Source organism: Pithys albifrons, chromosome 30, assembly GCF_047495875.1.
Source record: "Pithys albifrons albifrons isolate INPA30051 chromosome 30, PitAlb_v1, whole genome shotgun sequence".
NCBI classification, from domain to species: Eukaryota; Metazoa; Chordata; class Aves; order Passeriformes; family Thamnophilidae; genus Pithys; species Pithys albifrons.
Window position 1 is genome coordinate 1,447,553 of NC_092487.1, and position 58,240 is coordinate 1,505,792.

At 55.5% G+C, this 58,240-nt stretch overlaps 5 protein-coding genes across 6 annotated transcripts; 3 read left to right on the plus strand and 2 right to left on the minus strand.

The window, feature by feature from the left end:
* Positions 1 to 335: 335 nt before the first annotated feature.
* UBQLN4 (ubiquilin 4) lies at positions 336 to 12,008 on the minus strand. 2 transcript variants are annotated; one of them, XM_071579572.1, is made up of 11 exons: positions 11,817 to 12,008; positions 9,779 to 9,930; positions 7,278 to 7,483; positions 6,707 to 6,969; positions 5,344 to 5,502; positions 4,447 to 4,672; positions 3,957 to 4,096; positions 3,445 to 3,528; positions 2,723 to 2,838; positions 1,941 to 2,118; positions 336 to 1,530 (listed from the first exon to the last, which is right to left on the minus strand). In XM_071579572.1, exons 1-11 carry the CDS (start codon positions 11,973 to 11,975, stop codon positions 1,378 to 1,380), a joined length of 1,836 nt encoding a protein of 611 aa, XP_071435673.1. In that variant the 5' UTR covers positions 11,976 to 12,008; the 3' UTR covers positions 336 to 1,377. The 2 variants fall into 2 exon arrangements, with proteins under 2 accessions (XP_071435673.1, XP_071435674.1); XM_071579573.1 differs by lacking the exon at positions 3,445 to 3,528.
* A 396-nt stretch (positions 12,009 to 12,404) lies between these two features.
* Positions 12,405 to 16,274, plus strand: LAMTOR2 (late endosomal/lysosomal adaptor, MAPK and MTOR activator 2). The gene is made up of 4 exons (XM_071579604.1): positions 12,405 to 12,513; positions 14,694 to 14,856; positions 14,985 to 15,074; positions 16,059 to 16,274. Exons 1-4 carry the CDS (start codon positions 12,446 to 12,448, stop codon positions 16,113 to 16,115), a joined length of 378 nt encoding a protein of 125 aa, XP_071435705.1. The 5' UTR covers positions 12,405 to 12,445; the 3' UTR covers positions 16,116 to 16,274.
* A 486-nt stretch (positions 16,275 to 16,760) lies between these two features.
* RAB25 (RAB25, member RAS oncogene family) lies at positions 16,761 to 20,421 on the plus strand. Its single transcript, XM_071579601.1, has 5 exons — positions 16,761 to 17,103; positions 18,063 to 18,258; positions 18,389 to 18,582; positions 18,744 to 18,824; positions 19,583 to 20,421. Exons 1-5 carry the CDS (start codon positions 17,064 to 17,066, stop codon positions 19,711 to 19,713), a joined length of 642 nt encoding a protein of 213 aa, XP_071435702.1. The 5' UTR covers positions 16,761 to 17,063; the 3' UTR covers positions 19,714 to 20,421.
* A 550-nt stretch (positions 20,422 to 20,971) lies between these two features.
* Positions 20,972 to 26,949, plus strand: LOC139684005 (ras-related protein Rab-11A-like). The gene is made up of 5 exons (XM_071579597.1): positions 20,972 to 21,075; positions 24,737 to 24,932; positions 25,008 to 25,201; positions 25,284 to 25,364; positions 25,593 to 26,949. The coding sequence occupies exons 1-5, from the start codon at positions 21,036 to 21,038 to the stop codon at positions 25,730 to 25,732; spliced, it is 651 nt and encodes a 216-aa protein (XP_071435698.1). The 5' UTR covers positions 20,972 to 21,035; the 3' UTR covers positions 25,733 to 26,949.
* A 12,153-nt stretch (positions 26,950 to 39,102) lies between these two features.
* MEX3A (mex-3 RNA binding family member A) lies at positions 39,103 to 51,473 on the minus strand. The gene is made up of 2 exons (XM_071579585.1): positions 50,997 to 51,473; positions 39,103 to 40,218 (listed from the first exon to the last, which is right to left on the minus strand). Exons 1-2 carry the CDS (start codon positions 51,463 to 51,465, stop codon positions 39,113 to 39,115), a joined length of 1,575 nt encoding a protein of 524 aa, XP_071435686.1. The 5' UTR covers positions 51,466 to 51,473; the 3' UTR covers positions 39,103 to 39,112.
* Positions 51,474 to 58,240: the final 6,767 nt, after the last annotated feature.

The window sequence follows — 58,240 nt, forward strand, 5'->3', positions numbered from 1 at the left end:
TGCCCAATCCTCCCACACCAGAAGAAACATAAAACTACCAAACAACACTAACTCCCAGCTCACAGCCGTTCCCAGGGTTGTGAATTGCTAATTCTAATTCAAAGGAAGCTTCCAAACTGGCACATTGAGGGCTGGAGTTTGGGAAGCTTCAGCAGCATTCCTGAAGTGTTCAGAGTGTCCTACCACAAGGGAAGGCAGCAGCTGGGCCAGGTGGGGAGGGAGCATGACATCCCTGCTACCTGACTGAGGTGAGCACAAGGGACAGTGTGGATTAATCCCAAGTAACTGGGAACCGGCCCAGCCAAGCCAAGGCAGGCAAGGACGAGACAGGGATCCAGGGAGAGAGATGGTTGTGCGCATTTATTTTCCTTTGATAAAAATGGTGTATGCAAATTACACAGCCATGGAGGCTCCTGGGAAATACCTCCCTGCTGCTCCTGGGAAGTTTCTTGGAGGGTCAGAACATTCAAACACACCAGAATGGCGGGATGGGGTGGAGGATGGATCTAAACTGGGAAGACCATGAACTTCAACATTTTCCAGTGAAGCAAAAAGGTCATTAACTTATTTTCCCATTTCCTTTTTAGTTTTTACACTTGGAGAAATGAGCCCACTGAGCACAGTCAATGGCCTCCAACACCACTGTGCAGAAGCCACATTGCTTGGGCAGAAACACACTTCCTCTGCACAGCACCTTCAGCTCAAGCCCAAGAACAGCACACCTGGTCCCCGCAGACCCTGGGCCCTGTCACACCACCCCAAGAGGATAGAGACCACACTTCAAATGCAGTTTTTGCACCCATTAACCCTTTACCAGGAGATCAGAGGAACCTGTGAGTGAGGGATATGGGCTCCTTTCATGCCAAGGAACATTAAGACAAATGACATCAGAAATTTCCAGGTAAATTCAATTTTTCTTTTGATCCATTTCCAATAAGATGCTGAGAGAAATAACCAATCCCCAAACTTGGCTCAATTTTTTAAATATTTGCCTGAAAGGAGGGCTAGGGGAGGGAATCATGTACAGTTAAAATCAAGCTACGGAAAACACAATCATTCAGGTAAGTAACTAGAAGTATCGCCTCTACCATCTAGAGAGAGAGAGAAGAGTGTCTGAGACAGGGCATATTTAGGAAAAAATACACATCTGAAGTCTCTGTGGCCACGATGAGAACTGGAATCCACATACAAGCCAGTTAAAGAGCATTTCAACATGAAATCTTAACTTAGTAGGAAGGTCAGGGGTTAAGCTGTATCTTTTTGTTTTAAATACATGGACAGCTGTCAGATATGAAAATGATGGCGGGCTTTCCGGAAAGATCCCCTGTGCATGTGTATGGATGCAAGTGCTGACGTCGTGGGGCAGCAGGACAGAGTTTAGGAAGGCTGGGAGCCCAGCAGTCTCTCGATAGCTGCGTTGATGTCCCCACCGGTGGCGATGAGCGCCTGCAGATTGGCCTCACGGTTGATGAAGCCCATGGCATTCAGCTGCTCCAGCTGCTGTTGGAATCGCACTTCGGGGCTCTGCGCCTGCGAGGGAAAGGACACAGATCTCGGAGTCAGAGAGCAGAGGCAGCACCCAACACAGGCAGGGCCGACAGCCACATATGCACAGGGACCCCGAGCTCAGCTTCAGGCTCGTGTGGGCAGGGTCCCCCATGTCCCCCCTAGCCTGTGTCACAGCAGCCACACCAGTCAGTCCTGGCTTGGTACCGATGGCGGCGATAGTAGAATGGAGAGCAGGATCCTCAGCACTCTGAGCTTAAACCTCTGCAAAGGGTTCCACACCCCAGAGAACCAGCCAGACCTCTACAGCAAACCTGGTCTAAAGTACCACAGCCACGAAAGACTATTGGGGACCACATCCCCCGAGCAGAGTGAGATGGAGACTCCCCTGGGGACCTCCCTGCCTGTCCCAGCAGCTGCTTGGCATTACGTACTTGAGAGTTTCCTCCGGCCAGCAGCTGGATCATCTGCTGCATGAGCTGCTGTTGGGGGTTACCACCCCCGGCTGGAGAGGCACTGGCCGGCGTCGAAGCGGAGGGAACAGGGTTCTCCGGGATTGTGCTTCCTCCTGTGGAGGACGGGGGCATTCGGGGCATGCCGAAGGAGCCGAGGCTGCAGAGGAAGGCAGGGCACACTCAGCAACACGCTGGCATTCTGGGCATCCCTCAAAAGCAGGGCAGCAGGGCAGCCAGCAGGCTGAGGTGGACAGGCCCTTGCTGAGATCCTGCTACAGGGCAGCTCTGGAAACTGAACCATCTGCACCCATGTCCTGGTCACATGTGGCACTGGCAGTGAGCAGAACTAATAGAGGCCTGAAGGGAACTGCTGAGATGTGGCGTGTCCCAGTGACAGCAAGCAGAGGGCTGCCCAGCCTGCCCCAGCACACCCACCCGGCCTTGCATCGGTCCATCTCTCTCTAGAGATAAAGTTCTTGGGTTCGGGACACACCAAATACTGCAAACAAAGGATGGGGGAGAGACCAAGTGCATTCCAAACCTTTTCTCCAAAAAGAAAGGGTCAAGGACTTCCCAGTGAAGCACATGCAAGGAGCAAGTGTTAATTAGCCAGGCTCAGAGAGGCATGTAGGCACACACCCACCTGTCCCACAACAGAGCACCCTAAGCAGATGTCCCCAGTGAATTGACAGCCAGTTCTGCCTGCTGGTACCGGGCACAGCAGCTCTGCCTGTATGACCCCACTCTGGAACACTCCGTACCTTGGCACTAGTCCAGGGGCCTCTGTCTGCAGCGTCTGGAGTCCCTGCTGGATCTGGAGCAGGGCCTGCATGGCGCGAGGGTTGGTGAGGATGGACAGGGAGTCCGGGTTCTGCATCTGGGGACCAAGGCAGAAAGACACCATGGTACTGACCAGTGAAGAGCTCGGGCAGTCACAGATCCACCACTGTTACACCTGAACCAGTGCCAAGCTGTGCCTCTCGCCCGCGGCCAGCGCCGACCTGCGCGTTTGGATCCTCCTCTGAGGCTCCACACCGCAGGGCTCATCTGCAGGGTCACTCACAGAGCTCAGATCAGGTTTCCTAAATGAACTGGGTGAATCAGATTAGAAGTGGGGGCACAGGCCTTTGGAATCTAATTTACCTGACAACCAACTGCTCTAGCACAATTAGCCGCATTCATTTTTGTAAACTCAACACAGTAGGAGACTGTCCACACAGCAGTTCCAAGTAGCTTAATGAGCCTAATTTGGAGTCCACCTTTCAATAATTCAGATGAGTTAATTCAGACTGTCTTGTCTAACCAAGCTCTTCTTCTCTGACTCCCCTGTGCAACCCCCTTCCTTTCTCAGCCCAGCCCCCCAAGCCCACATGCTTCCTAGTGTACTTGACCAAGCAGCCAAGATCCTGCCTGTCCCACAGTTGGGGGAGAAGCTCTGGAGCCAGAGGCTGAGGGCAGCACAGGGCCAGCCAGAGGCCTTTACCTGCTGCAAGAAGACAGGGAGCTGAAGGCGGAGCTGTTCTTGAAGCTGTGGATTCCCAGCAAAGAGGGGGACATTTACCATGATCTAGCAAGAGACAGCATATGTAGGTAGGGTCAGAGGGTTGTTAAACCCTATGCATCTAAGCCATGAAGAACAGGTCAGTCATGCCCCTGACTCCCTCCCTGGGCTTTCAACATGCTCCCCTGCTAAGGGACTGAAATGGGACAGCTCAATTCCTGAAAGCAGTATTGAACAGGAGCCACTTGGCCCCAGGCGAAGAGAAGGGCCATTCCCATGTCCCTCTGAAAGCCATCTCTTGTGTTAGGAGTTCTGCTAAGACACAGGGCTCAGAGCTGGGGCTGCCTTAAAGCTGTTGAGCAATACAGCCAAACTGTGTGTATTCACTCCACTCCGGTGTCTGCAGGAGGAACCAGTCCGACCCCAGCAGCAAACTGGTCTCACACTGTGCTCACAGCCTGGCTGGCAACAGCAGATGACTGCAACACTTTTACCTGTGCTGCAAAGTCTGGGTTCTGGGCAAGAGTTTGCATCATGCTCCGCATGTAAGGGGCAGAGATCATGTTCTGCATCAGTTGAGGGTTTTCAGAAATCTGCTGCAGGAGTCCTTGCATCTCAGGGCTGTTGAACATGCCTGGAAGGGGAAGGGAAGACAAAGGAAAACCCCTGATGAGCCTGAGAACTGCTATAATGCCCAAAATACAACATGACTGGTAACAGCACTGCCTGTACTCCATCCTCTGTGCAGCAGCAAACACTGCTGTGGACACCATGGCAGTGCTCTTAAGGGCTGTGGGGACAGCAGAGTTCCCAAAGGAACCCTCTGACAGGCACAGCACAACAATCCATTTGTGCTTGCAGATGGGCTAGAACCCCTCCTCTGGAGAACAGCTATGGACAGGGCTCAAATGCCACAGTGGCCCTACAGGGAAGCCTGGGTGACCTATTCAGCCAGGAGCATTCTCTGGCTCCTCCTTCACGTACCAGCACCAATACTGGCAGCGTTCAGCCCAAAGGGGTTGGACACGGTTGGGGTGCTCTGGGTGGTTGCCGAGCCCGTGCTCCCTTCGCTGCTGGGTGCCTGGCTCTGGGAAGCAGGGGGTGTGGGGCTCCAGGGGTTCGGCAATGGCTCTCTGTTCTCCGTCCGCAAAGGCTGAGAGCTTGAGCTGTCAGAATTCCCCGTCAAGGAAGAGAAAGGATTGTTGCCAAACTAGAAAGAAAAAAGAAACAGCCGGAATCAGTTAGTCCCAGCAGAGAAGGTCAGACCAAGCCCAGCACCGAGCGAGCCAGGGAATGGCTGATCACATTCAGCCAAGTCCAGAATATGCTAAACATGTGCCATGATTTGCCTCCTGAGAAATCTGCAATCTACAACACACCTTGCTTGGAAAAAGACCAGGCTCAGGAGTGGCCACAGCCCCAGATTTGGCTCCTAAATGCAGGGCTTCAAAACACCTCGGCAAAACCAGCGCCCGGACATACCAGTAGGTAATGCTGGACTGGAGCGTGTCTGCACAGCCCTCTGCAGTTAGACTTGTGCTCCCTTCCCCTGTGCTCCCAGCCAGCTGGATCTGAGCCAGCTCCACTTCGAAGGCGTCAGGCTCCAGCTAATCCAGGGAGCAGAGGGCTGTGCTAATGAGGCGACAGGGGTCTGCCCATCAGCCATGGCTGGCATCCAGCCTGCTGGGAGACTGGAGGAGCCAGGGCAGGTCTCTGCTCTGACACCTTAACCCATGTAACAACAGGCACTTCAGGCCAGCACCTGCACTGGAGCAAAGGGACGAACAGCCATGCTCTAGGGAAGCTGCCCCACCAGGATGGGGGGCCAGGGAAAGACCCCTTTCCCTCACTGCATCCCACTTACAGAAAGGCAGCCAATACCTGCTCCCTGGCTGCACTAAACATGGGCTCCTGGATGTCTGTGTACATCCGACGCAGGGCGTTGTATCCTCCTGGAATGCTCTCAAGGTTACTCAAAGCACGGTCCTGGTTCCGCATCATCTCCTGCATCATGGCAGGGTTACGAGCCAATTCCATCGTCTGGGAGAAGGAGGAAAAGGTGGAAAACTCATGCCCATGTGCACCATGGAGGACCAGGGTGGATCAAGAGCCTGGTCAGCAGCCCAGCGGTTTTCTACTGATCCACCAGCCAAGCCCTGAAAGAGTTAAATCTCAGCTCCCAGGAGAAGGAGGATAATTAAACCCGTTTCACAGGCAGAGAGCAGAGAGATCATTTATCCAAGTAAAGGGAGCCCAGAGATCCCAGCTCCTCCCCAGCCTTGCTCAGCCTCTCTTCCTTCTCAGCCTTGGTTCAGCTGGATGAGACTGTTTTGTTTCTAAGCAGTATCAGGACATTCAAACTTCTAACACTGGTAAGTTCCCACTCAGACTGGATGGACTACAGTCAACAACCAGGAAGGTGGAAAAGGCTGGATCCTTCCACCCTCTCCAGAATTCTGATGGGTCTTCCCTGCACAAGGAATATCCAGGTCTCATTTGAGGAGCTGCTTATGTATGGATTATTCACGATTTAGTCCTGCAGCTCTGGAATTCCATGTATGCCCAACACAACTGAAAGCAGGATAACTGAGAAGCAGATGGAAACTAGGCCCATTCAGCACAACCCTCCTGACAAGCCTTCCTGGAAAACAGCAGAGTCCTGTCAAGGGCTATTAACACCCAGGCTCTCAGCTCCTAGGGCTCCTTTCTGATGAACCTTCAGTCTTCCGGACAGCCAGTCCTCTCGGGCACAGGTTCTCTCTATTCTGGGAAAAATCAGAGCCCTCTGGGATCCTGGCCTACACTAGTGCTCCCTACTGATATAGGTAGTGAAACACTGGCTGTACAGACCTGGGCTCTGTACTTTATCTGTCAAGAGAACTAGAGAGAAAAAAACAGCTTTTGCAGTAGTTCACTTCTCTGGCAATGCTTTTACTCCCATTCCTGAATCAGAACACAGCAGCCTTGTAGGCAGCATGTTAGGATAATCCCAGCATTCTTTTTTCCCCAACACACCATGGATTCAATAGCTTTGAAAGGGCGATAATAGTTGCAAGGATGTGGGTTGTGTAATCAGAATTCACATAACTCAAGACCACCATCTGTTTGTGGGGAGCTCACAGCAGGAAGGAAGAAATCTCCAAAATGCTCTGGTATTCCCACTCCTCGTTGGCAGAGCAGACACTGAAGCTGGTCCACAAAGACTCTCCTGAATGCTCTTTACCACGGCCCTGGTGTGACTCACCTGTCTCATGAGCTCTGGGTTATTCAGCATGTGGCTTATCTCTGGATTTCGTTCCATGAGCTGCTGCATCTGGGGATTGGCCATGATCATCTGCCTCATGAGGTCAGGGTTAGACATCATGTTCTGCACCAAGGGATTCTCCATGATCTGGGAAAGCATCTCTGGGTTGGACATCAGCTGCCGCTGCATCTGCTGCTGAAGCTCCATGAAGTTGGCAGAGCCCATCCCCAGGTTGCCCAGCCCAGTGATGCCACCGAAGCCAGCTGGAGAGAGAACACATGGGGAGAGAGGCATGAGTCAGTAACTGTGAGCAGCTGCAAAAACAGGACATGCACATCAGCTGAACTGCACCCCACAAACCCAGGGGTAACCCATATTCCTATGGCAGCCATCTCTGAGGGAGGACACCCCTGTCACACACCTCACTGAGGGCTGTGGCATTACCCTGAGCCGGGACACCAAGGTTTGCTGTGGGAGTGACTCAAGCAAGCAGAGACAACAATGGGGGTCAAGAACCCTGACTTCTTGGTCTAACCCTAGGAAATTTCTCCTTCTCACAGCCCCTACTTACACAGGATGGATGTAGCACTGTTGGGGCCTCCGTCTCCAGGACCTCCCATGGTCCCCGACCCGCTGCTCCGTCTGCTGCCATTCCCTGCATCCGGACCGGCGCTGCTGGATGTGGATGGCTGAGAGGGCGTAGCAGGAGAAGAGGGGGTTGCAGTGGAGGCAGAAGCAGCACTGGGGGCAGAAGCAGCAGATGCTGAATCTTGGACCCTGCAAAGGATGAGATAGTGTTAAACTCCTGGGACTCAGGAAGGGCGAGCAGAGTCCTCTGCAGGGACATGGGATGTGCCCCCCACGCTGATCAAGCTCCCGGCACACGGGTCACCCCCACAGCAGCCACCCCCAACTCCAGTCCCATCTGTGCCTGCATGGATCCCAATGCGTTTTATCTGCTGGAATCTGCCTCCCATCCTGATGCATTACAGACCCTGACACGTTGCCCTGGCCCATGCAGAGCAGCTGGACGGGTCTTACCCTGAATTGTATCCAGCTCTTCCTTGAATCCCACTGAACTATTTACCTCAGCCATATCCGTGAGCAATGAGTTTGCTCCAAACAGGAAAATCCTCCTGCTGCTACCACAGAAACCACAGGAGGTTGCAGCAGGGCTAGTGCATGGGATAAACAAGACTCTGTGCTTCTGAATATTCCTATCAGTGCTCCTCAGGCAAAAGGAAGGACCAGCATTACTCTGCAGGGAGGGAGACTGAGGTGTGAGGCACCAGCACCTGTCCCACAAAGCTATGGAATGCTTCTGGCCAGTCTGGTTCCAAATTCCCAGCTCTCTCACTGGCTATACCTTGATGCAAGGCTCCTGCATCCAACACCAGTTGTCTGGAGCTTCTTTTAACACATGCAGTCAGTCACTGTGCCACAGGCCACCACAGGTGCTGGATTCTGCCTTTGCTAAGCCAACCCAGTTTAGTACCTTGTCACCACAGTTCCTCCTAAGGAGTGTTATGGGAATTTGAAACAGAACATTTAAAGATTCTCTAAAGTCTCTATAGTCATGACAGTGAGTCCTGGACTAGTGCTGAAGAGCTTTCACATGAAATTAGACCACAAAATTAACTTTACCTCAAATAATGCTATTAGAGCTCTGAAAATAAGAACAATGATTTCCTGACCTCTTCTTTTCCAAACCAAGAAATATTCCTTTTCTCTACCTCCTTTTCCTTTTTCAGTCTTAACTAGGACTCAAAAAATGAATCCCAAAGCTCCTTGTCCACTGTCCAGACTCACCTGACTGCTGCTGAAAACCAGTGGCCACTGAGAGAGGCAGAGAGTAGGGAAACAAAGTAATGGGAAGCTGAACAAAAAAGGAAGAAGGAAGCTGGAGAAAGGGCACTTGGTTTCAGCACAGGAAGAGGCCGTAATGTCTTCAGTAAGCACTTATCTAGGACTATTGGCAGGAGAAAAATGAGCAGCTCAGGACAGCTCTGATTCACCCTTTGAAATGGTTCACCAGTACCACATTTGCTGTGGAGACAGTGGAAAGAGCATCAGGCTTTTCAGCTATCTGTAGAGGCAGAATCCAGACAGAGGTTCCCGCAGAACCTGACAATACAGATCCTTGTCTTTGTGAAAAACAGGTGGGAAAAAAAAACCAGGGGAAAAACCCCATTTTGATTAATGCAGCTCTCCCAAGAGATGGCAGAACTGCAGAGAGACGCTGCCCTGGAGCTCCCCAAGAGCCCAGGCACACGATGGCTGGAGCCCAAGGCATTGCTCTGAAGGGCTTTCAAGAGATGTGGCTGCACCTGAAGCACAGCAGTTGTTCCCAAAATCCTTCCGTGCTCACCACCCTTCTGGACAGTGCTGGGAAGAGCTGAACCCGCAGGACCCTGCAGTCAGTCTTGTGTGCCCTTCTCAGGATGAAGTTGGTGGTGCAGACATGAGCCTTGTTCCCAGTGGGAGCTGCCTCGGGGTGCACCCACAGCACCACATGGAGCTGACCCCAACACTGCTCTGTGCATGTGATGGCACAGCCGGAGCCCTCACACACTCCCGAGGTGGAACACCCACCGTGTGCACTCGCCCACACAGCTGTGCCTTCAGGGGCCACACAGACCCACTGCTGTGCCCCACAGTGCTCTGAACACAGTGTGTGCCTCCCATGGCACCTGACAGACACAGGCTGAGAGCACAGTACACAGCAGGAGTTGGGAATTGCCTTCTACAGCAACAGAAATTCACTGGGAAAGTAATTTCTGTTATCAGCAACTTGGCTTTGTTAGAACCAATATCAAGTTCCAATGGCTTCTTCCAAGATTAGTGAATTCTAAAGGCTCAAAATACACAATGCCACACACACAACTGATGTTAAAGGACCAATCCTGCCAAGTACCTGCCACAAACCTGTGGAACAGACCCCAGGTGAGTGATAAACCCCACTGCTGTGTGGCACAGCCAAGGCAGGGAGAGCCTGGCCAAGCTCATCAGGAACCTCTCCATCAGCTATTCCCAGCCCCCATTTGCTCTCAGTCCCCCAGACCAAGCTCTTACTTCTGTGGAGTCTTAATGACCAAGTGCACAGTCAGCCCATCTTTGATCCCATGTTGGTTCAACGTGTCTCCATCCTTCAGGATCTTCCCAGCAAAGATCAGAACCAGCTGATCCTGTTTGGCTTTAAACCGCCTGGAAATCTCTTCTTTGAACTGAAAAACAAATACAGCATTTTTCAGGCAAAGGACTGAGAGCAGAAACATAAAGCTCCAGGGGCCACATCCACTCTGGGAACAGCACAAGGGAGTGCCAGGCCCATGCACCACTCAGTCACCAGTTGCTGAGGATTCTGAGGCATTTAGGAAAACCAAAACCAAGCAAAGACAAGCTCTGCACTCACAAAACATGGAGTAAATCTTGGAAAGAACAGAGTCATTCTCTTGACAAAACCTGAAAGCTTCCAAAGCCAGACCAAGTGTGTCTCAGGCCTAACCCAAACACACCGTTTATTCCGAGTGATTGAACTGGTTTTGTCTCTGCTCATTTGAGCTTTTTTCCTAAGGAAAGCCCAACTCTGATTCAATACAGGACAGAGCTCTATGGAAAAGGGAACAATCCTTTATCAGCCAATGGAAATAAACTAGGTCTTCTCTAATTCCTATTTCTGCAACTGAATTCCCTGTGACACACGGACTGTGTGGTGTGCTGGGATTAACACCTGCCAACACGACTATCACTGCTGGCTCTGCCAGGGCATTCCCAAACTGATTTGGAGAAAATAAAGCCTTCCCCTTGGAAGTCACAAACTATAGGGGATTCAGAGGGGAAGGCCAGGACAGAGTGCAAAGTACACAACTGCCCCAGAGCTCACTGCCTTCACACCAGAACCCTAAAAATTAGGCTGGGGAGAGCACAGCTCTGTCCTCAGGTCACCCTGGCCCCACAGCTCAGAGCCTTCCCTGCACAGCTCCACGTCTCTCCACACACAGCCCCACGTGTCCCCCTGCACAGCCCTCACTCCACACCCCCTGTACCAATGGGCTCCCCAGAGCTGACTGGGAAGGAGCAGGAGAGCCACACGTGCACAGCCCATGCCCATGCCATGACCTGCTGCCCAGAGATCCCTGCCAGGTCCTTCACACGCCACCCTCGTGCCCTGTGCCCGACCGAAGAGCACTGCCAGCCTGGCTGTGCCAATGACACCCTGTCCCAGTGGGCGCTGCCACTTCCACAGTGCGGAGCCAGTCCTTGCCAATCCCAGGCCACTCCTGCTCCCTGGCAGGAGCAGAACCCTCCCAGCCCACCCATTGAAGGGCTGATACTCCCTTTCCTCCTTCCCATCCAACCTTGGCCCCAAACATCTGCCCAGCTCCTCTCCCCTCATCGGGGGAATCTGCCCCAGAGGGGTCCAGACCCACCCCACAACCCCCAGCTCCCCACCCCCCGAGAGCTCCCCACGCACCCATCCGGCTCTGCCCGCAATCCCAAAACCCTTCCCACACCCTCCGCTCCGGGAACTCTTCCCCTCCCACTTCCACGCAGCCCAGCCCACGGGCCGAGCCCCCAGACCCCACCCCGTCCTTCACACCCCTCCCACAGCCACCACCCCCCAAAGCCGCTCTCTGAGCCCTCACACACCCCTCGCACGCCCCATCAAACGTGGATTTGAACTCCACGACCCCGCCGACGGGTGACCCTCGCCCCGGACCATCTCCCCCCGTCCGGGCCTGTCCTCTCCCAAAGGCCCCCAGCACCTGCCCTGCCCCCGGTCTCCCGGCTCTCTCCCAGCCTGGCTCCAGCAAGGCCTAAAGGCCCGACTTGCCCCAAGAACGCCCCGCCGGCCCCCTCAGCTCTGACCCGATCCCCGAGAGCTCCACAGGACGCTCTGACACCCCACCCCAGCCAAAATCCCCCTTCCCCCGCTTCTCACGTCCCCCCACAATTCCTCCTCGTCTCCAAACTCAGCTGCCTCCCCAAAAACCCCTCATCCCGCTGTCTTGGGCCGTGAACGCCCCCGAACCGGCCCCCCCCCGCCCCTCACGCCTCCGCCAGCCCCACTCAGGCCCCTCCGCCCCCTCCGGCCCGCCCCCGCTCTCACCTCGCGCACGGAGGCGCCGTCCGCGATGACGATCTCCTCCTTGTCCTTGGGGGTCTTCACGGTGACGCGGATGAGCGCCCCGCCGGGTCCCGCCTGGCCGTCCCCGCCAGGCCCGGCCCCGGGGCCGCCGCCGCCGCCGCCGCCGCTCGGCTCCGCCATCTTCGCCGCCCGCCGCCAGCCCGGGCCGCCGCCACCACAGAGAGGCGGGAGCGCCGCCTCGGCCCCCGCGCCCCGCACAGCGCCCCCGGGCGGAGCGGAGGAACAGCGGCAGAGCCGGGGGCGGGCGGCGCTCGGGGGGCAAAGGGGGGAGCGAAGGGGGGAACAAAGTGGGGGCACAGCGGGGAGGGGGCGCAGCGCGGACGGGGTGCTGCCCGATGGGGTCCTACGCCCCCCGAAGTGCTTCTAATGACCCTCCGATTAAGCGGCTCCACCCCGGCTCACCGGGGTTCCACGTCCACCCCGTGTCCCCTCCCGCTGCCGAGGCCCCTCGGGGGGTTCGGGCATCCCTGGACCCCCTTTCCAGGGGGCACCCGACGGGACTACAACTCCCAGGACGCTCCGGGCGCGGCGCGGCCCCGTGCGCGGCCCCGCCCGCCCCGTGCGCGGCCCCGCCCGGTCCCGGCGCGGCCATGCTGCGGCCCAAGGCCCTGACGCAGGTGCTCAGCCAGGCCAACACCGGCGGCGTCCAGAGCACGCTGTGAGTGCGGGGGCCGGCCCGGGGCGCGGCTTCCCCCGGGCCGGGGCGGCGGGCACCAGGCGGGCGCTGCTGCGGGGGGTGCTGCCCTGCCCGGGGATGCTGCCCCTACCCCGCGGGTGCTGCTCCTGCCCGGGGATGCTGCCCCTGCCCGGGGATGCTGCCCCTGCCCGGGGATGCTGCCCCTGCCCCGGGGATGCTGCCTCTGCCCCGGGGGTGCTGCCCCTACCCCGGGGATGCTGCCCCTGCCCGGGGATGCTGCCCCTGCCCGGGGATGCTGCCCCTACCCCGGGGATGCTGCCCCTGCCCGGGGATGCTGCCCCTACCCCGGGGATGCTGCCCCTGCCCCGGGGATGCTGCCCCTGCCCGGGGATGCTGCCCCTGCCCCGGGGATGCTGCCCCTGCCCGGGGATGCTGCCCCTGCCCCGGGGATGCTGCCCTGCCCCGGGGATGCTGCCTCTGCCCTGGGGATCCTGCCTCTGCCCCGGGGATGCTGCCTCTGCCCCGGGGATGCTGCCCCTACCCCGGGGATGCTGCCCCTGCCCCGGGGATGCTGCCCCTACCCCGGGGGTGCTGCCCCTACCCCGGGGATGCTGCCTCTGCCCTGGGAATGCTGCCTCTGCCCCGGGGATGCTGCTCCTGCCCGGGAATGCTGCCCTGCCCGGGGATGCTGCCCTGCCCGGGGGTGCTGCCCTGCCCGGGGGTGCTGCTCCTGCCCGGGGATGCTGCCCCTGCCCCGGGCATGCTGCCCCTACCCCGGGGATGCTGCCCCTGCCCGGGGATGCTGTCCCTACCCCGGGGATGCTGCCCCTGCCCGGGGATGCTGCCCCGCCCGGGGTGCTGCCCCTGCCCCGGGGATGCTGCCCCTGCCCGGGGATGCTGCCCTGCCCGAGGGTGCTGCCCCTGCCCCGGGGATGCTGCTCCTGCCCGGGGATGCTGCCCCTGCCCCGAGATGCTGCCCTGCCCGGGGGTGCTGCCCTGCCCGGGGATGCTGCTCCTGCCCCGGGATGCTGCCCCTGCCCCGGGATGCTGCCCTGCCTGGGGATGCTGTCCCTGCCTCGTAGATGCTGTTCCTGCGCCGGGGATGTTGCCCGTGCCCCGGGGATGCTGCTCCTGCCCCGGGGATGCTGCTTCTGCCCCGGGGATGCTGCCCCTGCTCCAGCCCCTGCCCCGGTAGTGCTGCCTTGCCTTGCTCCTGCTACTGCCCTTGCTCCTGACACTGCCTCTGCCCTTGCTCCTGCCCCTGCCCTTGCTCCTGCCCCTGCCCTTGCTCCTGCCCCTGCCCTTGGCTCCTGCCCCTGCCCTTGGCTCCTGCCCCTGCCCTTGTTCCTGCCCCTGCCCTTGTTCCTGCCCCTGCCCTTGCTCCTGCCCCTGCCCTTGTTCCTGCCCCTGCCCTTGCTCCTGCCCCTGCCCTTGCTCCTGCCCCTGCCCTTGCTCCTGCCCCATTCCCTGGCCCTGCCCCAGCCTCCTCCTGCCCTGGGGATGCTCCCAGGTCCTGCCCAGGAATGCTGCCTGTCCTTACTCCTACTTCTGCCCCTGTCCCTGTTCCTGCCCATGTCTGCCCTAGGGATGCTGCCCACCCCTGTTCTTGTCCCAGCAATGCTCCCTGCTCCTGCCCTGGTAATGCTTCCCTCGCCCAGGGGTGCTGCTTGCCCTTGCGCCTGCCCCAGTCCCTTCCCAGGGATGCTCCCTGCCTCTTATCCCGTCCGTGCCCAGGGATTGCTGTCTGTTATGGCCTGGAAGGATGAGGTGCCCTGCCAAGAACATACACGGGGCTGGGGCCATGCACCCTGCATGGTGCTGGGCTATGGGCAGCACTGGGGCCACGTGCTGTTCATGATGCCCCTGGCACTGGAGATGTCCACAGTGTTGGGATCCCTGTGCACTGTGCCAGGGCCACGCACAATGCACCGTGTTTGCCCACCAGGCTCATGCAGCAGGTCCCACTGCTTCAACAGATGCAGCCACTTCAGCCCTGCTCTGTCCTGCCTGGGCTTGGGGCCACCAAAGAGCTTCCTGGCTTTGAAGCCCCTCCACCCCCTCCCAAAACCCCTGCCAAGGGGGGCTGTCCTGGGAGCAGCACTGGGGACTGGGTGGGAGTTTGCTCCGTCCCCGGCGCTGCAGTGGGGTCTGGTGCCCCCCTGGGTTTAGAGACACCAGTTCATGCCCCATGTCATGTCCAGGCTCCTGAACAATGAGGGGTCCTTGCTGGCCTACTCGGGCTATGGGGACACTGATGCCAGGGTCACCGCGGCCATCGCCAGCAACATCTGGGTGGCCTACGACAAGAACGGGCACCAGGCGTTCAATGAGGACAACCTCAAATTCATCCTCATGGACTGCATGGTACGTGGGGCTGGGGACTGTCCCTCCCTCCCTCTCTGGGACCCAGCTGTGGTGCTGGGGATCCCCTGGGACCTGCCAGTGGTCCAGACCAAGCCAGGATGTGACAAGTGCTGTTTCTCCCTGTGCAGGAGGGGCGAGTGGCCATCACACGGGTGGCAAACCTGCTGCTCTGTATGTATGCCAAGGAGACAGTGGGATTTGGGATGCTGAAGGCCAAGGTAATTGTCTGGGTTTGAGGGAAAAAAACCAAAATGTTTTACCCACAAGCAGGGGAGGGGCCTCCTCCACGATAATCACACCACTCTTTATCAAATTTAAGAAAAGGAATTTTAATACAAGAAGGATAACTGCTATATATATATATGTAAACAGACTAGTGCAACCCACTTCCCCAACACCACAAGAGAGGAAAAAAAAAACCAAAAGAAACAAAACAACAACAAAACCCAGCAGGTTTTTTCACCGGGAGAAAAGGTTATACTTAAGTGTCCTTGTCACAGCCCGGCTGGCTGCAGAGTGAGTTTCAATCCCTCTCCAGCGAGACAGACGAGCAGTGGGCTTTCAGATGGACTCAGTCTCTTCCCCCTGTGTTCCCCGTCCAAGAAGCAGAAAGGTATGAGCAACCAGCAGCAAATCCAAGGCAGGCAGCAGCAGCAGCACGGCACGAAAAATAGTCCGAGGTGGGCAGCGGCAAGACAGCCAGGAAAAACCCCAGCAGTAACCAGCTGGGCAGCCTGCCTCCTTCGAGCCCCCACTCCCCCGTTCCGCCGAGCCAAGACTCCGGAGAAATCAAAAAAAAACCAAAAGAGACAAACCTGCCCCCACCCCAGCGATCAACAGTTAACTGCTTCTTTTGTTAACCGCTGGCCTGGGCAGTTAAGTGGCAGGGAAGAGAATTTACATAATAATCCCAAACTACAACAGTAATGCTGGTGGGGAAGGGGCCTGGGGGTCTGCAGGCCTGAGTCCCTGCCGTGGTATGGGAAGGAGCTGCTGAGGATGGGGATGGGAGGGATGGAGGAAGCTGCTGTACCTGGGATGCCTCTTTCCTCCTTGCAGAGGCCCCTCTGTCCCCTGTGCCCATCCAGGCACAACACTTTAAGGCTCTTAACTGAAATATAAATTACAGTAAGCATGTGGGCAGTGGGGACAAAGGTTGGAAAACCCACCTGGGCATGGCTCACACTGCTCTCTGTTTACAGGCGCAGGCACTGGTCCAGTACCTGGAGGAGCCACTCACACAGGTGGCCGCATCCTGAGCAGGGCAGCGGAGGACTCCGAGGTTCTGCCAGGCTTCAACACCATCACTGGCATGGGTGGAGGGTGGGCGGCCCCACGGGCATCCCAGAGCTCTTGTGTGGCCTTAAAAATAAGGTGGGGGGAGCACAAACCCTGGGGGTAATAAAAGTGTGTCTGATGCTTGTGTCTGTTGTGAATAAAAGGAGGAGCTGGGGAGGGCCTGGGCAGTGTTTTGGGGTTTCTGTTGCTCTGCTGTGGACTGACAACCAGGAGAAAAGCGGGCTGCGAGGGGCTGGTGTCAGGGTACAAGAGAGGTGCAACAGACCCGAGCCCACCCACAGCCCTGCCCTGTCCAGGCGGGGGGCGTCAGGGTCTCCTTCCCGTCCCAGTTTCCTCGGCTTTCACACGATGGCAGCAGAGGCGAGGGAACGTTCGCAGTCGGCAGGAGCCGCGTTGAGTGGGGGGCTCTCTTCCTGGCACGGCTGCCCTCGCCCTCCTCGCTGCCCACACTGTCCTGCTCTGCCCATGCTGCCCTCGCACCCCTCACTGCCCACGCTGACCATACGGTGGGTGCTGCCCTCGCTGCCCAGCCTGCCCTGCGCTCAGCCAGGATCAGGTCCCGGCTCCTCCTCCGGCTGCCCCGTGACGGTCCCAGGGGTGACACTACCTGCCCAACCTGCGCTGCGACACCCAGTCCCACCCCTGGAGCCAAGGGCAGCGCTGCTCCGCCAACCCGGCCGGCCCCGCCGCCGCCGCCGCGACCCTCCGCGCTCCGCTGGACTCACCTCCCTTCCCACCCTCTCCCCTGGACCCCCCTGGCTTCCCACCCGCTCCCCGACAGAGAGGAACCTTTGCCCGCTCCGTCCCCTCCCTCGGCGCCACCGGGAGCCCGGCCCGCCCCGCCGTCTGCTCGAGGCTTGGCAGCGGCAAGGAGGAAACCCGGCGGTGGCCCCGCGCGGGCGGGCGACATGGGCAGCGCCGAGGAGGATTATAACTTTGTCTTCAAGGGTGAGTCCTGCGCTCCATGCGAGCCCCCCTCCCCTAAAGGGATGGAGCAGGAGGCCGGGGGCTGCTGGGAGGGAACTGGAGTGCCTTCCCCCCCGGGGCTGCTGTGTCCCGAACCGGGACGTTGTTGACTGTTCCTGCAGCTCTGATGGGCACTGTGTCAGGGAATCGAGGAGCAGGCACCGGCCTTGGCCGCATCCCCAGCTAACAGGAGAGAAGCCAGGGCTGATGAGCAGTATAGGGGTCAATGGAGGCATGGGGAGACCCACACTCACCCCAAGGCTGCAGGTGTGGGGTGCCAGGCAAATTGCTGGCGTGGGGTATAGGGGTGACAGCTGTGGTCGAGCATGCAAGACATAATAAATGCTGTGCAAGCTCATAACTCCCAAGAGCAGTGGCCATTGGACAGTCTTTCTACTGTGATGAGCAGGGCAGTGGCACATGCAGAAGATGTGGGAATCAAACCTAGGCTGGAGAAACAGGGGCACAGCTTCACACCTACAGCCTGAGCTCCTTGGGCATAGGCCCCCATCATACTGTGTCTCTGCTGGGTGCTACGGGCTGGACCCTGCAGAGCTCAGTGCTCCTTGTGGACAAGCAGAGATGGACTGGCTCCAGTGTGCCACCCATCCTGAGTGCCCACCACAACAGAATGACCTGGGTCTCACCAGCATCCTCACCCTGCTCCTGCTCCTGCTGCCCAGAGCCTGGTAGCTGTAACCCCTGTGAACAGCTCTGGGCCAAAACAGCAGCTGGGGAACACGGCTTTGCTGTGCTGAGGGGCTGAGAACTCATGGGACAGGGACAGACCCATTTGCTAAAGGAGCAACCACATCAGGTGTTAAACTCACACACCTGCCTGGATCTGTGCGTGGTATGGAGTCATTGAGCAATGAGTGATGCCCATGCAGCCAGTGCTGGTAGCTGGGGCAGTCCAGTGGGATTTCTCCTTCCTTCCACAGTCGTCCTGATCGGGGAGTCTGGAGTGGGCAAAACCAACCTGCTTTCCCGCTTCACTCGCAACGAGTTCAACCATGACAGCCGCACCACCATTGGCGTGGAGTTCTCCACTCGCACAATCCTGGTAGGAGATGCTGTGGTGAAGGCTCAGATCTGGGACACTGCCGGGCTGGAGCGGTACCGCGCCATCACATCAGCGTAAGGACCAGTTGCCCAAACTCTGGGCTCCCCTGGGACCTGGGGGGTGATGGCCTCGTACTTGAGCCCCTTGTGTGAGATGCTGGGCAGGGTGTCTGGAGAGTGGCGTGATGGTGGGGTTCTGCCACAGGTATTACCGGGGAGCTGTGGGTGCCCTGGTTGTGTTTGACATCACCAAGCACCAGACATACGATGTGGTGGAGCGCTGGCTGAAGGAGCTGTATGACCATGCTGAGGCCAGCATTGTCGTCATGCTGGTGGGGAACAAGACTGACCTCGCACAGGCTCGGGAGGTGCCCATGGAGGAGGCGAGAATGTTTGCAGGTACTGGCTGGCACCCCACCATGGGGCTGGGGGCTTGGGAACCTCCCCAGCAATGGGGATCTGCACCAATGTGGGCACCTGAACATCTCTAAAGGGGCTCTAGAATGGAGCTGTGTCCTCTTTGGGGTCTGCATCATCTCAGGGGGCTCCTCTGCTTGCAGACAACAAGGGGCTGCTGTTTGTTGAGACCTCAGCGCTGGACTCCACCAACGTCGAGCAGGCATTCGAGACCATCCTGAAGGGTATAGGCACTGATGCCATGGTGCAGCAGGGTCCTGGGTCATTGCAGGGTCCCTCTTGGGGATGCAGTGCTGGGCAAAGGATGTGCAGAGCTTCTCTGCCCTGCCCCACCTGAGTTCTTTGGGGCTGGTTTCAGTGTTGTCTTTCTGGCTGGTTTGGTTTCCAGCCTTTGGTGCTGGGCGTTTCGCTCCCCACACCTGCAGCTTTGTTCTCATGGCCTCTGGGCATTCCCAAAGTCCTGGGGGCTCCTTCTCCTCCATAATCTCCAGTCCCCTTCCTGTTGTCCTGGCTCCTGACTCAACACCCCCAGCACCCTGCTGAACTGGCCATGGGGACCTGGGGGAGTAGGAATGGAGGGGGTAAAGCTTGGCTCATCTGGGAGCGGCTCTCCAGGAATGGCATCCAGCAGGATCAGGGCAGTGAGATATGCCATGCTGCACCAAGCTGTGCTGTGCCATGTCATGCTGTGCTGTGCTGTACCAGCCTGGCTCAGTGAGCTGCCAGCCCCAGCGCAGGGTGAAGCACTAATGCCAGGTTAGGCAAGAGGAAATTGCCCAAGCACAGGGTGTTCCCCAGGCGCCACAGGGTTGTAACCTGGTGGAGCTGCTCCCCTGTCATCCCTCAGCTCACCCCTCTGCTGCACAGAGAGGAAGCAGAACCACAGATGAACAGCAGGGGCTTCAGGCTTGAAGCTGTCCCTGCTTCCCCCCAGGGGGCCGAGGGCAGACACACAGACCCCCCAGCACCTCTTCTTTTGCAGAAATCTTCCACAAAGTGCAGCAACAGAAGCAAAGGAGCAGCCAAAGCAACACGGTGTCACTTGCCAGCGAGAGCCCTGCGAGCACAGCCCCGGCACAGGCAGAGAGGCGCCCGTGCTGTGTGGCCCTCTGAGCCCACTGAGCACCTTGGGAAGCCCCTGGGGAACCCCACAGTCCCGGGACATGCCAGTGGCATAGAGCTGGGTCTGCCTGTGCACAGACTGCTCTGGCCACCAGCACAGGGTGTGCTGCCTGTGGTGCCACCCCTGTTCTGTTGCAGTGGGGACCAGCAGCCCAGACAGGGGCCAAATTCTCCCATAAACAGTGAGAAGAACCAGTGCTGGGAGCTCTTCTTTCTCTGTTTTGTTTTTGCCGGGCCCTGATTAATATCACCACCATCCTGCACTGTCCCAGCCCCTCTGGCCCTGTGGGAGAGAGGGCCAAGACACCCCCAAGGCACTGCTGGGGAAGGAGCCAGAAGGTTCTGGCCTGGATCATGCCAGCAACAGGAGCCTCTCTGATTGCCTCTGGCCCTGGAGTTGCTCCTGCGAGGCCAGCCTGTGCTGTGCACTGGGGATGTGGCTGACCCACAGGTCTCCATCCCACCAGGGACTGCTCTGGAGTTGAGCCAAGTTCTAAGGAGTGAGTGGCAGCACTCAGCCCTTGGCTCACCTCTGTCCCATCCCAGACATGGGGCAAGTGTGACAGCAGAACCAAGTGAAGGTCCCTGCTGTCTGCATGGTGAAACAGGACTCAGTGCAGGGCCCGGTGCCATGGGGCCAGGAACAGCTCTGTGTCCACAGCAGGGGTGACACAATCATTAAAGGACTTGTGAAATGCAGATTTGCTGAGCTGGAATTCCTGCATGTTTCTGCGCGACTCCCTGGGTCCCCACCTTCATGACATGCTGGACATGGTGGCCTCCAAAGCAGCACAGCTGGATGCCATGCCCCCCTCTGTGCCCCCTCCCACCCCAAAGCCATGCTTCCCCCGCCCCCCAAGCAGCCTTTCCTAGTCCACATCACCCATTTGGACTTTATCGGTCCAAAGGAGGATGCAGCCTCCATCAGCTATCCGAAATTCCTTGGAAATTCCTGCTGGCTTCTCTGTTACTTCACTTGATTTCCCTTTGCACCATGCCAAATGTGCCCAGCTCAGGTCCACGTCACAGCCACAGTTCTGCAGTGTGCAGTGTGCAGTGTGTGGCCATCCCTGTCCCTGCCAGTGGCACACACAGGTGGTGGCCTGTCCCTGCTGCCGTGCAAGTCCCTGCCCCCCTTACCTGGCCCAGGTGAGCACACCTGGGCTATGACAGGCAGTCCCAGCTGCCAATGGGTGTGGAGCAGGAAAGGCTGTGACCGCCAATGGGTGGCGGAGGACAGCCCCTGCCAGGGCTGGATAAGGCCCGGAAATCCCAGTTGGCCCAGTGGGAGCGGGGCTGTGGTGCTGGACGAGATGCGGGGCAAGGACGATGAGTACGATTATCTCTTCAAAGGTACGGTTACCTCTTCGAAGGTGGGTCTCCTGCCTGGGCTGTGCTGGCCGTGCCTGCAATGAGCTGTGCCCGGTCTCAGACTATTGCCGGCACCCTCTGGATGGGACTGGAACTGGGGCTTGTACTGGGGTAAAACATCCATTCCCAATGCTGGGAACCAGCATGTGGGCTTGTTGTGGTGTTCCCCTGTGCCAGGCAGGGGGGGGTACTGCCGGGGCTGGGGTTGAAATGCTGCCATGGTCTGAGGGCTTGGTCAGAGCTGCTCTAGTAGTTTGTGTTTCCAGTGCTAATTACAGCAGCTCATAATTGCTGCAGGAGGAGGCTGGAGCCCCCACCTGAGTGCAGCGTCCTGGGAGGGATGGCCGTGGCCATAGCAGGGTGCTGGTCCCTGGGCGTGGAGGGGGAGTCTGGTCTGTGGGGTTCTGTGGGTGCTGTGCTGGCCCCTGAGCACCCGTGGGTGCTCTCCTCTGTGGGGCTGTTTGGGGGGAGCATGTCTGAGGGCTGAGTGAGAAACCCCAGTAAAGGAAGCTGTGCCTCTTCCCAGCTGTGGTGGAGGGGAAGGATCCTGAGATCCAGGGTTGTCCTTCCTCATATTGGTCCTGGTGTGACACCTCCAATGTGCAACAGGGGGACAGGAACAGGACCTTGGAGACACAGTGTTGGCATTCCTGCCTGTGGGAACCCAATATCCCTGTGAAGCATCCCCATCCCTGTGCATACCAGGCTGCCCTGCCATCTGCTGCGGCCGGGCGGGTGCTGGAGAAGTGGGGGGACATCTTGGGGCCAGAGCGGGTGCTGGAGAAGCAAAGGGACATCTTGGCAATGCCACTGCCTCCTGAGCCATAAAATGTGGGGTGTGAGCTCAGCAGCGGGCGGCCGTGAGTCAGCCTGCCCACACGGCCCTGCCCCAAAGGCCCCGAGTAATTCCAGCCACCGACACGACGTAATTCCAGCCAGCGACATGCCCGTAGCCCCTGGCTCCTCACACACCTCCCCTGGCCCCTGCCCAGGAAAATCCTCCTCCCAAGAGTTATTCTGGGATCTGATGAGGGGGGAACTCTGATGCTGGGTGGTGCCTTGAGCGAGACACCCAGGCAGGAGCTCCCCCAATTCCGTGTCCTGCACTCTCCACCCAATGCTGTGCCAGCAGTGCAGCTCTGAGGCGGCTCCAGCACATGGTCCTCCTGTGCCTCTCCATTCCCTGTGTCCAGGGTCATGGGGTCCAACAGCTCAACTTCTCCCCTGAGAAAAGGGACACAGACAGAGCTGGAAGCAGCTTTACTCCAGGTTTCACTGAGACAAGAGCATCAGCTGCTGTGAAACACGATGCACATTCCAGCAGTGCTCGTGGGAAGGCCCTGATGCTGCTGGAGAGGCTCAGGATGGGTAAGAAACAGCTCTGGGCATGGCTGCTTCTGGTACCCTTCCTTGGGGCCCTGTGCAGAGGTTGAGGCTGTTTCCATCCCCTCTCCTGCAGCGGGACATGGTGTGCTGAGGATGTTCCCTGATGCTTGCAGGATGTGTCAAATGCTTTTGTGCCTGGGGTGGGCGATGCTGCTCCAGCCCTTTGTGCCCTTCAGGGTCCGGGGGATGGGGTTCAGCACATTTTCCCTGCAGGACCCTGCCCACCCACCCCATCCCTGTGTTTGTGGTGTGGTCCAAAGCCCTCTGGAGCCTGCCATGGAGCACAGCACTGCTGGGATGGAGGTTGCAGCAGGTTAGCTGGGGAAGCAGCAACTTCCCGTTGGTTAAAGACTGAGCCCAGATCGAAGCTCTGATGCTCAGGAAGTGTAAATGAACCTGGCTTGTCACTGGCCTGCATTTTCCTATGGGCTTGGCCAGAGTAGTCCAGACTGCCACAATCCTCCATGCAGAGGGCAGCAGCTGAGGTGCCCGTGCTGTCCTGGGCTCATCCCCCAGCATGGGCAGCAGGGTGAGGTGGGGATTCTGCCCCTCTGTTCCACTCAGGTGAGACCCCCCTGCAGTGTTGCCTCCAGCTCTGGGGGCTCCAGTACTGGAAGGATGTGGAAGTGCTGGAGCGAGTTCAGAGGAGGCCATGGAGATGCTCTGAGGGCTGGAGCCCCTCTGCTCTGGAGAAGGCTGGGAGAGCTGGGGATGTTCAGCCTGGAGAAGAGAAGGCTGCGAGGAGACCTGAGAGTCCCCTCCAGTGCCTAAGGGAGCTCCAAGAGAGCTGGAGAGGGACAAGGGCCTAGAGGGACAGGACAAGGGGGAATGGCTTTCCATTGCCAGAGGGCAAGGTTAAAAGGGATATTGGGAAGAAATTCTTCCCTGTGAGGATGTGGATGCCCTGGCACAGGTTGCCCAGAGAAGCTGTGGCTGCCCCATCCCTGGAAGTGTTCAAGGCCAGGTTGGACAGGACTTGGAGCAGTCTGGTCTGGTGGAAGGTGTCCCTGCCCATGGCAGAGTGGGTGGGACAAGGTGGGCTGTATGGTCCCATCCAGCCAAACCATTCTGTGATGCTGTGGATGAGCTGCCCTTCCCTCTGTTGCTGGCTGTCCTGACATGGCGATTGCCAGCAAGGCTCTGGTGCTTTCCAGCTGTCCTCTGTGATCCCAAGGGCCTGCTCCATGTGCTGTTGGGCTGCCTGGAGCAAAGTTGTTTGCTGGCTGCCCTGCACCGAGGGGTTTGGCAGTGGGGTGGCTGCATTGTTGGTTTTGCACCCCAGTCCATGCAAGAGAGCCATATCTATGAGTTGGAGCTGGTGGGCAGGGGTTATCCAGGATATGGAACAACACCCTTGGAGGATGGTGACTGCTGAGCTTTGACTGAGTGTAACTATGCCTTGCTGTAGCTCCTGCAGCATGCAGCATTCTGGCGTTCCCTTGCTGGTGCTGCTGTTCTGGTGTCCACCCCATTGTGGTCGCTGGATGGTCATGACCTCAGCTATTGTCTGACCATGGTGGGGATAAGTGTCCCACAGTGTGGGCAAAGTGCAGTGTTTGAGTTCACTTGGACAAAAACCAGAATTGTCAGTGAGGGAATTAAAAATAAAGTAAAAATAAAATAAAAACCTATTGAGTCATAAACTCAACAAACTTGACCGGGGAGGTGTGTGATAAAGCTCCTCAGAGCCTGTTGCACCAGGTTTTACAGGAACTGGCCAGATCTGGGACAGGCAGAAAATGCACTCAAGCCACACCCAGGGACTTCCCAGCTCGTAGGCTGGACCAGCAGCAGCGGAGGAGGATGAGGTTTCCTTTCAGACCATGTCTTTAAGTCCTCCTGTGTGCCCTCAGGATTGGAGGGAACAGAAGGTTGGAAAAAGGAGCCTCAGCTCTGCCTGGCTTCTGGCCTGGCTGTTCCTGGCAGAGATCCTGGCCTAGGTTTTCTGCCCCTTTTGGGTACATCAGTGCATATGACACCTTCCTGTCCCCAGAGCTGGGACAGAAACCCCTGGCAACTTCCCACTGACGGCAGGAATTTCCTTGAGGGGTATTTATGGGCAGTAGCAATGTCACCAGGAGGAGTGGAGGCGGCTGGTCCTGCTCTGCTTCAGCCCTCACCCAGCAGCTTCTCCTGGAGGAGATAGAGGTGGGGTCTGTGGTGGGGCAGATGGGGAGGTCTCTGTCCCTGCCAGGCAGTGGGATGGGTGGCTTTGCTGGGTGTCCAGGGGACCTGACGCTGTGCTTGTGCCCCTCAGTTGTGCTCATTGGGGACTCTGGGGTGGGGAAGAGCAACCTGCTCTCACGCTTCACCCGCAATGAGTTCAACCTGGAGAGCAAGAGCACCATCGGGGTGGAGTTTGCCACAAGGAGCATCCAGGTGGACAACAAGACTGTGAAGGCTCAGATCTGGGACACAGCCGGGCAGGAGCGGTACCGGGCCATCACCTCAGCGTGAGTTTCCTTGTTCCCCACCTGTGCCCCTTTCCTGGAGCCCTGCTGTGACTCCATCCCCTCACTGTCCCCCAGGTACTACCGAGGGGCGGTGGGAGCTCTGCTTGTCTATGACATCGCCAAGTACCTGACATATGAGAACGCTGAGCGCTGGCTGAAGGAGCTGCAGGACCACGCTGATGCCAACATCGTCATCATGCTGGTGGGCAACAAGAGTGACCTGCGGCACCTGCGGGCCGTGCCCACCGACGAGGCCAGAAGCTTTGCAGGTATCTTCCCCCATCCTGTCCAGTCCCATCCCACCTGACTGGAGCTCACAGCACCCATCTGAGCTAACCTTTGTCCTTGCAGAGAAGAACGGGCTGTCCTTTCTTGAGACATCTGCTCTGGATTCCACCAATGTGGAGACGGCTTTCCACAACATCCTCACAGGTAAGGGGCAACCAGGAAAGGGATGGGACAGGGATAGAGATGGCTTTGGACATTGTGTCCTCACAGGATTCTTCTGAGACCCTGTCAGTACTGGATGGGATTTGGGGTGGGATTCCGCTCCCTGGATGGGGAGATGTGTGCATTTGTACCTTTGGGGAGGGGGCAGATCCCCCAGTAACACACATACTTATGGAATTGTTTTTCCCTTCCCTTCCTCTCTGCTGGCAGAGATCTACCGCATCGTGTCCCAGAGGCAGATCACTGGGCAGCCGGAGTCCGAGTTCGGCCCCAGCACCACCATCGAGCCCATCCGGGTGCTGCCCACGCAGCAGGAGGGCCGGCAGACACCCTGCTGCCAGAACATCTGAGCCCCTGGGCTGCCCCCAACCTGACCCCCCCCATCGCCCAGCACATGGGGGCATCGTGTGTCTCACCCTCTACCTCTGCCCACCACAGCCTCCCGAGCAGGATGGGCTGGCAGTTGCTTTTGTGTGAAACATCACACTGCCTGTTCTCTGCTCTCCCTGTGTTTATGTAGGACCTACAAAAATAGGGGGGAAAGCAAAGCATCAGGGTGTGTCCCTTCTCTCCCTATAGTTGGGGACACGCCACCCCCGTGTCCCTTCTCCTTCTAGCCCTGAAGGCACAGTCACTGGGTGACTGGGTGGCACTGAACAAGCCTGAACATGGTGAGTCTCTGTTTGGTGACTCCCTGGGTGCAGCCCCACTGGGTGGGTGGGGAGAGAGACACCCTGTGCACCTTCCTCCTGCCCAGTGAAAGGAGCAGCAACACGGGTGGTTGCACACAGCCCTGCCCCTGTGGCACCGAGGGTTGGCAGTGCCTCTGAGTGCTGATGGGGACAGCAGGGGTGAGGAGTGGGGATGACACTGTTTTCATGCTGTAACTCCCCCCCGCCCCGAATCACAGCCCAAGCAAAGGCAAAAACTGTGACTGTTGCATGGAAATAGATGGGAGCAGGGACTGGGGGGCCGTGGCCTTTGGGGAGCCCTGAGGCAGGGACAAGGGGGGCCCAGGGCTTTGGGGGGCTGAGGGTGAGGGCAGGGATGGGGTGTTGAGGGCCCTCCACACCATTCCCTGTGTGGGGACTGGTGCCAGCACTGGGGACCCCTCAGCTCTGACTTACAGGAAGCCTCGTCATGGCTTGACTGCCCCACTCAAGTGTTTGGCCACTGGTGACCAGTGCCCACGTGACCCAGCCTGGGGTCACACTGCCATTAGATGGAGCACCTGCTGCACCTGCAGGGTGAGAATGACCCTGTCCCGTGTCTGGAGGGCAGCAGCCACCCCTGAGGCTGGGCATCGCCCAAGGTGCTGGGACAGACTGGGCTGAGCCCAACCCTGCTGTCAGGTGTCATTGGCAGGTGTCCATCAGGATGGGTGCAAGTGGGAGAACCTGTTCCCATTGAATCAGCATTGGGAGTGGCTGAATTGCTGCCCCCCATCACCCCATCTCACTTGGCTGTGTTGGCAGGATCTGGGCCAGGGTCTCACCTTGGGGTGTGTGATTTGTCAATGAAACAGGAATTGAGGCAAAATCCCCAAATAAAGCTGCTGTTGAGGTTTTCTCTCTCTGCCAGGGTCATTCCTTGAGGTAGGAGTGGTGCTAACCCCACATGGGTCAGCAGGGCAGTATCTCCAAGTGATGAAGGGCGAGGAGGAGGAGGGCAGGGAGGAACGTTTGACTGTAGCCTGGGCAAGAGGGTGTACTGCTGGGAGCCTGGAGAGGAGAGCTTGAAATTCAGGTTCAGAGGGGCAGGTGGGATCATACTGCCAGCACAGGGGCAGCACAGGGATACATGAAGAGGGCACAGAAGTGGCTGTACCATGTGGGTGTCAACCCCAGCTGGGTCCAGGTTGCCCCTTTTTATCCAACTGACAGCACAACCAACCCAGCCACAGCAGCATCTTGACCTTGGCTCCAGGCACCCCTGCATGGTGTGTCCCTGCACTGCAGCACTTCCCCATCCCAGAGGCAGCCTCATCCCCAAGCCAGCCAGACTCATCCTTGGCTGCATCCTGGGTCTGACCACAGCTGGGGGCTGTCCCCATCCTTGGCTGCATCCTGGGTCTGACCACAGCTGGGGGCTGTCCCCATCCTTGGCTGCATCCTGGGTCTGACCACAGCTGGAGACTCTCCCCATCCTTGGCTGCATCCTGGGTCTGACCACAGCTGGGGGCTGTCCCCAGGTGAGCAGTGGCCATGGCCCCATGCCCAGTGGCTCTGCCCCGTGCCCACCTCAGCTGGCAGAGTCACGGTGACACACAGACCAGCTGGAGCTGCCAAACGCCACCCCCTCCCACACCATCTGCCCACACTGCAATGTGGTGCCAAGAGGTGATGTCAGCCCCAACAGTGGGAGAGGTGGGCACATGGAGGGGGGCAGATGCTGGTCCAAAGGGCTCCACAAAGGAACAGGGCTGAGCCAAACATCCCTTTGGGGCTCGCTGCCATCAGACGTGCCATCAGCCAGGCACTGGCATGGACATGTGGGATGATGAGTTCATTTAGGCTTGTAGAGACAATTTTGGGCTTGGTGCCTCAGTTTAGTTCCAGGTTTTCTAGCTTTCAGATGGTTTCTGCTGGGATGAAGAAGTGAGAAGGGTGAAATGTGGCATGGGGTGGCTCACAGACCCGCTGGCACCAGGACTGGGAGCAGCAGCTGGTGCAAGCGGATTCATAATCTCAAAATGCTCTAATGAACCCTGAGAAGTGTTGCCAAAGGCGCAGGACTGGTGGGAGACCCCAGAGGGGTAGCGGTGGCAGGTCTGGCCCCACAGCCCTGGAACTCAGCCTGCCAGGGGCCCATTCTCAACCACTGTTCCCACCCCCTCCTAAAACGTGGACAGACAGAAAACAAGAGCAGATACCAAGTTTCTTAAGTAATAATACTTTAATAAAATTAAGTTCTTAATGTAATTTAGCACATTTAATACATTAACCCTTTCCCTTCTTTGTTTTCTACAAGTTGTGCAACATCATTATTTTAATTTTATTTTATTTTATTTTAATTTTTTTCCTTCTCCCATTATACTATATGCCTCAAAACTCAGACAACGAGCCTAACTCTACTTCTATGTTCGGTTATATCTCTCTCTCAGGCCTTTATTTTTGCGTAACGCCAGAGAGATGAAAATACCTGGATGGAACATGTGATCGGTTTCCAATAGTAACAATCCCGACTACAGGTTTCCTATGACATTAAAAGAAAAGAGGGGGGAAAAATAGCAAATACAACATAATAGGGAATGGACTTTCAGTGAAAGGGCCACACAGTCAGGACGGCCAGGAATCACCAGGCGACTCTGTGGCCACTGGCTCAGCGCAAGGTGGGAGTACCGTGGAGCAGGACCCGCAACAGCGCTCGGATCCGTGCGAAAGCTGATAACATGAACCTGGACAGTGCCCTGGAGTGAGGACGAGAGGAGCCAACACAGCAGTGGGCAAGCAAAGCCATGAAGGGCTGAGGAGGGCTGTGCTCCCCTGGGTGGGTATCGGTGAGATCAGCTGCTGCAGGACGCCGTGGCTTGGGTTTTGTTTTAGCTCGTGGCTCATGTGGGAAATCCCACTGGAGCTGCTTTGAGAGAGTCCCAAGGGCAGCAAGCTGGAGCCTGGATCTCTTTGATACCAGGGCAGAGCCAGAGGAAATCCTCTGCAGTTCCACAGGCTCCTGACTGCGCAGCCAGATGCCCGGGGGGCTGCTCTGGGCATCCCTGGGGATTTCCCTGGCTTGCCTGGGGCTGGGATCAGAGCTGGCTCCACAGCGGTTGCAGTTCGATCAGACTTGCCAGCCTGGGATCCACCAGCCCTCATGCCCATCACCTTTCATGTTTGCTTAACACTGCTTCTAATCTAGAAGCAAATCCCATACTGCAAAATGGGATCCAGCCCCTGGTCTTTTTGGGGATTTTTTTCCTTTTTTTTATGATTCTCTTGAATAGAATTCATAAAGAAAAAGGAAAAAAAGAATGCTAATGGTTTCACAGATGAGAAAAGCAGCCTATGACCACATCTTCCATCCCAGCTCTCGGGAGCCAAAGCAGAGCTCCACAGCCACACCGCACTGCTCCGTCTCACCCCTCTCTTTCTCTGCAAGTTGTTTCCAAAGCATCATCACAAACCCAAAAAGCACATCCTGCCGTCAGAAACCCAGTGCCACTGTCAGAGGGGAACTTCATTTTCGCATCACTGCACAGACACCAGTGGAACAACTCCAGATTTTACATTAGTGTCACTTTACTGGGGGTGACTTTCAATTTGCTCCATTAGCAGCCCTGAAGTGACGCTGGAGCGGATCCAGCAGGAATGGTGCAGCCTGCCAGGGCTGAAGCAACTCCAGATTCCAGTAGACTAACCCCATTGGAACAGGGGAGTCACACGGGAAGGAAGCAGAAGCTGCCCAGCCTCCACCATCTCCTGCTGGCAAGCCACAGGCAAGTCTGCCCAGCACAATTCCAACTGAATTTTCCACCAGGTCAACTGACGACAGAATGTGACTTCGAGTTTCTACAGTACGTGAAAACCCACACTAAAACACAGAGATTGCTCCCTAACATCCTAGGAAGGGTTTTGGAAGAACCAGCCCACTCTGGCTCTGCTGCCACCAAGTAAACCTTGCTGGGGCTCAGCAGAGGCAGGATGGGACCCACTGTCTGTACACAAGTGACGATAAAGTGCATCCACTTCCCAGTCCAGGGCACCACTGTACAATGTCCATCACTGACACTTCTTCAAGTATAAAATAAAAAAATGAGGTAAAACAAAACTGAAAGAGCAAACAGGCTGCCTCGCCACCCCAGCAGGGAAGGACCAGGCGCTTGATTCCACCGAGCATGAACCCCTCCAGAAGCACGGGAGACATTGTGCCCTGCTTCCCGAAATGCCCCTGTGTGCCAGGAGGGTCCCAGGGAGGGATCTTGGATTCACAGTGCTATTTATACACAGAAACCGAATGAGAACTGTCTTCATTCCTGTCCTGACCTATTGCATGGCTTTGCTGAGTGATGAATGCTGGTAACGGCTGCCCCAGCTGCCTGAGGCAGGAGCCATCAGGGAGTGAGGGGCAGCCACTGCACTTCTTGAAGGCTTTGGGATCTGTGTGGATGCTCCCGAGCTGCAGGACATCCCTGGGTTTGCTATGGCTGAGCCACGACACAGAGGACAGGAGCAAAGGCTAAACCCAGAGGGAACAACCTTCCAAGCGCATTTCTTTGTGGCCTCAGCTTTGCTAACAATGGCAGTGGCGCTTGGTCATTTCTTTCTGAGTTCTATCCTGTAAACAGAGATTGTGCTGCAGCAAAAAGCATCACCACTGCTCCAGAGAGAAGCGCTGGCCTGGCTCAAACACCTGGAGCAGCTGGTGGGGGTGTGGGGCACATCCTGCCAGGGCTGTGCTACCTTGTCCTGCAGTGGCCAGAGCGGACCTGCCATCACTGGAAGACTCCTCCCCTTCACACCTGCTCTTGGCACTGCAGGGACTCGGGATACGGCCACAGCATGACATGCCACACTGGACAAGAGTGACCTTCAGCCTCTTCCTTGCTTTCACAAACAAAAACCAGGTGTGTGCCACAAGTGTCCCCCTCCTGTGAGCAGGACGGCATCAGGGCAGCCATCAGAAAGCAAAGCTGTGAGATCAGGGATGCCACGGCTTGGCACAGCTGAGGGAAGGATCTCTTGGGCCAGCAGGGACTTTTGCAACATCTCACCCACAGCTCCAATGCTCGAACCTGCTGGTTTGAGGCCAAGTAAGGAAACACTCGACAAACCAAATCTGGCCTCCTGGGAGATGCCAGATGCTAAGCAAGAGCTCATCTCAAGGTGCACGGCATCTCCCAGTGCAACACAACCGGGGTGAGAGAGAACCAAAGAATGAAAGAAAACAAAGGGAACAAACCAACCCTAATGCCCTGTCCCTGCCCAGTGCAAGGGCAGAGCCTCCACCCGGCACCTCGCTGCCTTCGAGCTCTGTCCATCACCTTACAGAGGGGAGATCACCCAATATTCCTTTCCTTTGCCTTCCCACCCAGGACGGTCCCACCTGCCCATCCCGGGACCCTCCCACACCTTTGGTGCTTGGAGAAGTTCAAAAACCAAGAACAGCCCAAGGAAAGTAACAGCAACTTTAACATTTTTCTGCAATTTCCCACTCCAAGCCAAAGGCTGGAAGTCAGAATAAGGCAAAAATTAATGGCCTAAAACTTCCTTATTTTGTTCCATGACTAGCCAAATCTGTCTATTTTTATTAAAAAAGCAACATAACCCCCCAAACGTATCTTTTTAAAAAAATACATATTATTAGATCCTTTTTTTTTCTTTTTTTTTCCCCTCTATAAAAATAACTTCAGGACTTTGATTGACAGAAGGTACCAGTCGGTGGCTGTTATTTTGTTAGGCTTTCAGTCGTTTAATTGTTTGTTTCAGAAAAATAGGACCAAAAAAAATGGAATTCCTGGGGAAGTTAAAAATGATCGTGTTCACAAGTTTATTTTACATTCTGCTCTGTCTGGGATCACTTGGATCTACTATAGATTAAACAATATGGATAGCATCTACTATTTGAACTAGTTAATTTTTTCTTAATCTTTACTCTAGGATTATATGAAATAAATTTGACTGTTTATTATTATTAACTTTTTTTCATACCCATCAATGCAAACTTTTTTTTCTTCTTCTCCTTTTTGGTTAAAAACAAACAAACAGAAAAAATTTCTTATTTTAAAATGCTTCTTTGAAAGGCAACAGAGCAGAAGCATCACCCCGTTTTCCTGCTGCTTTGGGATGGGGAGAGGGACATGGGCTGGATTTGGGGGGTTCAATGTCCCAGCCCACAGGGAGGTCACAGCTGCCCAGTACATCTGTAAAGCAGCTCCTGGGCCAAGATCTGTGAAATGCTCCAGATGTGTTGGAGCCAAACACATGCTGAAGGGCTTTTCTGGATTAAAGCAATCCCAGAGCCCAGCCAGGGGCACTCCCCTCGCTCTGGTTGTCCCTACGATCCATGTCTTGCAGGAGCTGTGCCCACAGTGGCTCAAGGAGCAGACGGGGTGACACATTCCCACTTAGGATGGGATGGAGCTGGCCATGAGCTCTGTGTGAGCTCAGTCCTGGCTGCTCAGAGTGCTAGGATGAGCCCACAGCTCCAGTCTGGCTCAAGCCCCAAAAGGATGACCATGGATGTTCTCAAGATCACGCCTGGCCGGAATGCTGGGACCAAATCCTCCTATCCCTGCATCCTGCCCAGTGCAGAAAGAGACGGAGCCAAAGCCTAAAGGGAGGCCACAGATGGCAACCACCTCCCTGGTGGGCAGAGGCCCCGGTGAACACGCCCTGGCCAGGTGTCCGCACTGGAACTGGCCACCAATCCCTCCCAGCAAGGCTGTGGAAAGGACCCTAAATCCTCTCACTACACTGGGCTCTCTGGAATCAGATGAAGGGCAAAACTCGCCCAGCTCCCTAGGATAGGATCGGGAGGGTAACGCTGGGAACAAGGAGGAGGAGGGTGGAGAGGTGGGTAACAGCAGCTTTGCCTTTTGAGGGCTCAGCATTCTCCAAACCCCTGTTCCAGGGAACCACAGCGGGAGCAAACTCTGTCCCCAGCACCCACCCAGATGGTGGGTCAGGTCGGGTTGGACCCCGAGACACCCTTGGGTGCCCTGGAAGTGCTGGGCTGCAGCAGGGCCTGGGCTTGCCAGGGCCAGCACGGGGTGATGCTGCCCAGAGACCCCTCCAGACCCAGCCCGGAGCCAAAGTTCACCCAGACCTTGACCCTTTCCAAAGGGATTCCCAGACGGAGCAGCCACGGGACGGGGGCACAGCCTTGGGTTCATAGTGGTTTTTCTCTCTACTTCTCTGGTTTTTAATTCCTTTTTTTTCCTTTTTTTTTTTTTGTTTAAATACATCCAACTGTGTTAATTTCTTATTTCTGGAAAGGGCTATCTGCACCATAACTATCACCTTTACATACACACACGCACACACAAAAAAAGGAAACATATATTAAAAACACTTTTTAAGCAATACTCTGGATACAAATGTATTTTTTAACCTACATATATTCTAAACCTTCTAAACTTTTAAGGATCACTTTATCATAAAATAAAATATCCTTTTTTCTTATAATAAATTACCTAATAAAAAGTATTTTTATTAGCCCAGTTCCTTGCTACATTTACATGTAATAAATGCATTTATTAAAATAGAATATTAAATTATAAAGAAATGTTCTAATTTTAAAATCTTAAGTCTTTTTTTCCCTCCTCTCTCTCTCTTTAAAAAACACCAGGAAATGCATCAAAATAAACCCTTCAAACACCAAACAAAACAGGTTGGAGCATTTTGATTTCAGAGGTTCACAATATTAACAGTCTGAGCCTTTGTATGTATGGAGATTATTATTTTTTTAAGAAAGAAAGAAAAGAGAAAAAAAATAATAGATATCCCTCCAGCTGAAAAATACTTTAGCAAATGGGAGCTAGGACAAGATATTTTTATAGTATCTCCTCATTAAATATAAATCCAATTTTGGTTCTTTTTTTTCCTTTTGTTATGCATTATAATACACACTATTCTCTATATAATTTATGTCGATGAGGATGACATCACAGCATGATATTACTTTATCCCTCCATTTCCCTTTGTCATGTTTTGTCACCCACTCCCCCGCATTGTCCCTTCCCCAGGAGTCCCTGTTCCCACTGCAGCAGCAGCTCACAAACACCACTGAGGACGCAGTTTTGGGGGACATGGCACCACCCTGGCACTCCGAGCACTCCACAGCCCAGGGTCACACCTCCCCACCTCACCAGGACCAGGGAGCTCCTGCTCCCACAGCCCTGACACCAGCCCAGCTCTGCCCAGGAAACCACATCTGCAAAGAAAGGCTGCAGGATGAGCCCCAAACCCAGCCCAGCCCCAGTCCCTGCTCCTTGGTTTCAGCCAGCACCAAAGTCATTGGCAGTTTGGCAAAGCACATGTGGAAATCTCAGCGGCGCTGAACTGGGGAACTGCATCGGTCCCATCAGTCACTTTGTCCTCCCCAGGGCTGATGCTGCCTGAACCTGGACTTGGACCTGGACCTGGACATGGACCCAGACCTGGACCTGGACCCCTCCTGCCAGCGGCTCAGCACCTTCCAACACTGCTCTGCTCCCAGCCTTCCTGCTCTTCAGGACCTGTCCTCAGTCCCACCACCTTGTGCCTTCGAAGGCTGTGTCACTGCCTCCCAAAAGACCACTACTGGCATTCATTTGGCACAGCATGGCACAGCATGGGTCACCTGGGTCCCACTCTGGCTCCACTGACCCCACGGGGTGATGGAGACCCCACTCCCCAGCCTGGCTGAGGTGAAACCCCCGTGGGGTCCCATCCTGACAGCAAGGGTGCCTGTGCTTCACTTCACTGCCCCCTGGAGCCAGCCCTGCTTTGGTGGCATGTAAAGCCCCAGGTGATTTTGCAGGATGGGGGTCTCAAGGACCAGGCTTCCCACAAGGGTCCAGCTGCTCCTAAACCAGATGGAGGGAGAGCTGGGCAGCTCAGAGACCTGGCTTGCGGTGTTGGGTGCCAGCCACACCTGCCTCCCTCCATGCCAGATGCAAGAGGGGTGCCCTGTATCACCTCAGGGATTATCCAGAGACCTAGGAGGGATGTTGAGGGCAGTTACCAAGGGCATCCTCATGGTGGGAGGGAAAGGCAGAAGACTGGTGGGCACCAGAGATGGGATGGGTGCAGGAGGAGGGGGTGTCTTTAGTTACTGTTATTGCTGGTGAATTAGACCAACAAGCCATTTTTAGTCACCTATCAAGGAAGATACAAGTCAGAGCAAATAGTTAAGGTCATGGGCATTTTTCTTGTTTTTTGTTTTTATTTTTTTTTAAGATTTTTATATATATACATATATTTAAAAAGAGAGAAAAAAAATTACGCAAATTTGTTGTTTAAGCCCCGCAACCGGGCTCCCCGTGGATGCCAAGAGGCAGAGCCTGGGCTGCCCCTCTCTGGGTGCCCCGTGGGGCCAGGGAGCGGCCTGAGCCCCCTGAGCCCCTCGCAGCCCCTGCCCGGGGCAGAGGTAGCTCTCGGTGCGTTTACAGCGCCTGTTTTTTCTTTCTTCCAAAGTTGCTACATCAAAATATGGAGTCGGTGGGGAGTACGGGGGGAAGCAGGGGACAGGGAGAAATCAAAATAAAACAGGGGCCGAAATACTTCTATTAATTTTAAACTAGAACTGCTACATCAAGCTTTCTTTTAATATATATGTATATGTATATATATATGTGTGTATATATATATATATATAAAGGTTATTGGAACTGAAGATTTTATTAAAGGCCAACTTGGAGACTTGAGTAGGAACCTTGTCTGCAGAGAGGGTCAGCCCCCCGGACAGCCCTGCTCTGGTTCCCATCAGCAAGCATTGGACGTTTGTTTGGGTCATGATTCCTTTTTTTTACCCCTTCTTTTTTTTTTTTCTTTTAAAAAGAAAGGTTTTTTGTTTTTTTCTCTAACATTTTTCAGCATGCAGGAGGCTTTTACATCGTTTTCACTTGTTAAGGTGAAGGAGGAGGTACAAGGAGCAGAGGACAGCCCCTCATACCTTCCTCCCTCGCCACTCCCAAGGGTCAGTGCTAGAACAGGTCCCCCCACCCCAGGTCCCCGACACGGGGATCTCCTTCCCCCCTCCCCGTTCCCACCCACCTCTTCACAACCTGGCATCAAATAAAGACATTGATCAAGAACTTGCTCACATTACCACGAACAGACTCCACTCAGCCAAGAACGACTACTCACTCACTAACACAGCGGCGCAGGGACGCGGCCACAGCGCCGCTTCCAGCTCAGCCCCTCCAGCACCAACACAGACATTGCCCAACGCCCCTCCCAAGGGTGGTTGGTCCCCCCGGTCTCTCCCACCCCCCAGCTCGTGCTCCAACCACTCTCTCGACATCAGCGGGAGAATTTTGCACAATGAATGGATAAAATACACCCCTGGGGTGGGGGGATGGGACACGATGGAGGTGGTGGCACCAGGGAGGGGAGAGGTTCCTGAGAACAGGAATGTCCCCTTCTCCCTTCTCTTCTCTTACAAGCCAGATTTTTAATAAGAACTGGGCCAGTTTCAGGAAGGACATGGCCAGTGCTGGCTGCGGCTCTGAAGGCCACACTGCCATGGGGATGGACAGCAGCCACGGCTGCGACCAGGGCAGTGCCAGGCCATGGGGGCTCTGAGTTTGTCCGGAGCATCCCAGCCCTCCATCGCCCCACAGCCCCCACACTGGCGGGTCCAAAACTCAGCACCTTCCCCCTCAAAGTGCTCGCATCCCAACCTACTCCTGGTGCAAAACAGCTCTGCACGCCACAGGGCGGGAGAACCGCAAGCCCAGGGATTTCTCAAAGCTTTGGGGAGGAGAGGAGTGCCAGTTCTGCCAAACAGTGTCCCGTTAGCTCGGCATTATTACTTTTGTCTTTACTTTTTCCAAAACATCAGCATCCACTATAGCCTGGGAACATTGTCCACATCTCCATCCACCTCTTGCATCTATGGAATATTTTACCATTGATGCAAAACTGTGGAGGCATCCCATCACCCCATCATCATTTCACACCCTCCAACTGGTATCTGAAGATCAAAAGTGGATCTTTATCAGCAAGCTCAGCCCCTCCAGTGACCGCATTCGGCCTCGGCCCCGGCCCACCATAGCAGGGGCTCAGGCAGCAACCAGGAGCAAGCGGCAGCAAACTGAGCAGAAGAAGGGATGTTCCCAGGAACATTATTACGATGAAAATAAAGTCTCCTGTAACTGAAGGGAATTAACAAAAAAAATCTCATGATTTTTTTTTCTCCTGTTAGAACTGTGTCTGCCAAGTTGTGAAACTTGTTGGTTCAGTTCTAAATCAGGGTCCAGGATCTGTGAGCAGAAGTCAAGGGGTAGGACACGGGGAAGTGGAGGTGGTGGGAGAAAAATTATATATATATGGGTTTATATACACATATATATATATATATAGGTGCTTGATTAGTTAAGTGCCTATATATATATATACACATATATTTATAGCTGGGTGTACAGGTGCTCAATAGGTCAATCCAACACATCTTTACCATCACAGCATTTTGGCATCCACAGACTGGCTGAACAAACCTGATGGAGTGAAGGTGCTTGGCCTACACCTTGCGTGCATTGGCACGGGAGCCAGATCTGAAGCCCGTCCTCTCCCACTTCCCAATGGTTTAAAGTATCTCATTTAACAAAACCAGGAGTCTTGAAATGATTAAAGGATGTTCAACAAGGCAAGTATTTTCTGTTTTGTTTTGTTCTGAAAAAAATATAATATATAAAAGCGGCCAACCTCAGGAAGATCCAGGAAAAGGACAGCTGAAGAGGTTTTGGTCCATAAAGAAATACTTTTTTGTTTTTTTCCCCCCACTTGGTTTTGGGTAACAAAAGTTTTGGTCCAGTTTAAAAACAACAACAACAAAATTATCTCTATAAACTCGGGGTTTTTTTGCTCTCTGTTGGGATGCATGTTGGTTTCGTATGGGCTCATTGCCTGTATTGCATGATCGTCTCTCTTAGGTTTTGGTGTGATAGGTATATTATTTAAGAAAAGAAAAGCACAATGGTGTGTGTGTGTGTGTGTGTGTGTGTGTGTGTGTGTGTGTGTGTGTGTAGCTGCAGCTGGCATCACTTGGAGAAAAGGATGAAGAGTGACCTACAGAAACATGGAAGTCGATGCACTCCCGCCACGGCTGGGAACTCGGGACTGCTTTGGAAATACCCTGTTAGTGACTCCTGATTCGGCTGATGAACAAATCCCTGCTCGGATAAGGAAAAAAGAACAGAGTTCCAGACTCCACGGTGGCTCAGAATAACAAAATAAACGCTCGTCGCCTGGTGTGATCCCAATAGGTTCTTCCAAACCTTCTTCAGTTTCACCGGCGTCGCTTTTATTTCTTCACCTTCTTTTTTTGATTTTATTTTTTTTGTGGTTTTTTGTTTGGTTTTTTTTAGAAAAAAAGGAAAACAATAAAAGTTCTTTAGCTGTGGGGTTTTTTGTTTAAATCTTTGAGGTAATACAGTTGTGCCCTCATTCTAACAGGTTCCCAGAGGTTGATGGTTTCTTTCTTGTTCTTCTAAATCCTCGCCATCCGTTTTCCTTTCTTTCTGTTTATTTCTTTCTGAGCTCCCAGCTGGGCTGACATCCCTGGAGGGGAGGAGAGTGGGGGCTTCATGCCAAGACAAAGGTTGAATGTGGCTGGAGAAAGGCTGGCAGGGCCCTCCCCACGTCCCTGCTCCCTCTCCAGCCGATCCAGGTGGCCTGGCTTGGTCATCGCCGAGAAGTCCCAATCTCATCACCAAAAAAAACTGAACTAAACCGCTTTGCTTGCGAGATCCGAGTGTGCGTTCAGAGTACTTGGTTTACAAAAGACATTGCAGGCTGGAGCATTGTTCGCCCTTCAAAATTTCTGGCTTTGTTATTCATTTTAATTTTATTATTCACTTATTCTTTTTTAAAAAATAACATACATTGCTTGTAAAATAATTTTTTTCTTCTTCTTCTTCTTTAAATTAATTTATTCTTTCATTCATTTGTTTGTTCTTCAGATGTCATTATTATTATTATTCTTATTATTATCATAATTATTATTATTATCATCAGCATTTTTCTTTCGTGGACCCCCCACCACGCTCCCTTCCTACCCCCCACCCCCCAATGCCCTGCTCTGTCTCTTTAGGAAAATATTCTAATGGCCTGAGTGGCTGCTGCGTGGCAAACCGGGCACTCCGGATCAGTCCTCTCACAGATCCTCACGGCACACTCCATGCAGAAGAGGTTGTGGCCGCACGGCACCAGCGCGGCCGTGACCTCGCTTTCGAAGCACACCATGCACTCGCGGCTGCTGGCGACGGACGTCCGGGCAGCTGCAGGAGTTCCCAGCTTGGAAAAGCCCTGGAGCGGCTCCCCCTGCGACCGCCTGGGCAGCCCAGAGAGGCTGGGCTCTGGGATGGACGAGGACGGGGAGCGATGGGAGTTGGGGTGGATGGTGCCAGTGCTGCTGGAGCGCTGCTGCTTCGAGAAGAGCACCGAGACAGGGTTGGTGTTCTCCTGCCCAGCCCACATCGGGGCCCCCGACTCCGGCACTCCGTAGTACAGATCCTGCTTGTTCACGCCGTAGTTGGGGAAGAGGTAACCGTAATTGAAATCGTTTTGGTCGTTCAGCCGCGGGGTCTCGTAGACGGGGTCAACAGAGCAGTCGCCGATGCAGCCCAGGCTGTTCTGCCGGAAGGTGGAGAGGGGCTTGCAGCCCGGCGCCGGTGTGTGGACCCGCCAGGCCTCCGAGTAGCGGTTCTCCATGCCAGAGTCGGGGCTGCTGGAGAGGAAATCATTCTCGTTGTTGTACTCCAGGATCTTGCCTGTCCTCACCGCAATGTGGGTCTCGATCTCCTCCCGGGCACGTTCGACGTTGCCTGGCGCGCCGGTGATCTCAAAGACGGGGTCCCTGTCCCGGCTGGGTGTAATGATGTAGGTGTTGGTCTGCTGCTGGATCCGCTTGATGGTGGCTCCCTTGGGGCCCACCACCAGCCCCACCACACGGTAGGGCACACGCACCCGGATGGTGACCTGCCCCGGCAGGGTGGGCGCGCTGCCGAAGGTGGTGCCCGCCTTGTTGCGGGAGGCCCTGATCATGGAGAAGTGCTCAGCTGCTGAGATGATCTCCCGCCGGGCCATGGCCACGTCCTCCCGCCGCCCCGTCACCATGAAGACCGGCTCCTCGCCCCGCACCGGGGTCTTGATGTAGGTGTTGGTCTTTGCCCGCAGGGCTTTGATCTTGCAACCTTGGGGAGAGAGAGAAGGCATGGTGGTTAGCGAGGCCATCCCACTACCCTCCCTGCTCTGCAGGACACTGGGCTGAGCAGCCATGGTCTCCTGTGCCACATGGCACACACATCCCAGGACCTGGAAGGAGGGAAAGACCCTTTTCCCCCAGTGCTGATTGGGAAATGCCAGAGAGAGGTCCACCCTCAACATTTTCAGAGTTCTTCCCTCAGGAGTGCCACACTCCCTCATCCCCCAGAAGGGGTTCACCATTTTATGAGCTGCCCTGCTCCACACAATCCCCCCAACAGCCTCTCCTCAAAAATCATTCCTGAGATCTCCCTTCCACACACCCCAACACCAATGAGTCATGGGGCAATACAAGGCACCCCCAGGGGCCAGTGGTCCGTCCCCATGGAGAAGCCTGTCCCCAGAGCCCCCAGGTGGCTCCCCCAGTTGCCTCCCCAGAAAAGGTGGCCACCCTGGGGCTCTGGGGACAGGCTGAAGTGTGGGGCTTCCAGAGGTGACAGGAGAGAGCAGGGGGATGCCAATCTCACAGCCTGGGTGGTCAATGTGGTGCCCCTGGGCCACTCTGTGCCAGTTCCTGAGGGCAGTCACATGCCATGACTACAGAAAGCACAGCCCTCCATGGGGACTTCTGTACTACTGAGGAGGTTCTGGTGAATTTCAGGAGTCCAAGTTTGAAGGGAAGTTGCAGAGATGCAGCAATTTGGTCTCCCCACCCCAAATACTGCAGGACCTCAAACACTGGCAGCACTAGATGGCTGGATGTAGGAAGACACCAGGAATTGCTTTGGGGTCAAAACAGCAAGAAATGGGGCAGGGCTGCCCTCCTATGAACCCCACAGCAGGCTGTGCACAGACTCCTGCTAAGGGCACTCAGACTCTCTCCCAAGATCACTGGCCAAGCCTGTGCTTTCATGTACCAGTATCCACCTTCTGGACACCAGCAAGCCTACTCCCCATCTCCCAGAGCCCACTGAATCCATTCCCTGGCTCCCAGGGCCCACTGAGCCCCTTCTCCCAGCTCCAGGAGCTCACCAAGCCCACTCCCCAGCTCCTCACATTACAGAACAGTCTTCTGCTTTCTGAAAAAGAAAAAAGGCTTTCCAGGGTCTTTTGGCTTCCAAATGGTATTTTGGAGGGTCTCAAGACAGCTGCATGACTCCAGGTACCCAGATGACACCAAAGTGCCACCAAACAACTAAATATTTTTACAGACATGACACAGTTCTCTATACTACTCCCTTGCTACTGTCCTGTCCCTTGGACCTCTCTCTCCAAAGCCTCACTCAGTGGCCCAAGGCATTTCCAAAGCCTGCTGCCAAATTGCCATGCAAACTGGGGATTTCTCTGTGGGAGGTTTGCTCTAAGCTCAGATCTCCAAGAAAAAATAAAATCCATGATTCTCCAGGGCACTGCATCTCCACCACCACAAATGGAGCAAGGTGAGCACTTTGCCCTGGTGTCCCAAGGATCTGGGTGTCTGACTCAGGCTCATGGAACCAGAGGATGAGGATACAGCACTGGGACCTCTGTGAGATCCCCCAGCTACTCCCACCCCACCTTCTCTCCCCAGAAGAGTCAATCTCTTGTCCTCTCTGACCATCTGACACCAGCAGGTTTTCCTCAACTGCACTCTACTAACGCTACACTTTAACACACAACGACCTGCAAACGATGTCTCTGCAATCACGAAATGCAGATTCCTCAGCCTGTGGGATGGAACATCATTATTTATACCGATCCTAACAAATAACAGCATCTCCCCAGCTGGGAGTTCAGGGCTGCCACTCAGTGCTGCCACTTATCCACAGCTCTTCTCGTGAGACATCGGGGTGTTCGCCGGAACGCAGCGATCGCACCGCACCGCGCCGCTGGCAAGGATCAAACCCTGCACCTGTGGCGATGGAAACAGCCTCGTGCCACTACAGCTGAGGAGAACTCCCCACGCTCACAGGCGCTGCAGACGCTGCAACCAGCAGTGCCCCAGCACGGAGCGTGCTCCACCCAGCCGGCTGTGCCTGCACCAGCACCCGCACCGGCACCGGCACCGGCACCGGCACCGGCACCGCGTGGACACCAGGCACAGCCCTGATGAACCACAAGCACACGAGCCCTCCTGGTGCAGCTGCGAACCCCATTGCCCGTCCGAGGGTCTTGGCAGCAGCACAGGATCGTGCCAGTAAATCCGGACTCCACTATTGACTCCCAGCATGGCTTTTAACTCCTCAGAGCTACTTCAGCTCCTGGAGCCTTATTGCCCATTTGTGGAGTGGGAAGAATTGATGCCTCCTGCCTTGGGCTCCCGCAAAACTTCTAACACTCCACATCGTGATGCTGCTGCACTAAACACATCTCTGAGCCACGAATTCCACATTCCTGGGGAATGGAAATGCCAGATCTGACAAAGGGAAGGAGCTGGGCAAATGCCCAAATCCAAACCAAATCCATCCCCTGCCTAATCCAGTGCAGCTCACGGGTTACTCCCTAGAGTTTGCACCCTGAGGTAGGTTTGTGATGCTTTGCTGAGTAAAGTTTCCAAATGCCCATGGGGACAGATGGTCATCCCATTGTGTGTTATTAGTTCCCAGGAAATCCAGAGGACAGGACCTCATGGAGCCAGGCACCATTCGACTGTAGGATAAACCCATGCAGGCAAAATCCAGAATAAAGGTTCATTCCAAAGAGAGTGGGCTAAAACTGTAAGGGGTCACCTATGCCCTCCAGAAGGCCCTGGGCAGAGTGGGCTGTCCTTGACCTACCCCTGGCAGACATTTCCCTGCCCCACTACTGTGCCGCTCGCTCCAAAGATGGAGATTCCATCTTAGGAAGATTAACAGAGATGCCACCATTTCCCCAGGGATATCACCGAAGCGTCACATGGAAAGACAGGGGGTGTTCACGGCACGCATCGAGCTGGAAATGCCTCCCATGCGTTACCCCAGGGCGAAGGAGCTCCGCCGAATTCCTGGTGACCCGCGCCCCGCCTCTGGAGCGCAAGGCTCGCTCTCCTGAGCAGCACCTCGAGCAGGCGTGTGGCAGGGCTGGGCTCGGGCTCCGCGTTGTTCTGAGCTGCGGGACAATGACAGCGTGTGGGGGAGAAGGATCTGAGCCCGGCACGACAGGAAACAATCACAGAGGCGACTCGGAGGGTCAGGCAGGCAGAGCGGTGACAAAGGACGGGGGCTCCATGCTGGGGCCAGATGGAAGGGAATGGTGGCGAGGAATACACATGAATGAGGGCAAACCTAAGTGTGTTACATGAGCTGGAGGGGTGGGAGCGAGTTAGGGATGGAGGAAAGGTGATGAAAATTGAGGGAGAGGCACACCCTGATCCCTTCCAAGGGAGGAGGAGAATGAGGGGTGTGAAAGCAAAGCAGAGTCACCCCAAAACGGCAAAAGGGAGATGGGCAGGGAGAGAGCACGGCAAGAGGGAGGGGAGGGAGGATCTGGAACGGACAAAAGGACGCGTGGTGCAGTCGGCAGTGGGAGAAGGGGGGGAGGAGGGAGGGTCTCCGTGCAGGCCTGCAGACGGAAAGCCAGCTTTGCCGAGACAGACAGATGGGGATCCTGTGCTTATGAACGGGAGAAAATCACCCCGCAGGAAATTAGACCAACTCCGGCAAGCCCAGCAGCCCAGTGGGCTCAGCAGCCCTGACCTCCAGCAGCTCCAAACTGGTGCAGACAATGGCCAAGCCATCGGCAGCCCAAATCCAGAGAACTCCACAACTTCCAGGAGCACTGCACTGGTTTACATCAGCTAAAAGCACAGGCCGTGCTTAAACCTGATTTACCCATTTAGTGCTAAGGCTCCTGGCCCATCTCAGCCCCAACCCTGACCCTGCTTTGCACACTAAACAGCCTCCTTTGAGGTCGCCCTGTTTCTGATGGAGCACAGCCATGTCAGGATGTGGCCCGTGACACCCCAGCTGTCACCTGATGCCAGCACAGCCTGATGTGCTTATTCCAAACGAAATTTGTCCTGTATGGGGTGGTTTTTTAACTTTCTTCGTGCATAACTGAAATTTAAAACCACCACACAACAAAGCACTTTACTTGGCGGCTTGTTCAAAGAGAAGGGAGGTTGAGGGGAGGAAATTGCTTAGCAGGTGATGTCAAAATGTGAAACTAAGGGGGGAGTAAATGACCCGTCGAAGCTGTACTAATACATAACTTTGTGCATCTTCTTTTTACAGCAGCGCACAGACACCAGTGTGTCGATCCCTGGCAGACTCCTGCCACATAGAATTTTATATTAAACAGAGAATTAAGCCCTTTCTTGCTGTATTTCCACACCCTACCTTTTATTATCCTGTTTTTTGCCAATAATGCGGATTCCAAAGCATCTTGTGAAGGATGTTGTAAGCTCAGTTCCTCCCCCTAAGCCTTTTTCTCTTTAATTTCACTGATTGCCAATTGACTCAAAGTAAATGTGCTTGCAAATTACCTGAGCACACCACAAACAGGACCAAACCCTGGAGGACTGGGGAGCCTCCGGTGCCCAGACCAGTCAGCTAACTGGAATTAATCTGTAGAGAGGCCAGCTCTGGCCGAAAACATATAAATAAATAGTCTAGACACTGCCAAGATGGGTGGGGGAATCAGGGGGAGATTTGGACAGCCACCTTCTCCTCCCTGCTTAGCCCTGCATCAGGGCAACAAATCCATCAAAACTACTGGAGAAGGCGCCAGGACCTTGGTCCACCTCTCCAGCTAAGGCAGCTGCTCACGAGGGCAGCAAGACTGCTGTGTCCTTGGCATGAACTCATCCCAAATGTTCTCACTCTGAGAAGCCCAAAACCAACATGTTTCCATGGGACCTCCCTGGGGTTCACCCCAGTGGTCCCAGGAGCTGCTCTGGCAGCGGGATAAGGCCGGAGCAGTGCACAGGATGGATGTGGCCACTGCACCACAGGTGGTGACCCTGCCAGCAGAACAGTGCAATGGCAGGTGCAGCCGTGCCCATGGAGCAGATCCATCAGATACTTCTCTTTGGTGTCAGTTCAGATTTACACTCACTGACAACCTTCTCCTCAGTGCTGCCAGGAGGTCAGATCCTGCACAGGTACATCCTGCTACTGATGTAGTCTAGAGCTTCTCACCTGGCACCAACTGGTGCCTCCAGCATGGGCCAGTTGACTCCCAGGAGTGTGAGCTCCACCTGGAAGCATCAGAGAAGCTGCACCAGCTACAGCAAACAGCTCCGGAGCCAGCCTCGAGGTGGGGCTTTTTGTTTCATTGATTTTGTTGTGGTTTTATTTTGAAAAACACCCTCCTCTCCCCCCCCAACTCACTCCATGTCCTGTTATTTCTTGTTTTCATCAGATAGAAAATAAATCTCTACAGACAAAAGGTTTTTAGCCCTCCTCTCATTTATCCCAAGGCACTGTTACACTGCATGGATACAAATTACACCTGTAAATACCCTACTCAAGCCATTCCGACAGTGCCAGTGGGGTGTAAGAGAATCTAAGGGCAAATAAGAACTTGGGTCTTTCTTTCTGTTGTAGTCATAAAATTAAAGAGGACCATAAAATAAACAACCCTCAGCTACCTCGGCTAAGGTGGGGCGTTCTTTTCCCGTTAAGATGAAAGCCATGTTAAAAGACAAGCACACAAAGAACCTCACAAATAAACCCTCCTGACGGCCTGTGGGGTAAGGCTTTGCTGCATTGAAAACCTGACGAAAGAGGTGTCAAAAAACACAAATGCACACAAAAGGACCACAACTAACCAAGGAAATCCCTTTGCATCGAGGGTTTATTGTCCTGATGATGCAAGTTGTGTTTACAAGAAGGAAGAAAAAACCCACCCAATACACCACGCCAGGAAAATCAGTGACCGCTTCATTCCAGTGCAGAGATTTTACGTTTTTTCACATCACGATGAAAGTTGTTTATGAAAAAAAAAAAAGGAAAAACAAGCTCCCCAAAACAGCCAAAAGCAACTGCCCTGATGCCACAGACAATCACCGCCTTGTGCGGCAGAGGAAAGTTGGGAACGGGAAGCCCTCGGGCCCCAACAGCGATGCACCGCATGGAGTGGGTGTGCCCGTGGCCCCCCGCATGGCACGATCCTGCCGCGGGCCCGGGGCACACGCTCCGAGCCGGGGCCGGGGCCGGCGGCGCGCGGGGGATGCGAGGCACGGCGAGCGGCCGGGGGATGCGGGGGGGATGCGGGGAGGGGGCTGCCAGACAAAGGCGGGGGCCCCCACCCACCGCCAGCACGCTTTCCCACTGCCCTAGATTCCGGGCGGCTGCGCTGCGGTTCACTCGGTCAGCGCCGCATCCGCCGCCCCATCCCATCCGATCCGATGCGCGGAGGAGCGTGCGTGTCTCCCTAGAAAATTCCCTTTGTCTCTCTCCCAGACCTGTTTTCTCCTTCCACCTCCAGTTCAAACCGCACAAAGTCGATCCCATTCCGCACTTTTCCCTGGTGTAAATTCAGACCGATTCTCATTAACACTTTATAACAACCCGACGCCGACTGCGATCTCTCTCTCCCTTTAAGGCTCATCCCGAGCTGCCGGAGCAGCGAATGGAGGTTGGCTTCAGGCCCCACCAGACCGGGTGGCTTTAGCTCCGAGATTTCTGTGAAGCAAGGAGACAAGGGGATCTGCCCCTCTCGCTGCTCCTCGGATGCTGTACATCCATCCACCTCCACAGGGTGGGTGGGGGAGCTGCAATCATCACACTTCCTCAATGGAAAAGGCTTCCTCGGACTATTTTTAAATGCTGAGAGCGTTGAAGCATGTTTGGAGCTACACAAAGAGCCCAATCACCTGAGGTTAGTGGGGCCTCTTGTTATTTGACTTCACCTTGCCAAGAAAGAGTAATTTATGTTAAGCGCCTCTCTCATAATCTCATTCCTGGTGACAACAGGCTGGTTGAAGCAGGCTGGGAGATGCTGCATCCAAGAGTGTCTCTGGGTACAGGGGACAATAGATGCTACCACTGTGATGAGACCAAAAACCCTCAGAGAGACCAAAAACCCTTACAGAGGGACTAAAAATCCTTAGAGGGAAGGTCCTTGCTGGGAGCAGGTGCAGTAGGAAGCCAAACATACTCCACACCTTCTCCCAACACCTGCACACCCCAGACACACAAAGAAACAGTATCACATCTCCCCAGCCACAACATCTGGCCTGAAATGTGACTCACGGTGTCTTTCCTGGCTCCACTGACAGCAGCCCAGGTTGTCTGTGGAAGTGGGCAGAAAAGGTGGATATGAATCTTGATCTGGCTGATCTACACCCATCTCAGGTGACTTCTAGGGAAGAACCCAGATATTGCAGTGGCTGAGGATTTCTTCCCCTTTCCAAGTTCACAGCACACACGATTGAAACACGATGCCCTCTGCTCTCTCAGCATCTCTCCCACCTGAACGCACACCCTCGGGTTGCAAGAAACTTCTCCTCCACAACTCCCTTGGTATCCCATCTTGTTCTCAAAACCCACCTGTAAACCCTTCCAGTGCTTTGTCTTTACACCCTGGCAAATTCATCTGCACAGCCATGAGAACCCGTGCAGTCCCAGACAGGCTGTTGCAGGCAAGACATCCACAGCAAGAGTTGGCAGGAGAAATAAAAGAGCCACCAGGCAGACTCCGAGTGGCTCCACAACCAGGGAGCACCATCCCTGCCATGGTATATGCGAGGAGGTTCAGTCACCCACCTCAGCACAGCTGGAGTGCACACATGCCAAGGGAAGGAGGGATGATCTGCAGGAGATGCAACCCAGGCACAGACCTCCTTGCCCTCACCCTTGCAGCAACAGGAAGGCAGCCATGGAGGTCATGGCTCCACCTCCAGCCACAGAAGGGGTGTCACTGGCAACCATGGTCAGGGCCAGAGTGGTCACAGGTGCCAGTCAAAAGGATTTTTATGACTTCATGCTCTCATCCTTCCTTTATCAGTTTTCTCTCCTTCAGTTTGCAAAGTAGCCCTTGGCACATCCCACCAGCTACTCAGCTCTCTGCCAGACTCTGGGGCATCAGGTGAAGGAGCAGCTCTTGTGCCTGTCCAGCCAGTTCCCACCAAGTGCCCCTTTCCACAGCTCACCATCTCATGCCAGCCAGTCCCCCAACCCACCCCGCTCACAGCCGTGCTGCCAGAGATGTGCTGCTCAAATTCAGCGCACAAACCAGTCCCAGCGCAAACCCGAGCAAGGCTTCCAGCAGGCGATTGGCTCCGCAAGGGCACGCTCACAGTTCCCGGGGAAAGCAGCAGCTGCCAAGCTCAGGTTGAGCTTCTGCAGCATCTCCCACTCCAAGTGGAGCCATCCCCTCCGCCACAATTAAACCTCTTCCCAAACCACCCTTACAGACCAGACAGTCCAATAAAAATATATGGGGCCTTATTATGCTCTAGTGCCTTTACACTCCTTTGGCAAAGCAAGGGGTGGCCTGAAGGCAGGTGGAGTTCCCATGGCCAGGCATGGGCACCAGGGCCCCCATGCCCAGATCCAGGCCCCTCATATCCACACTTGCCCATGAGGAACACCTTCACATATGGTAGATATTATTTTAAAATAATCAGAAGGAACAGTGTTTTTCTTCAGATCAGAAAATAATAAGTTAGAGAAAAAGCTCAACCCTGTTACCAAGTAAAGCCCTGAAATCATTTTTATTTCACTATCACTTTTTGCAAGATGTTCATCACTCTGTTCACTGGTACCCATAAAACACTTGTTTTCCTAGAAAACCATCCACCACATGAGCAGTACTACCAAAGGCTGACAATCTGCAGTTTCTGGAATTCCTAGTCAAGCATCCATGAGAGTGCAGGATTCAGTCCCCCTGGGAGCCCTGCACCCAGCTCCAGACCCTTGAAATCTGGCCTTCCACACAAAAACAAGTCACAGGAGACACTGAAGACATTCCTACAGGCCTTTAGGAACAAGTGTGAGCCACAATCTTTGCTGGAGTAAAGAGCCATGGCTGCGGGGACTGTGCCAAAGGAATCCTGGCTTCTCCCAGCACGGGATCCATCCCACCTGCTTCCATGATGGGGCACAGCCTGCACTGTCTGCCCCACCGGAGGATGGAGCGCAGTCGCAGCTGCATCCCCAGGGCTCCAGCACACTGACATTTCACAGTTTCCCAGATGTGGGAAAACCCTCACACATGCTAAAAATGGTGGAAAAACTGCAGGTCTCCACGTTCCTCTCCATCACTCTGGCCACAACAGGCACGCGCTGCGCTGTTAACCCACTGGAACACACCCCCTTCCCGGGAGTCTGGGGCAGCAGTGAGATCCTACAAGAAAAGAGCCCCCACACGTTTCCCCTCAGTTCCGCCTGCCGAATCCTCTCTCTTTCCCAACTTTATTAAACAAAGGGGGCCTGATTCTCCACGGCCTCACACCCACCAGTGCGGAGTCGGTGCTGAGCCCGCTGCGTCTGCCCACGCTCCACTCCTGGGAGTGTAAAGGCATCACGGGGAGGATTAGGATCAGGACCAGCGGGATCTCCTTGGCCAGACCTTCACCCCGCTCCAGCCATCTCCCCAACTTCCCAGTGAGGGGCCCCCATCCCAGCGTGGTGGACGCCAGAGTAAGAGCTGTTCCCTCGGCTGCAGACGCCCCAAGGTTCGGGAAGGTCAGCACTCCCCGGACTCCTGTCCACTCTCCATCCTGGGGTGGGGACCGGACCCTCGTTCTGCGTGTGGGAGCGAGAGGAGCCTCCACAGGCCCCATTGTTCCCACCACACGCCCCAGCATCATGATGCCCTGCCCGGAGCCATCTGTGTCCCTCTCCAGGAGGTTTCCCCTCGCCCACGTCAGCCTGAGGGCACTGGGAGGGTCATCACACATCGGGTCCCACTACGAACCAGATGCCTGGGATCCCAAACCACGGGTGAGCATCTGCCTGTGGAGCCGCAGGCTCTGCCCGTCGCACTTCCAAAGCGTCAAGTTACTTGTGCAGAGAAAGAAAGAAAAAAACCCCAACACTTAGCCGCACTATTATTATTTTTTTTTCCCCTCTGTAGCGACACAAAACTTCTCTCGGCAGCGCCGTGTCCCGGTTCCCGCAGTGCCCACGGGCGGCGCGGTGCCCCGCACCGCACACCCGGGAGCGGTGGGGGTGGGCGAGGGGTGACTTAAGAGTGGGTGTGGTATGGAGATATATATATATATATATGATTTTTTTTAAAGCCCTCCTCCATTCCACCTCGCTCCGAACGGAGCCGTGAGGAGAACAAAAGCATCACTGTGGTGGCGCGCGGGCAGTGGCTGCGGGGGGCCCACGCGGGACGGCGGGTCCCGCTCCGGGGTCCCCGCGCTCCCACGAGCGGCGTGAGGACCGCAGTTCCCTCCCGCTCCCCGGTCGCTCGGACCGAGGCCGGCACCGCCACACCCCCTCCGCCCGGCCAACAAAGGGGGGCTCCGCGGCGCGGGGCCGGGCTCAGCCCGCTCCCCTCGCCCTCCCCCCGCCTTATTCCCAGGTTTTTTTTAAGGAGAGCGCGGTCGGGATCACTCTTCGGCAGAACCGGGGAGCGGCGCGCGGGGCTCCGGTGCCGGCAGCCGGACAAGACCCCGCCGCATTCCCACAGACCTCCCATCCCACCTTTCCCAAAAACCCCCGTGCCGGGAACGCAGCCCTCCGCCCGCAGCTCGGGACCTCCGGGCTTTGTCCCCGGCGGGGCCGAGCGGCCCCGGCCGCGAACAATGGGCGGGAGGGAGCGGCGGGGCACCCCGGCCGCGGGGGAGTGTCCCGGGGCCGGCGACCGGGAGGATCGCGGGGGGGATCGGGCGTACCGGGGGCCGAGCGCTCACCTTGCCGTCCCACGATCTCGGCCACGTGCTCGGAGCTGGGCACCGGGACGCACTCGGTGGTGTTGGAGCTGCTCTTGAGCCGCAGCTCGGCCTCCTTGTAGAGCGCGCACAACTTGGGCTCCGCCGCCCCGGCGCTGGGCGCCGCCGAGCCCTTCGGGGCCGCCGGGGGCGGCGGCGGCGGCGGCGGCGGCGGCTGCTGCGGCGGCGGCGGCGGCGGCGGGGGCTGCTGCGGCGGCGGCGGCGGCGGGTTATTGTTGTTGTTGTTGCTGTCCTCCACCAGCACCACGGCCGAGGAGGAGGAGGAAGAGGAAGGCTCGCCTAGCCCCAGCAGGCAGAGCTGGTCCAGGGCGAGCTGCAGCGCCCGGTCATCCTCCAGCAGCGCTCTGTCTTTGCCGCTCCCACCGAAACAGCCTAAATCGCCGAAACCCCCGTTCCTTTCCATTATCCCTGGGACTACCAGGCTAGGCATGGCTAACAAAGGCTTGGGAGGGGGCTGGGGGCTGGGGGGGGGGGGGGGGGGACGAGAGGAGGGGAGGGGGGGACACAAAGAGCTCGGGAGGGAGAAGGGAAAAAAAAGGCAGAGGGAGAGAACGAGAGAGAGAAAAGGACCCTCCGCCCCCCGCCCCCCGCCTGGCCAAGCCCCTTTCCCGTGTAACCCGAGCCCCGCGCCCGCCGCCTCCACCGCGGGGTCCCCCCGCCGCTGCCCCCGCCCCCGGCCGCCGCCGCCGGGGGGTGCGGGGGGTGCGGGGGGCGCGGAGCGGAGCGCGGCCCCGCGGGGGGAAACTCTTTTGTTTGAAGGCGGCTGGGCGCTGCGGGAGCGGCCCGGCCCGCGGGCTGCTGGGGGATGTAGTCCAGCCGAGGCACACCCCCGCCCGCGGCGGCGGCGGCGGGGACCGGGGCGGCGGGACGGGGCCGGCGGGTACCGGGGCGACGGCGGGAGTGGGGGGAGTCGGTGTGAGGGGGGACACCCGCCGTGACACGGGGAGGGGATGTGGGGACCCACGGTGACACGGGGAGGGGGACGGCGGGGTGACCGGCTGGAATACGGGAGGATGTGGGGACCCACGGCGACACGAGTGGGGTGGGATCTGGGGGACCGGCTGGGACACGGGTGGGGGGCTGCAGGGAGACACACTGTGCAATGGGTTGGGGGGGCTGCAAGGGGACATGCCATGACACGGGGGAAAGGGCTGGGGGATACATGCCTTGACACGGGTGAGGGAAGTGCAGGGCGACCAGCCACGCCATGAACGGGTGGAGCGGGCGGCGTGGGAACCTGCTGGCCAAGTGCGTGGGGACCCACTGCGACGTGGGTGTGGGGGGATGCGAGGGGACCTGCTATGCCGTGGGTGGCGGGGACTGTGGTGGGACCCGTTGTGCAATGGGTGGAGGAGGCTGCGTTGTGATCCACTGTGTCACGTGTGGAAGGGGCTCCTTGGGGACACATCAAGGGTGGAGGGGGCTGCGTGGGGACCCGCTGAGACACGGGTGGAGGGGCCGCACGGGAACCCACCCATGAATGACCATGTGCATACTCGCTGTGCACAGCCCAGGCATGGAGGGTCACAGGGAGAAGGGGTCTGTGAGAGGACCCACCATGTGCACCCCAGTGTAGAGGGGTAATGGGTTGAAGGAGGGGGCTGCGTGGGGGCCTGCCAACATGCACCCCATCAAGGAGGGTTTGTATGGGTGCCCCACTATGAGGGTTCTGCAGAGGTGCCCAGGGTTGGGATCCCTCCAGAGATCCACTGGGACAGCAGGGACCCCTGAGAGGAGCTGTGGCTCGGCAGGGACACCTCGGGGTGGAACCTCTTGAACATAGGCTGGCAGTGACTCCAGGGTTGGTGGGGTGAGTGGTGGGTTGAGGGGTCTGGCCGTGATGGACAGGTCCTGAAGGGGTGGGCCCCCCGCCATGGACGGGGAGCTCACTGTTTTCTCCTTCTGAAGGGAGGGAAGACCCCCAACCAAAACCACAAGCATTTGAGGGCCGATACTGCATGTCCACCAGGACTGGGAATCATGGAAAACAAGGAGAAAGGGGAGCCCCCCATCCCCCCAAGGCCTTTTGATGGCTCCAGGCACAGCAAGGCTTGGCGGGACTGCTGAGGCTCAGCTCCCTGCCCTTGGCTCCGTGCCCCAGCAAAGCCCCCTCTGCAGACTGGGGATGCTGGGAGGGCCGTGGGACAGCCCTGCTCCCTGGGCTGGCCTTTCTCATTGAAATGAGCAGGGTTCAGCGCGGAGGGAAGCGGTGACAATCGCTCCCCAGCTCCCAGCCAGCCGGGCTGGGCGGTGTGTGTGTGAGCGCGCGGTTCTCCCGTCTCCCCTTTCTTCCCTTTGAATCAAACCAGATGTCTCCTATGAAATGAGATTGCCGGAGCTCACACTGGAGAGAGACAATGCGGAGGGATGAGAGACTCCCGCCGAGCCACATCGCGCCGCAGCTCTGGCAGAGGCGACGGCTGCGGCGAGGGTTGGGGGGTGTTGGCCCTGGTGCCTTGTCACAGAGGCTGGAATTTTCTACCCCGCTCTGTATCCTGTACGATTTCCTCTCTCTGGCTCTGGGATCCTTGCAGGAAGGTTTATTCTTTCTCCCCCTCCCCTCTCTGGGTCTACCAGCAGAAGATCTCAGCTGCAGCTAAACTCGGCAGATGGGGCACCCAGCACAAGGAGATGGCTCATCCACTGACTCAGCCGGTAAGGTGCTGCTGGAGCTCTCCCTGAGAGTTTGCCCAGGCACTTTGGGAAGGGGAATTTTTGCTTTCGGTTTGGTTTGGCATCCAGGTTTCCTGATGCATCGCACAAACTCGGGAAGACACTGGGACGCCAGGCGGAGGGGCTGGTGCTGGCTGGTCCCTCTCTGCAGCAGGATCTGGCGTGGAGCAGGTATGGGTTAGAGCTTGTGGTGGTTGTGCTATGGGTGTGCACAAAAGAGGGGGGAAAAAGTAAAGCTAAGGGCAGGAGAACCCACCCCACTGCTGCATTTCATGCGATTCATTTTGATCATGTGTGTAGAACAGTGTCTTGAATTACTCTTTCTTTTTTCACCTTTGTGTGATGATGGGACTCGTGGAAGTGGCAGTTCGGGATTTTCCTTCAGCTAAGAGGTGGCGTCTGTTTGTGTTGGGATATGATGGATGGTGGCTCTAGAGGCACATACATGCCACATGGCATGTTTTAACACAGCCACTCAGCCCTGTGTGCCACATGGAGGTTACACAGCCAAAAATGTGCATTTAGCACACATGGATGTTCATACACACTGCTGGTTACCTTGCACACACCTGGGCATGGCTCACTCCACTCTTATGACCAGGTGGAAACACTGGGTGTGTCTGTGTAAGCACATGTGCTACAGGCATGTGCAAGCAAAAGACAGACACAGGAACACAGTTATGTACATTTAAATATGTACATAGACCACATGTACATAGAGCACGTGTTTTCATACGAGGTGTTTGTGTGCACACACATCCACATGCACGGGTGTTCCCAGTGTGTATCGTTTGTGCAGGAGCACTCGTGCCAACAGCATGTTGTGGTGCTGTTGGGAACCATCACATTCTGCTCTCTAAATTACAGTTTTCACCTGTCCAAGTTGGATCTCACACATAAGGCCAATAGCAATTCTTGCTCTGGAGTCAGCATGTTATTTTAGGGACACAGTTTTGCTTCCCATCTCCATTTTAAGTTCTGTCCTGGAGAAGAAAGTGCCCCTGGAAGTCAGAAAGTGAAAGGAAAACAGGGAAAGCCAAAAAACCCAAAGTGCTGAGCTCCAGCTCTGAGCATTCCAATAGTGTGAGCCAGGCCTAGATCACCAAACTGACTAAAAAGTTTGTGTGACTCAAAAAAAATAGTGAAAATGGGGTTTCTTTTTGTTTGCCTTCTCCCGGGGCTGTTGGATTTCTCTCTGGTTACATCACCTTGCTTTTCTGCACAGCCACAAGGTCTAACAACTCACTGTAAGAAATGAAAATTCCTACTTGTGCAGATTCACATGACTCACGGAGCTGGGAATTTCAGGCAACTGGGAACGCTCATAGAAAACTTGCAGGAATTGGCAACATGGGCAGTGACTAATCCTGATGGGTCCCTGATAGCAGCATCTCCTGGTTCATACAATATTTTGGGAGCGTAGTTGGGCTCCAACCAAGACTTTGATCCTCTTCCCAGTGATAGCAGCTGCTTGAAAATGATCTTACCTCCCGTCTGGCATCACTGCCTCTGGGGAAGCTGGATTTCAGGAGTAATTCAGGTTAAAGTTAGCGCTGCCAGGTGGCTTGAACCGGCTCGATGAGCTGGAGCAGGTCACGGGGGCTTGTGTTGCGGGGCTGTGGGAGGCTGTATTGTTCACAGCTCCACAGATATTGGGGTAAGAGGTTACTTTTTGGGTGCAGGTAGTGCTGGGTGGCGAGTGAGGAGTTTGCTGTGGATGTAGTCTCAGCACAGCTACATCTACTCTGTGAACATCCCTGGCACGGTTTTGAGAGAAACATGGTGTTTCTAGTTTAAAAGTGGGTATTTCCAAATGTTTTAAAATCCACATCCCTGAATTACTGTCAGGGGGGAAAAAAGTATTAATTAATGCCAGGGACGGCGGCAGAGTCCTCTGAGCTGAGGTCGGGATCGCGCAGCAGCGTCACGTGCTCCTCACCCCTTCCCGAGGCAGGAGGCTGCAGAATGATCAAAGAAAAGGGAGAAACTGCAAACTGCAGCTGCTGCCGGTGCCAGAGTCGGGGAGGGGTGGCCGGGCACCACGGCTGGTGACAGAAAGCCCTGTGGGAGGCAGGAAAAAAGCTGACATTGACTGAGGAGGTGCCAGCAGCTTGTCCTTAGGCAAAACAGCAACTTACAGTCACCATCAAGAGCCGACGCAGAGAGAAACTTTCTGGATGAATTTGTGTCATCGATGTGAAGCTGAATTTGGCACTTTCTGGTGCTGCATCCCTCTGCCCCCTGACACAACCTAAGTCTGGGGGAAAGGTGGCAGCTGGGGCAGCATCCCATGTCCTGTAGACTGAGGTGATGAGCCAGTGGTGGGGAGGGCAGAGGGAACAAGCACCTGCTTGGAACCAGGACACCATTTTTAGGCTTTTCTTCATTTTCAACTCACATAGAATCATAGAATATCCCTCCTAGTTACAAGGCTGGAGCTGGGGTACTATCACAATGAGCACTCCGAGGCAGCATCTCCCTGTCCCTGGCAGCTCATTTCAAAAACTGCTCGCTCACATGTGAAACAGGAGTCTCCCAAATGCTGGAAAGCTGGAAGGGCTCCCTCCCAACCTGTGGGGCTGTGGAGTTCTGAGCCCACAGCCCCATGTGCTGGCCATTCCCTGTAGCATGTTGTTCAGACGTGATTCTGCCCTCTGTGTTGGCTGATCCATCCGGGATGTCCCTGTGGCCTCAGCTGTGGCCACCACTGTCCAGACAATTCATCTGCTGCCCCTTGATGTTAAACCTCTTTGCTTTGTCCGTGGGACCAGCAGCAAGAGGAATCTCACTGTCCATGCAGGGATCCTAAAGTGCTTTGCAAACATTTGTTAATTAAGCTCTTCTATGAGATAAGTAAATTAGCGCAAAGCCTGATCCAAAGCTCCTTGAAGTCCATTGGGTTGGTGAGCCCAGGTCCATGGGATCAGGCCCAGGAGACCAGATTTTAAAACCCCTCAATTTTGTTAAGAGCTCAGCATATTGGCTGCAGATGGGTGCTAAGCTATAGGGACAATCTGGTGTTGGGACCACAGGTGCTGTGCCCTTGGCAGACTTGGTTGTGATTATAACCATGGAGGGTTCTGGTTGTGACTTCTGGTTGTGACAATTTTTTTTGAAAAAGAACCACTAAGGTTGCTGAAGAAATTCCTTCATCCTGAAATCTGGATGATTTTAGGTCTGGGATCAAAAGTGGTGTTCAGTTTCAAGGTCACATTCTCACCTTATTCCTGCTGCTTATACATGTAGTTAATTTTCCAAGGAAAATGTTTTCCTCCCATTAGAATCCCCTTTTCTGCAAGCAGGTAATTCCTGATTTCAATTTCTAGAACATCGGGATTATCATGTGTTTTCTTGAGTGTGTCCTATTCTAAATTTTATCCAGGGGCGTGTTGGGGCTTTGGCCACTTTTCTGATGTTTCTGAATTTCCACCAGCCCAGAAATCCTGGTCCAGTCACAGCTCAGCTCTGTGTGCATCGCACCCACCTCTGCTGCGGTGCCAGCGGGGCCGGTTCCTCGCGTGTGCTCCCACCGGCTGTGTGGCACATCCGCCCTTAGTCAGATGCTTCCTGGACATGTCAAGCCCAAGGCCCATGTGTTGGCCAGATGGTCTGTGTGTGCTCAGCAAATCCAACATGTCCAGGATGTGTTGGATTCACTGCACGTTCATTGTCAAGCTGTGCAGAGCATGTGCACATATTTCAGTCCAGGAAATCTTGCAGGGAAATATGGCAGCCCCATCCAAGGGACTTACCTGCTCCTGTTCCCCTGGCAAATGAGTCCTGTCTGTGAGTCTGCCTGGGAGAGGAGGATGTGCTGTATTCCAGGAACAAGTGGAAAAAAGAGAGAAGATTTAGATTAGATGTTAGGAGGAGATTCTTCCCTGTGAGGCTGGGGAAGGCCTGGCACAGGTTTCCCAGAGAAGCTGTGGCTGCCCCATCTCTGGAAGTGTTCAAGGCCAGGTAGGATGGGGCTTAGAGCAACCCAGTCTGGTGGAAGGAGTCCCTGCCCATGGCAAGGGGATGGAACTGGATGAGCTTTAAGGTCCTGTCCAACCCAAACCGTTCCATGATTCTGTGATTCTAGGATTTCCAGTCTCAAGACAAAGATGTGAGTCATGGAATCAAACCAACTTGCATTAGGTGCAATCAGAGGGGCAGTGATATTTCCCTGAGCTACACACATGCTCCCTCGGCACAGTCACATTTTCCCAATCAGGGGCTCAGTGCACCCACTTTTAATACTCTTTCCAGTTATTGGTCATTTTGCATGAAAACAGGGCAGGTTTATAGGAGGGGTGAAGCCCAATGAAATCTCATTCATTCAGGAGCATGGATGTGCCTGGTGTCGGCTGACTGCAGCCATATTTTTAGCCAAAGAAGGCCAGTGAAGAGCTCTGAATCATGGATTTGGGTATCTGTGCATGGAGTGAAGGATCGATGCCTTGGCCTCACTCCCTGTGGTGGAGAATGATGACACTGATTACTCAGAAACACTCTCAACACACAGAGTTAAATATACATAAAAGAGACTT

What these genes read in the sequence shown, in the direction of transcription:
- UBQLN4 (XM_071579572.1), bottom strand. Translation starts at nt 11,975, where the DNA reads ATGGCGGAGCCGAGCGGCGGCGGCGGCGGCGGCGGCCCCGGGGCCGGG. An exon ending in CGCTGCCAGTATTGGTGCTG is followed by an intron (nt 4,097 to 4,446) that starts GTACGTGAAGGA and finishes TTCCCCTTCCAG; the next exon opens with GCATGTTCAACAGCCCTGAG. An exon ending in TCCCTGTCTTCTTGCAGCAG is followed by an intron (nt 2,839 to 3,444) that starts GTAAAGGCCTCT and finishes CTTGGTCCCCAG; the next exon opens with ATGCAGAACCCGGACTCCCT.
- LAMTOR2 (XM_071579604.1), top strand. Translation starts at nt 12,446, where the DNA reads ATGCTGCGGCCCAAGGCCCTGACGCAGGTGCTCAGCCAGGCCAACACC. An exon ending in GGCGGCGTCCAGAGCACGCT is followed by an intron (nt 12,514 to 14,693) that starts GTGAGTGCGGGG and finishes TGTCATGTCCAG; the next exon opens with GCTCCTGAACAATGAGGGGT. An exon ending in TTGGGATGCTGAAGGCCAAG is followed by an intron (nt 15,075 to 16,058) that starts GTAATTGTCTGG and finishes CTCTGTTTACAG; the next exon opens with GCGCAGGCACTGGTCCAGTA.
- RAB25 (XM_071579601.1), top strand. Translation starts at nt 17,064, where the DNA reads ATGGGCAGCGCCGAGGAGGATTATAACTTTGTCTTCAAGG. An exon ending in GGAGGCGAGAATGTTTGCAG is followed by an intron (nt 18,583 to 18,743) that starts GTACTGGCTGGC and finishes CTCTGCTTGCAG; the next exon opens with ACAACAAGGGGCTGCTGTTT. An exon ending in ATTCGAGACCATCCTGAAGG is followed by an intron (nt 18,825 to 19,582) that starts GTATAGGCACTG and finishes CTTCTTTTGCAG; the next exon opens with AAATCTTCCACAAAGTGCAG.
- LOC139684005 (XM_071579597.1), top strand. Translation starts at nt 21,036, where the DNA reads ATGCGGGGCAAGGACGATGAGTACGATTATCTCTTCAAAG. An exon ending in GTACGATTATCTCTTCAAAG is followed by an intron (nt 21,076 to 24,736) that starts GTACGGTTACCT and finishes TGTGCCCCTCAG; the next exon opens with TTGTGCTCATTGGGGACTCT. An exon ending in TACCGGGCCATCACCTCAGC is followed by an intron (nt 24,933 to 25,007) that starts GTGAGTTTCCTT and finishes ACTGTCCCCCAG; the next exon opens with GTACTACCGAGGGGCGGTGG.
- MEX3A (XM_071579585.1), bottom strand. Translation starts at nt 51,465, where the DNA reads ATGCCTAGCCTGGTAGTCCCAGGGATAATGGAAAGGAACGGGGGTTTC. An exon ending in CGAGATCGTGGGACGGCAAG is followed by an intron (nt 40,219 to 50,996) that starts GTGAGCGCTCGG and finishes TCTCTCCCCAAG; the next exon opens with GTTGCAAGATCAAAGCCCTG.